Here is a 72,089-nt window from a genome sequence, read left to right as displayed (position 1 = left end):
TCCCTTCTCCTTCCACCATCTGTTTTTCTTACTGTAGCAAATGTCATTTTCTATGGAGTTTAATACTATATGAAATGAGATGGTTTTACAGTGATTTTGATGTAGTTTCATAATTTTCCTGAGAATGGTCTTCTTCCTTCCTTCCTTCCTTCCTTCCTTCCTTCCTTCCTTCCTTCCTTCCTTCCTTCCTTCTTTCCTCCCTCCCTCCCCTCCTCCTTCCTTCCTTCCTTCCTTCCTTCCTTCCTTCCTTCCTTCCTTCCTTCCTTCCTTCATTTCTTCTTTCTCTCCCCTTTCTTTTTAGCCCTCATTTCCTCTTTTCTTTTTTTAGTTCTTAAATATGTGAATTTTTATTAATTTATTTTTATGACAAACACAAATGAAACCGTTAAACGGTAAATTCCCATTGAAGTGACAAGCTAAGGATTTTAACTCCTGTTGGTTTTGTTCTGTGTGTAAAGAAGTAAATTGAGAATGCAAAGTAGAGGGAGCGGTGAAAGGGGAAAGTGCCGGAAGCAATAATAAGAGGGCAGGCTTATGTATCACTTCTTATGTGACAGGCAGTGTTTAAATGCTACATGTACGAAAAAAATACATGCTGCATACATGAATTTACTTAATTGTCACCATAACTATATGCTGGAGGTAAAAGGTCATCTGGCACTAAAAGATTATTCTGTGCTATCTTCTCACATCTGAGACGCAAGTATAAATCTGTAGCATGATGGAGGAGAGAGTTTTTTATAAAACATTAGAACAGTTTTTTACTGTCTTCCTCTGAAGGAAATAAAAACCCAAAGGGTTTTCGAAAGCTCTTCTCATCTTAGTAAGGGGAGAGAACACCAGAAGGAAGGAGTATGGTGCCCTTGAGAAGGTGGCTGTGTGGTATACTGGCAAATGGTGGAGAAAAGCAAGGAGAGATTCTGGCATTTTGGAGAATGAGATGAAATCACTGTACTGCGTCGATGGTCAAGTGTGCTACTGACGAGAGACACTGTGACATCTGTGCTGGAAATATTCCACTGCCTCAACTCATTTCTCTCTATGACTGATCTAATGAAGATTTACTCTCAGGGACGATGAGGATTACAAAAGGAGGACAATTTTTTAATTGGACGATTTGTTTTTTAATTGTTGAATTATATAAATTCTTTGTATATTTTAGATATTAGCCCTTTATCAGTGGCATTGCTTGCAAATATCTTCTTCCATTCGTTAGGTTGCCTCTTTGTATTGTTGATGGTGCCCTTTGATAGATGATTGGATACAGAAGATGTGGTACATATATACAATGAAATATTACTCAGCCATAAGAAAAGGCGAAATACTGCCATTTGTGACGACATGGATGGATCTTGAGATTATCATGCTAAGTGAAATAAGTGAGAAAAAATTAAGAACTATATGATTTCACTCATATATAGGATATAAAACTGAAAGCAACAAATGAACAAGCCAAACGAACAGACTCATGGACACAGACAGCAGTTTAGTGGTTACCAGGGGGAGGGGTGATATAAGGGTAAAGGAAATTTAGCATTGGACATATTGCTAAATATGACATATTATTGAATTGTACACTTGAAAGCTGTATGATTATATTAATCAATGTCACCTCAATAAATTAAAGAAAAGGAGAGAGGACAATACTTTGTCCATTGAGAATGACTCAAATTTGTGGAGCTGCTAGGAAGAAAGGTGCCATGGGAAGACAATATGTTAAAGGCTAACAGCTCGTGCTTCTCAGAGGAGGATGAAATAGAAGGATTTATACTTTGGAAACATGTTTTAGGGTCAACTACTATACTTTTTACTTTAAAATAAACTTCTTTCATTATTTCTTTTGTTTCTCCTTCAATAAGGTCTTCAATCCTTGGATATAAATGAATGATGGAGTCAATTTCTTGAACTTAGGATCTCACTCTTCTCCAGTGCTTCTCTTCTGTTTATTCAGCCTCTACATTCAGTCACCTTCGTCGAAAAGAAGAAATAGTCTTAAATTTTGCAGCATCCTCAGGAGTAGCAAATTTGGGAATCCACATTTACTCTGAGTTTACGGGTTTCATCGAAAGGACTCAGAAAAACTGACAAGCATATTTCCCAGATTGTCTTCAGGATATATTTGTTGGGCTCTGTGTAACTTTGGATAGGACCTTACCTTTGCATGTTTTTGGCACACAAGTGTATTGAGTTGGCAACTACTGTGAGTACCAGTTAGGCAAATTCTTGTTGGTGCTTGCAGTATCTTGGAGAGGAAGAGGAAGACATCTTTATTTCTTTTGGCTTCAGGATACAATATGGAAGAAAGAATTTGCAAAAAAAAATCTTTTTAGTATATTTCAAAGATATTCTAGTTTTATTTTATCCAACTGGAAAATATTCATTACTGTATGGAGAAAGGCTAGAGAGAATGGCTACAGAAACACACAAGTGCTGTACTCCCAAAGAGAATGAAGCAGGGAAAAACAGCAGTTCAGGAAACAAGCTAAAAACTAAAAAAAAAAAAAAAAAAAAGAAAGAAACAAACAAACAAAAAAATGAATCAAACATGTTCAATGTGGATGTGATGCATTAATCATTGAAACTAGATAAACTAAAATAAGGGACTTTATTGTCTTTTACTTTTGAAAAGGATGCTGAGGGTCATTCACATGACCAAAAGAAAAGCTTCAGGGATTAGGACTTTACTTGCTGGTACTAAAGCTCAGTACTCACAAATTTCTCACCTCCTCTCATGTTCCCTCCCCATCCTTTCTAATCTCTTTTCTTCTTCTTCTTCTCTCCTCCTGTCCTCCACTTCACACATACACAGACAGACACATATGCACATGCACGCACGTGCGTGCACACACATACACACACACTTGTTTGAGTTCATATTCTCTCCCAAAATGATAGGAACTATTGGGGTACTGTAAAGCCCGATTTGCATTCTACCAACTTAGCAAACTTGGTGGAAAGAGAACTTCTTTTCCCATTTTCATATATCGATTTCAGGTAAGGTCTTTAATTAGTTTGCTTGAGTGGGTCTTTAATGAGCTACGCTTACTCCTGGACTAACCAAATGGAATTCAAGTTAAGCTGAGGACCTATTACAAGAGTAATAGACAGTGACAGCGCTTACAACAAGTTTATGGTTTATCAAAACATGCAATAATACACATGGAAAAAAATTAGTACTTATTATTTGAAAATGTTCATTTTATCAAATTTATATAATTTTTCATTTTATGAAAGCTGAACTCTATTTATGGAAGAGCTACAGAAATGCTGAATCCATCTTCCTTGAGATAAAAACTTTCTTTGGTTCTCTAGAATTCAGAGGATTCAAGTTTTTATCACGAATATAGACTCAATAAAAATACTGAAGCTGTATCTTTAAAAATTGTGGATTTGAAACTATATGCATGATTGGTTTAACTTCCCATCTCTTTTCTAGCCAGTATAATTAAGAGCTGGTACTGTACCCACTTTAAAGATTGTTCTATTGGATTATTGATCTCCATTAATACTCCACATAGGAAGTAAAGTGGAAGTCATGGCTTTCTTAAAACAAAAGGGTACTTTAAATAAAAGTATTTAATCCTTATGACACCAACCCACCAGGGTTTTTTTGATGGGCATCACTTCAGCTGTCTCAGTGGTGCAGAGATTAAAGACAGGCAATAAGTGCCCTTTGTTATAGGGTTCTGGACTCGGGGTAGTGGAACAGATGGAGAGAATCCAGCTCATAGGTCACTGTAGATAGGAGGGCAGTAATTGAACAAAATCAAATAAATGCATGATACACAGGCCTGCAGGACAGAAGTATAGTATTCAGACAAAGCTTGGTCATGTTTTGTGCTAGCACTTATGTTTTATGTAGCATAAAAACACTGGACAATTGTTTCAGAAGTTTCAATTTTATCCTGGGGCTTATTTCTTTACAAACAGTATAGACAATTTTGTGGTATATATGTACATAATTATTAATCGACCACATACTATTGTATAACTTTTGAAGAATACTTAAAGTTTGCCTAGTCCTTAACCTGATTCAATCAGATATAAGATATTTTATTGTATATAGTTTTCTTTTCTGGCCCTTCCAATAAGCTCTTGCCAGAAACCAGTGTTTCCTTGACCCAAGGGAACAGTTGTCTAAATCTTAGTTGTTCATAGTATGGTGTGTACCCCCAGCAATGCATCACAGCAGAATCTCATATTCCACTTTAGGCCTTCTGAATAGAAATTGACATTCTAACATGATCCACTCATGATTCGAAGTGTCTCTAGGATGTGGATGAGCAAACAATAATGGTGAAGGCCATTCCGGGAGGAAGTCCCAGCATGGCATGTAGGATTTTAGGGTTCCTGATGATTGATCTGGATGTGGCTGAGGTTTTCAAACTGGAGAATACGGTATTTAAGGAAGAGCAATGTGACTCCAGTTTGCAGGTGGGCATGGGACAGAGGGAGTGGAAACATTGAAATTAACTAGGGAAACATCACCCAGCACCGAAGCAAAGGGATAGCGGTCCGATGTGGCATTTTGGCAATGGAGATGCCCGGAGAGGGACTCTGTGAGACACTTTGAGTTAGTTTGTCCAAGTAAACTGTTTAAGTTCACTTGGTCGGAAAGAGTTCACATTGCTGGGAAGATGAAACAAGTAGGTATTCTTTGCATTATGAGGTAGGGAGGTAGAGTAAGGAGCACAGAAGTGCAATGGTAAAATATGCAGCAAGAATGTGTAAGTAAAGTCTAGGTTTCTGTTTCTCAGGTTTGTACCCCATTCAATTAAGTATATAAAATCCCTTGGGCCTGGCACTGCCGTGGTAGCTAAAAAATATACTTAAGAAATGAGGATGGGGAGGGCATCTATATAGCTTTCAAGAAATTGACTCTACTTGTATATGGTTACATGATTTGCATAAGAGGAAGCAGGACTTTTATTTCTTTTTATACAGAACAACTTAGATATCTATTTTTTTTTTGAATAGTAGCCAGAAACATTTAATACCACTGACTATATCACAGTGCAACTTTTCAATATTTCAATATCATAAAAATTTGTGTCCTGAAATAATCCGGGGCCATTAGCTTTAAATAGAAAATAGCACACACGTTTTTACATTTTCTTAATATAAAGCATAAAAATAAATAACACTCTCTTATACCATTTATCTCAAGGAGTTCAGAGTAAAGCACTGTTAACCAGGATCCTCCTGACAGAGCTCTCTAAGAGTCATAAACCAGTGGTATTTTATGTAGAATTATGTTTCTGACATTTGTTCTTAAATTGTATGGTTGCTCTCTGCAGTGGACATGGCAAATTCTAATTACCAGAGCAAAACTAAAACCAAATAACTCTCCTTTTGCAGCATATTCCACTTTATTGTTCTCTTGCAGATTGTTCCCATTCACTCAAAATAAGCTTTAGTTCCTGCCTTGCAGGGGTAACTGCAAAATGCAGTCAGATGTAGGAGCTGTTTAATCAGGTCTGGGAACCAGGCCTTAATTAGAATGCTTGGAAAAGAAGAGCAAATGAAAATTATTAAGCTTCATTCTCGATTCCTGTTTCTAATTTTAAAGAGGAAATCATGCATTAATCAAGCCCTGTGCTACAGCTCAGAGGCACGTTTTTGTAATATCCCAAAATAACAAGGGGAAAATTTTTGCTCTGTTTTGATAAAAACCACCCCTGACTACTTGCTATGTATAGTATGATATATTTCAACATGCAGTGTGCTAAGTTAAAATATAGCAAGTTTTGGTTACATTAAAACACTTTTTCCTGCATTTTAGGTTTATCACGATAATCAAGGTTAGGCATGTATTCCCAGAAAATAAAACAGAAACATGCAGAACCCATTTTTCAAAGGCGAATAGAAGAGGAAATAAATAGTTTAAGAGAAGAACACAACTTTACAAAGAACTTCATGAGTGGAGGACTTCTGATGAGCAGAAAATTGCTTTTATGACATTTTATTGGCGATATCGAGTCTGAATCAGGGACAATACTGTAATTTGTGATGATCAAACCGATACTTAAGAAAGGGATAGGGATTGTTTTATGTGAAAGTGAAAAATTATTTCTGTTTTCTACAAAGCAGTGGAGTATATTCTTCAAAATTTCTTAGCAATTAATTCTCTGATTTCTTAACCTGATCCACATTATTAAAACAAGGAAATATATGTGGATAGACTCCCTATAAATTTATTTATCACTCTAAGATAAGAATTTAAGATTTTGCTTTTACTGGCTCCACTGCTGTTAGTAACTCCCTTTTGAAGGTGGTTATATGGTGGTGAAGATGATGAATTTGCATGCTCCTCACCGCAAGAAACTGCCTTTCTCCATCTCCACTCTTCTCCCAGTATCCAAAGGCCAGCATTAGCGTACTAAGCTTATATTGTCTACTTTTAACTTAACTCTAAATGTCTTCATGACGAAGATGTTCTAACCTTAAAAAAATAAAAAAAATAAAAATAAAAATAAAAATAATCAGGCCTTCTGGAGCCTAAAAGCTGTGTGAGAAGAGAGTGAATTGTTTTTTGTGTGTCTCTGTGTGTCTGTATGTGTGTGTTTCTTCCATCTTATAGTTTTAAACACAGCAGGCCTGCAGAAACTATTTATCAAGTGACCAAAGCTACAGGTTGGGGATCATTAGGACTAGGGGGATTTTGACTGGGCATTCAGAGAGATGATTTGCTATGAAGATAGTAAAATGGTAAGGATGTTATGAATGTATAACTCGTCTGGGAAATTTTAACAGGCGGGATTTTAAACAGTTTCATTAGGTAGGCAAACTCATATTCTCTCCTTAAATTTAAAAAGAAGTGAAAGTCTAATTTAATTCTCTTTCTCAACACTAGGCTGCTTGGTTAACAGGTTTGTTTTTTAGGTTTTTTGTTTTCCCTAGTGTTTCATTTCAGGCACTTTCCCATTCTTGACTTTTCCTGGATTTCTGGCACTCTGGACTAAAAGATCCCAGGATTCTCTACCTGACAATTCTGGTCTTTCATTCTCTCAAGCCACCACCATCACAAAAAGAAAAAAAAAAACACAAAAAACCCCCCATAAAAACAAAACAAAACAAAAAAGCAAAACAATCTTCCCCTATTGAGCTTTAAAACCCAACGCCCAAGACTCTGTTTTAACAAAGATTATTTTGTAGAACCTTCACTAGACTTGGCACATTTAGTGTCACAATCTTCTTCTTCTTCTTCTTCTTCTTCTTCTTCTTCTTCTTCTTCTTCTTCTTCTTCTTCTTCTTCTTCTTCTTCTTCTTCTTCTTCTTCTTCTTCTTCTTTTGAGGGCTTTTGTTCCTTGAGCTTATAATAATGTCTGCTAAAGGAAGGGCAGAACAAGTAGCAACAAGGTTTAAGACATCTTGTCATGGCAAAGATAGCCAGTTTTTGCTCTCCTGGTAAAGAGCTGTTTAATGAATAATAAATTATAAACAAACCCTGAGGTTAAAGGATAACAGGCACGGTCTTGGCTTCCCCACACTTCTATAGACGTTGGGCCAATTATATCAGTGGGATCCACAGGGGCTAATGCAAAAGTTCCTCTTGTGTTTTCCAGCCTGTTTATTTATTTGGACTTGAGATCTAAACAGAGCCAACTTTCACCTTGATATGTTCTATTTTAATATTATTAAAAAAATAAGCAAGCCGCAACTGGAAAATTAGGTATATTTTTGTCACAGCGCTATGGGTCTGTGGTTATCAAGTTTAGCATGCGTAGGCTGATGGAGAGAAGCATGGTCAGACTGAAGACAGAGGTGTGAAACGATGTTAACAAGAATAAAGCTATAAAAACACATTCTTCTTACCAAGCAAAATACTGCTTATGTTTTTTAAAAGAACCGAAAGGTGCAGATAAGTGGTGATGAGCTTCACATCATCATTGATTCAAGTTGATCTTTTTCAGAGAAATAGATCTGGCACTAGGTGATAGATAAGTATTTTTGGTTTATGCACTATTTATATTCAACAAAACATTTCTTATTCTTCCATTATATACTAGGCATTTTGCTTAAAGTCAGGGATACGAGAATGAATAGAGCATGTGTTTTTGCCCTTGGGGCAATTTAGAGACTGAGAAGAATAATAGAGTTATAACTATGTAACATTTTGGTTTGGAGCTTTGATTAAAATAATTATAAATAATGTCTAATGGGCATAGACAAAGAACATTCATACTTCCAAGGATGGGTGGACATTGAGAATGAAAATGAAAGATTAGAAAAGGAAAGATTTCTTTTGAGTGATTTGAAGCAGGATGTTGCTGGGCATTCACAGATATGACTTGTAGATACCGTGAAAGGGGAACAAGAAGTAATCTGATGAGTTTATAAGAGCGGTTCTCAAAGTGTGGTCCTTGGACAAGCAGCACCGGCATCATGTGTAACTCATTTGAGATGCAGAGCCTATGTCTCACCCCAGACCTACAGAATCAGAAACTCTGGAGGTGAGGCCCAGCACTCTATGATTCACACTATAATTTGAGGGCCACTAGCTTTAGAGAATGGAATTCCAAACTTGACTTCACATCAGAGTTATCTGGGAGTTTTAAAACATGATGCCTGTAGTAAACACTCTGATATTACTAACAGTAATTTCTTTTTGGATATATCTCCCCAGGCAAGAGAAACAAAAGAAAAAATAAACAATGGGACTGTATCAAACTAGAAAGTTTTTGCACAGCAAAGGAAACCATCAACAAAACAAAAAGACAACTGACTGATTGGGAGAAGATATTTGCTAATGATACATCTCATAAGAAATGAATATCCAAAATATATAAAGAAATCATACAAGTCAACAACAACAACAACAACAACAAAAAACCAAACAATCCAATTAAAAATGAGTAGAAGACCTGAACAGATACTTCTCCAAAGAAGAAATACAGATGGCCAGTAGACATATGAAAAGATGCTCAAGGTCACTAATCATCAAAGAAATGCAAATTAAAACCACAATGAGATATCACCTCACACCTGTCAGAATGGCTATCATCAATAAATCAAAAAACAAGTGGTGAGGATGCAGTGAAAAGGGATTTTTGTGGGATTGCAAATTGGTACAGCTGCTATGGAAAACAGTCTGGAGTTTTCTCAAAAAATTAAAAATGGTATACCTTTTGATCTAAGAATTGCACTTCTGAGTATTTATCCAAAGAAAACCAAAACAATAATTCATAGAGATCTATGCACTCCAATATTCATGGCAGCAAAATTTATAATAGCCAAGATATGGAAGCAAACTAAATGCCCATCAATAGATGATTGGATAAAGAAGTTGTGGTTCATATATACAATAGAATATTACTCAGACATTCAAAAAATGAAATCCTACCATTTGCAACAATATGGATGGACCTAGAAGTTATACTGAATGAAATAAGTCAGACAGCGAAAGATAAATACCATATGATTTCACTTATATAGAGAGAAAAATTTGGTGATGGACAGAGGGGATGAGGGCTTGGGGGACTGGGAGAGTGGGGTGAAGGGTTAAAGAAGTACAGATTAGTAGTTGATAGATGGTCATGGGGATAAGTAGCACAGAATAAGGAATATAGTTTGTGTTAATGTATTGGCTAGGTGGAAAACTAGAGGAGAGAAGGGGCAATTAGGGCGATCATTTTATAAACTATATAAATGTCTAACCAATGTAATATATACTTGTACTAATAAAAAAGTTAAAAAAAAATGATGCCTGTGCTCCATCCCAGAGAATATATTCTGAAGAAATTTAAACTCTGAGAGATTGAATAGTTTCCTTGAAGTAACATAGTTAATAGGTAGGAATTAATGTCCAGGTCAGCCTGATGCCAAGATCCATGTTTATTCATTCTGTTGCATAGACTGGCCAAACCATGTGAGGGCAGAGGCTGAACAGCCTTTCTCATGAGCACCTGGGATCACTGTAAAAGACTTCTTATTGTTTATTTCTGTCTCCTCAAAGAAAACATTCGTTGAAAAAATATGATGCCTGTGGATACTTTTTTGTATGTTGAGAATAACATATGAATACTTCTTAGCTATGTTTGTTTTATGTTACTTAAAAAAAATACATTTGTTTATAAACCCATGAACCATCTAGATTTACTATAACCTACCCTTATTTTCAGCAAATCCAGTATACAGAAATTTCATATATAATCAAAAAATAGAATCACCCTCGAACAGGGCAATATTTTCACTCCACAAAAGGATTCATGGCAGGGTTTCAAGGTTCTCAAGTGCAGTGCTTACCCAAATAGTGTGTGTACTCTTTGTGGTTCCTGAGATTTCAGTAGTACGCAAATGCATATTCAAAGGATTAATAGTTATGTATGATTTAATGGCTTTCTCTGAGCAATTATACTATCTGGTGTCTATGCTAGGGGCTTTACAATGGATTATCTCATTTACTCCATACAACCTTCAGTGAGATAAGTGATACAATACTACTTGTTTTACAGGTGAAGAAATTGAGGCTTAGGAAGATCAAATAACTTCCATGAGACAAAAACCAGGGCCTGATGGGAACAGGACCTCTAAAACAACAAATATGTCTGGACAGCTATGATCCAAAACCATTTTTTGCTGGCTATAAGCAGGGTCTCTGGAACCAGAGGAAATACACGGCACTTCATAAAATTGAAAGTGTTTATGCTCGAGATGAGACTGAGTTTTATCTAGGCAAGAGATGTGCTTATGTGTACAAGGTAAAGAACAACACAGTGACTCCTGGTGGCAAACGGAACAAAACCAGGGTAATCTGGGGAGAGGTAACACGTGCTAATGGAAACAGTGGCTTGGTTCATGCCAAATTCCGAAGCAACCTTCCTGCTAAGGCCATTGGACACAGACTCCGTGTAATGCTGTGCCCCTCATGGATTTAAACTTATCGAAAGTAAATAAAAAGGATTTCTTCTCTTGTAAAAATTAAAAACAAACAAAACCAAAAACAAAAAAACAAAAAACAAAAAACCAAAACCAAAACAAAACAATTTCCATGAGCTTTGTGGACTTAAAGGTAGTAAATTTAGTAAATTCAGAATTTAATTCAGACAGTCTGAAATAAGAGCCTGGCTTTAAACTGCTCTGATTCCATGTCATTCTGAGTATCTGAGTATCCACACAGCCCCTTTTCAGCAAAGCAGCTATAATGTTATTTGTTCCTTAGTAACTGCCAATGGCCGGGCACTAGGTGATCTAGGATGTGGTCTGAATCAAGAACTCTGTCTTTTAGGGGCATTCTTCATTGAGTTCTGCCTAACTGACCCAATTAGATATTTTCTTTCAAATAATTTTGAAATGTTTTAATTAGACAGTAGATTGGTTAGAAACTTGGAGACCCAGAGAAGTAGAATCTGAGTGCTGCGGAGATGGTTTTCTTTGTTTACCTAATTCTGGGTGTTTTCTTACAAGAACTCTCATTACTTGGGGTAAACTTGCCATATCTCTGTTCCTTGTCATCTCAAAGAGCCTGACTAATATAATCTCAGGAGAATCTAATGAGAATTATGTATGTATGGGTGTGGAAAATTAAAAATTTAGTTTTGAACCTCTATATTAGTCAGGGACGATTTTATCAGTCCAGAAACATGAATATAAGACTCCACCCATGATCATCGAGTTATTTGTATTGATACCTAAAATAGTGAAAGGGAGGGTGTGAGTTCTTGACCCAGTTCTACCCCAAGACTGCAAGAGGTCTCCAAGGGCACATTTATTTTTCACTCCTGCTGAAGCTTTGAGTGACCCTGGATTCAGCATGTGTTCTCCATAGTACATTTGAGAAATTGTGAAATCAACAAGATTGTAGAAGAGCTGAAATTCATACCTAAGAAGATTTTATTAGAAACAGATAATTTATGAATTTGCTTTTATCACGTAGGTATTTTAGACTAAATTATGATTCCTCATATACCTTGATGGAGACAGAATTATGACTTTTGTTTGCTAACATATATAATTTCTTTTTCTATTTGAGATTTCTATTTCAAACCTAGGTAACAGCTCACCTCTTGGGCTTAATATATAAACAGCTGAACCTCTCTTCTGCTCAAATAGCTGAAATGATCACCTTCTTTCAAATTTGGCCATAGGCAAAAACTTGAATAATATGTTCTCTTTCAGCATGCCAAGTCAGGATCTGAGAATATAAGACAGAGTCTTAGATTATTCCCCACTATTGCATGGTAGTGTAATATAACTTCAAACTAATTCCTTTTAAAAGTCAAATGTTTTTGCTTAGTATGTTATTAACCTAACTGTCCAAGTCATTAAATTTTTATTATAATAGTACTTAGAATAATTGGCAGGACATCTGCAGCTCTTTCCCATCCATGCAATTTGCTTTGACACCACTATGTTAGCAGCTAAATGCTTTATGTGATAATTATACAAGCAAATGTGCATGCTGTTTTCATAATGCATGTCCATAGAGAATATTATCCAAAACAATACAGCTTAAGCTCACAATTATATAACATTCTTCTACATGAAGATGATGTCTCAGAGTCCAAAGAAGGTCAAAGAAACTTGAGATATAGCTTTTTGAGGAGTTCTTAAGCTATAAGTCTCAATTAGAGAGAACTCAATTATTTCTATTATTCTGTAAACCTCAAGATAAACCTGACAAGAATGTTTGGATCAAAATTCAATCAATTGCTTTTCTAAACAATTTTAGGTTACTGGTACATTAGAACTTCCATGGAAGAAGATAGAAGTGTTTGCTTATTTTTATTTTTGTGATTATATTTTTAAAGATGGACTCCATGGAAATAGGCTGACTTTGGCACAAGAGGCCCCTGCCCATGCCTGTATCCTAGTTAAACAGTTTCCTGGCTTTGCAAGCAGAGATTGCTGCTTCTGTTATAGTAATTTACTTTGGCAAGGAATCTTATTCTGTATTTACATTTTTTTTTCTTGTTATGGGTCACGTAAACATCTGTTCTAATGACAATAGTTTTCAGATGGATGTATGTTTGTTGCTCTGTCAGAAAAGTCTAATTTTATAAGTAAAGGAAGTGGCATAATGGCCAAAGTGTTCATTATTCCTCTCTACACCCTGATATTAATGAGAAAAATATTTTGGAATGAATGCCATCTTTACATTAAAGCTAACCAACATCAGTCTTTCTTTTTTTAAAGATGACGTTATTACAGTCAGGCCAACTGTTTTTAGCCTTTCTCAGCACACATTTCGTTGTTCATCCAGATAGAGCTATTTTCCTTGTAACACACCAAAAGTCCATTCATTACAGGCCTAACTCGAGGCGTCTTTAGTCATTCTATAAAGATATTTAACTGAGGACAGTGCATTTATAATAGACAGAACAAGGAATTTGGTGTCAGAAGGTTCCATGTTTGATTCTGGATCTACTACTGACCAAATGAGAGCCATTTAGTACTTAATCGTTCTGAACCCCAATTTGCTCATCTTTAACAGAACTAATGTCTGTCTCAGAATTTTTGTGAAGATTAGATGAGATGAGATTTGCCTGGCACTCAATAAATTTTAGATACTTATATTATACCTGTTTATGATCATTTTCCCCTTAAGCAAAGGGGAATTTATTTGTGTCATTTATTCATGATCATGATTGAAATATATAAATTATTATACAGGGTTTGCTTGTAACATATGCTGGTTCTTTATTGTTCTTACCTACATCTTGCTGCAGATAACCACTTTCAACTCTTTTACTTCCTGATTCCTTAAATTCTTATGTTACTACCTATTAATTTTTGATTTTAGGTATTAACTACTGATATGAAAGATAAAATGAAGTTTGCCTTTGTAATGCCTCAATTTCCTCAATACTTTCTCTCTTCCTATATTACCTTTCTGTTATTATAGTTATATCATAATTTTAGTTAGATCAGTATTCAGGATTTACATTATTATGACTATGTAAAGACATCACAGGTGATGAGACTTGAGATATACCATAATTGTTTTTCCTTCCAAGAAGGAGTTGTTAAATGCTTTGCTAACATTTTTGGTTTACTTATATATATATATTTATTCTTAGTTTAAGTCTTAATATCCATCAAATGTCCAAGTTGATATTTTAGATAAAATCTCTTTTAGCTTTCTGACCTGCTTAAACCTGGGCAAGTTGCTCTCTATGCCTGGTGTACAACTCACCCCTCTGATCTCTACTTCCTCCATCATCCTAAATATTTTTTCTGTTTCTTTCCTAGATTTCTATGTGAATCTTTGGTTTTCTGGATCACATGTCTTTTTATTTATTTGTTTGGCAGAGCATATTTTCCAGTGATTTTCTAAGCATGGGTTCATAGAAGTAACTTTGTTAATACTTAAATGTCTGATGAATTTTGTATTCCATATTCATACTAGTTGATAGTTCTGCAGGGTAAAGAATTTTACATTGGAAAAATTTTTTTATTAAGAAATAGACTTCGTCCTGGTCTCTGCTAAGTAATGTTGAAATGACAGAAATTCTTTTGTGTAACATAGGAGAAGAAATCCAGTATCATAGAGATATAAGAATGTTAGAGTAGTTTATGTTCACTTGTCTCAAAAGGGCTGGAGAATCATTACCTTCATTCAGTTATTAGATATAAATTAGTGAGAAGAACATAAGAATCTCTGAAAAACACTGCTGATGAAATTCTCCATGGACGGCCCTAGGGATGTGCACATTTGACATTATCATTGGAATGAACACCCTGATTTTAGTGCAGATGTTGAGATTCCATGGGAGGAGAGGCCAAACGACATTACTTATATACTAGAGGCAAGGCGAACACAGTTACCCTACTAGGTGGTCAGGCTTACAGTGATTTCTGATGTTAGCTAAGTGAACATGGAGTACTGGGATAAAAATGAATAGTAAGGGCACTGAAATCCCACTTAATCTCTTTTAAAACAATACAAAATCCTAGGTTTGCTGAACATGACTTTCAGCTTTGAGCCATGTCACAGTGCCAGAGCTCCCTGAGTAAAGGGGATGGGTATCTTTGAAAAAATATATTGTGTAAATATCACACATACTTATTCAAATCTTCCTTCTAACCTTCCACAAAAAGGTTCGTGGCTATTGTGCACTGAAGACAGGCCTTTGTAGGGTTACTGGCGGTAGACTGAGCCTAAGATCAGTTTCTGGGAACCAAAATGTCACTATGACCTACTGGTCAGGTGGATGTCAGAGGACAAATGAAATTTAGTTCAAAGACTTTTCATGTTGGGTGCAATGAGTCCCCAAACATATGCTCTGTTTACTTCCTTAGTTCTCATGTCAATAATTTGATGAGATATGTTCAGAAAATAGCGGATTCTCCTAATCTTTTCCTGACATGTGCTATTAAGACTACTGTATTGGGAATGTTGAAGAGAAAATCTGTGGAGCGTGCTTCCTTATAAAATGACAAATCAAAAGCAATGCCACATCACTGGGGGATTTTCAGAAATGAGAGCCACTATCAAGAACACAGCCACGACAGTCATGATGTTTAGCATATCCTCATTAAACTTACTTGTTTGGCTTATGCAGAAGACAGATGTGTAGACTTTAGGGAATGATAATAAATTATAATATTTACAATTTACAAGCATCTCATGACTTCGTTTAGCTGCTATTTTGTATGGTTCTCTTTAGTGGGGTAAATCAACACATATGTGGAAATTAGTTTGCACTATAGCTATCAGTATCACCAGAAGGAATGTTTTGACTTGGTACAGATACACATAAACCTTCATCTTTATATTTGTTAATCCTCTAGCTCTATGCCATAATTTAGTCCTCAGGGATTTTTATCCCCTCATCACTCTTTATAATATTTAGCAAACTGGCCTATTTTTATCATCTTATCATCCTTCAGGATATAATACCTGAAAATTATATCAATCATGCTGCTTAGGGCTATGTGGTAACAGTAAAATAAATGTTTGGGTAAACCTACATTTGAAAGAGGGTGGAAGATATATAACATAAAATTTAAGCATCTACTACTTAAAATTTTGAGGAGTCCACTGGTCTGGAGCTTGTTGATATATAGCTTCCAAAGTGAAAGTCTGCTAGGGTTCCTATATATTAATAAGGAAGAGATTCAATAGTTTGTGGACTTATTTAGACTTTAGATTAATATATAACACATGTGGATATGTGGCTCTTATGTGTTTATCAAGTGAACTGCTTACAAAACTGTTTACAAATAGTGGGGCCAGAGCAAGAGAAGGCATTCCAGCAGATCTAGGCTGCAGTACAAACAGTTCTTTCTCTTGGCTCTTATAAAGCAACAGATCCAATGGGGCTTGTGATATCTTTGGCAGACTGATATGTTATATAAAGCACATACAAGCCCAAATAATACTACAATAGAGGCCACTAAGGTTCTATTATAAAGCCATGTCTTCTTGTTAACTGTTCTTAGCTTGCTGCTGGTCTAAGGCAGAGACTGCCAGCAGGTGATTACAACCTGGGCTCCTAAAATGATCTTATTCTATCTTGTTCTCCAAGCATAAAGTCAAGTATGCTGAACTGTTCTCCATCAACAAATTGAAGTGCTAAATACAAAATCCAGGATTTCTTAGATTCTGAAAGCACAAGAAAATTGCATGTGTAAGTGACTGATCCACAATGCACTTACTCCTATGGTTCTGCTTCTGACCCTTCAGAATGACCTATAGGGGATGTTCCTATGAAGAGTTGTCTTAAGGGGAGGGGAAATTTAAGTCTGTTTTAAAGGTGATAAATCATCTGCTGGCACCAGGTGGCAGAAGGCTAGTTGATTTTACAGCCCGTCTTGGCGATAGAACTGAGGGGAAGGAAAATTCTCTTGGTGAGAAGAGTTACAAATCTATACCACTTTGTGTCTCATGGGTGATGACTAGGTTGACCACTCAGGGATTTAGAAAGAATAAGACAGAGGGCTACTGATAAATTGGTTTGGGAAAGAGAAATGTGGATGGGCCTCTTGGAATAGGTCCGAAGTATGAGAACATTCATTTCCTGGGTAAAAACTCACCAAGAGGAACCTTCTGTGGGGTTTTTCAATAATCAGATAAGATTACCCTATGGATGTTGATCGCATCCTTCCTCACCCAATCAGTACTTGTTTAATGGACTCATGAATGAAGTGATCATGTTAACAGATACCGAAGTCATGCATGAACTCAACAACATGGAATTCCCCTAACTGTGGCTGATGTGACTTCTACTGCAGCTGGGAGCCCAGCCTGTCAAAAGCAAATCAAACTTGAGCTTCTAATATCATATCCTTGAGCGACTAACCTATCTTTGGAAAATTGATTAACTGTTATAAGGAGTATTCTAAAATATATTCCTGGAAAAAGGATTTGGAAAAACATTAACTAAGCCAGAATTCAAAGCTTAGTTTTGATTTAACAGTGATTCCATAATTACATTAATTTCTTCCCTATTAGGTACAGTTTGTATTTTAAGTAATTCAAAAAACATCAAGACTTAGAAAATACTGTTAACAGTAACATAAGCAGAACAAATGATTTAAATTTAGAGATCATACATTATAACTTGTATAACTTGTACTCAGAGGAGAAAAATAATTTCATATTTACTTGAAATTATTTGACTATTTTTATTTCATTACGCCTAAATGCTTTTAATTTTGATCATTTGAGTTATCACTAAACATAAAGTTCATTTAGTAATGTTTTTTTTAACTTTCTCAGGAAATAATTATGATTTTTAAAAAGTAATACATATTTGTAAGTGAGTCTTGTTACTCGCAATGAGATTTAGGCTAGCGTATTTCCTGGCAAAAGAGTTTCTCCCATTTTAAGTTGGAGGCAAACTGCTAACATCTTGGCTGTTGGAAACCAATGTTGAATCATTTTTCTGTAGCTGAATTTTTAAATTTCAGAAATAGTTATTGCATAGTAGTTTAAAATTTCTTATTAATATTTGTTAGCAATATTGTAATAAAATTTATTTAAATTGAGGGATAGTTACACTAAGAATTTATTATAAGCCATTTAATGAGAAAGGTATGAGAAATAAATTCAGGAAAAATGTTAATTTTAATATGAATAGAACCATGATGATTTATAATTCTTATATTCCTGAATAATCTTCTTATTGTCTTTTCCGTAGATAAAAAGAAGAGAGTTAAGTTTCTTCTTAATGACATAATACATAAGCATTACTTTAATTACTTATAGAAAAAAAGTCTTAGGTTTGCTTTAAAAAACAGTGAAACTAGCCAATATTTATTTTTTGTATACTAGGTGAATATATCCATCGGGGCTAATGTTAAAATTATTATAATTTCTGCTGCCAAAAAATTATTGAGGTAATTGAATAAATGAGATTTAAGTACATGTAGCTAGATGGCATTTAAATAGCTGTTTAAGAGAGTATAGAAAAGATATCAAAGATAGTCAATGTAGAAGTCAAATTATTTTTTAATACAATTATTGCTATAGGAATTCAGGGAAGGGACAGATCATTTCAGATAGGCTTGGTCTGGATTGACACTACTTTTCAATGGGAAATCTATTTGGTTCTGAATATGCTTTCCTGTGCTAGAATGGATAAACAGGCAGAAAGTTATGGGTTATGTTTTAAAACTTCTTCGCTAAAAATATGTATGACTGGAGATTTTATTTTTATAAAATATCATTGTCAACTAGAAATATAAAGTGGATAGACACTAAAAGTACTAGGGTTTTGGTTGCCATAAATGCTGAGAGAGGTAAGATCTGAATTGTTTAGAAAGAGGAAGATTTGGATCCCTAAAGAAGATCTTTGTCTATAGAGCAATCTGGGCATGTGTACCGAAAAAATTCTGGGCATGGTTATAGTCAAGAGAGCAAATATAATGGTTGAAACAGAGGTGTTATATAAAGAAGCAATTGGCAATGACGCTGGGAACTTAGAATGTTTATTGAGATCAAAGATGAGACCTTGGATAACCAGATTAATTTAAGGTATGGGAATGAAGGCTCATAGATCAGATTTGGAAGAACTCAGTAACATGGAAGAAAACTAACAAAATAAGATGATAAAGAATGACAATTTCTCATAGCTTCCTGACAGATATACATCACTTTTCATGATGCATCATTCTGTGGAAGCTCCATCCCAAGTAAATTCACAAGTCTCGTCACTCTAACATAACTGTACAAAACTAGCTTTTTGTGCAGGTAAACATAATGTATGAATTGGCAAATTGGTAGATTGTGTGATTTTTGTCTGTTATAATGCTTTGTGGATGTCTGAAATGCCAATGTTAAAGGTTCCTTTAGTTTAAAATGAAAATCGAAAGCATTCAAAAAGGGTAATCGATTCGGACATATGTCACTTACATCTTAGTGTTCATACTTTCTCTGAGAACTTTTTCCAAAGAGTAAGATTAGATGGTATAGGAGAGAAGGCATGGGGCAAAGAGACGTAGATAACAGCACATTAGTGCCAGCCTAATCTTCTAATTCCATGTGCATAAAGATGTGAGAAGGGATGCTGGTGTGAAGGAATAAAATATAAAAGACTGTTCTGGTCCAAACCATACTACCTCAATTTTGTCCAGAGCTAGCTGGTTATCACTTTGCTTTCCCAAAATTGCCTTGTTGGAGTGCTCTACTTATTTTAGCAAATACGTAATGGGATAATCAGTTGAGGGATTTCAACATTAAACCAATCAGATGCTCGCTCCCTGAAACGAAAGTCTCAAAGAAATGCCAGAAAGATGAAGAAGAGAAGTTTTCATTTTGTAGTTGAATTTTCTCTTTCATTTTTAGCCATTATGTGGAGTGGGCCTTAATATTCTGTCTCCGGTTCCCTGGTCTAAAACTCACTTTTAGAGTGGAAACTCTCATGGGCTCTACTGTACCTTCTGATATAGTCCTGAATTCTGTTTAAAGATTTACCTTGCTTTTCATTGGGAAAGCTAGGCACTTGTTTCAAATGTGCTTTCCTTGGATAGAATAGATAACCAGATAGAGAAATATGTGTGAGTTCCAAAACTTCTTGATTACAGATATTCAAAACATTCATTTTTGAAATACTAGTGTTATTTAGAAACATAACATGGGCACTAAGTTGTTGAAGTACAAGGATTTCAATTATTAGCAATTTAAAAATATAGCTCTTAGTCAAGGTCTGGAATGATTTATGTAACTATTCAAAAAAATTATTCATGGCCTTATTTTGCTAGTTACTGGTTGCTATGAGTTTGATTTTGCCCATGTTTGGTCAAGTTGATAAGTTTCTAAGAATTATTCGACATTCCAGGCTTATTGTTTGTTAGAGGCCTGCCAAGTCACTGAGCACATAAGGCTGTTCATGGCAAAGTGTTTGCCTCAATATTTAGTATCATATTCTCAAATGGACCAGAAGGACCAGCTGGAGAATACAAGATATTTGGCAGATATTTCAATCAGCATTGTAAGCTCTATGTGAAAAATAAGAATAAAATCTCAATCGGGTATTGAATAATTAGCAATGAGGCTGTTAAACTGATACAGGTATGATTCAAGTAGGGCTTGAATAAAACCCTTTATAAAATTTCTATGGCCAAAATAATGAAGCATAAAAATAAGTATTTAGCTTACAGGCCTTAAGGTCAATGATTTAGTCTTGGCTCAGCTGAGCAGTTCTCATTTTGACTGGACTCCTTCACACGTATGGCTAGCAGCTAGATTGATGGAGCCACTGGGCTACCATAGGTATGCTATACTCTAGCAGGCTAGCCTAGGCAGGTTCTCTTGGCAAAAGGAGAGGAATGAGAGTCAGAACAAATAAATGCACATGGCTTCTTGAGGTTAAGGCTCAGAATTAGTACATTATGCACTACTATTACATTTTATTGGCCAAAATAAGCAAGCCACAAAGCTAGCTCAAGATTCAAGAGTCAGGAAATAGACTTCTTTTGATGGAAGAGGTTGAAAAGAAGTGATGAATTGGATCATTAATGCAATAAATCTATCACTAAACCCTGAACTCCAAGGACTGCATACTCCATTTCTAAACCTCCATGTAGTTATAGGTCAGTCTAGGTGATTCTGAACTAGGGTGGTCCAGGCTGGACTGGCCAAAGGACATGAGGTTTGGTTGCAGGTTATTTTCAATCAGGGCGCTCTTCTAGATTTACAATGGGGATGGATAATAACCAGAGATTTATATATATGCTATCATGAATATGAATATGCTATGAAGTGAATATTGTGTTCCCCTCAAATTCTAAAACAGAAATTGATATGGAGAAAGTAGAAGAGTGCTATAAGAAATAACTAAAAATGTGGAAGCAGCTTTGGAACAAGGTAACGAATAGAGGCTGGAAGAATTTTGAGGTGTATGCTGGCAAAACCTACATTGTCTTCAACAGACAATAAAGAGTGATTCTGGCGAGAGTCCAAAGAGAAGGGAGGACAGGTATAGAGAAAGGCTCGGTCTTCTTAGAGAATACTTATGTAATCCTAAACAGAATGTTCATAGAAATGTGGATGGTAAAGGCCATTCTGGCAAATCTTAGAAATGAGGTACTGGAAATGAGAAGACAGGCCAGGCCATCCTTGTTATAAAGTGGCAAAGAACTTGGCTGATTTGTGTTCATGTCCTTGTATTTCGTGAAAGGTAGATCTTGTGAGTGATGAAAAAGGATATTTAGCTGACGCTATTTCTAGGCAAAGTGTTGAATCAGACACCTGGATCCTTTTGATGGCTTATAGTAAAAGGTGAAAAAAGAGAAATCATTTAAAGATGGAATTGTTTATCAAAAGAGAAGTGGAATTTAAAGATTTAGAAAATTTTCAGCTTATTCAATTTGTAAAGAATGAGAAAGCATGCTACCACTTGTTACAATGAAGGGTAGATAAAGAGATTAGCTAGCCATCTAGATAGAAGCCAGGAGCCACCGTTCAAGACAATGGAAGAAGGCAAAGAAAGAGCCCTTGATGTCTGAGGGACCTCAGGATATGCTACCTACCTCATATTCCTGACTCTACTCCAGCATTCTGGCAACACATTCCTTGGCTGCCCCAGTGTGGGTCTGCCCCAGCTTCTCTGGAAAGTGCTGGTGGCAGACATTGGTGGTATCCATAATGCTGTCTCCTCAGGCTCTGCAGAATGTACAAACTCTGGGGACTAGGCTGCTACTGAAACCAGAGGACAAATGAGTCCAGAGGCTCATGCTGCCAGCTCCACTCGGTCAAAAATCGACACAGGGGAAAAAATTGACACAGGAATTGGGCTAACTAGAATAAGCATTTATTGGAGAATTGTAATTCTCGGAGACACAGGTGAGCTAGTGCTCAAAGGTCGGGCCCCCCGAGTATCTCGGAATCATAGATTATATGGGGAAATAACAGTCATGAAAACTAAGTGAGTTGGTGTCATGGGTGTTCCTGATTGGACCATTAGAAGCAGAGGGGACGAGGTAATTGATCATTGTGTCTGGTTCTGGAATCAGCCATAGTGCCATCCTCTTTGGTCCGGTGACCTGGTTCCTTGGCTTGTGGGATTGTAGTTTTGCCTTGATGGGCCTGAGGCTGAAACACGTCTAAAGACCTCAGTCTAGGTCCAACTGAAACCTATTGTCTTTGTAGTTTCAGACCTAAGGCTCAGTTAATCTTGTCCTAAGGCTTATGATTAAAGGAGCAGAGGTACAGAGGATAAGGGCTGGGGGAGGAAGGCACGTGAGTCACAATGCCTTATCTGGGCAAAACCAGCTTGACTCAGAAGAAAAAAAAAAAACTATATTAAAGAAATGAAGTTTGTGTGCCGCTACAGCTATAGAGAAAGAAGGAACACTGCGAGGCCCGTAATTTGGGCGTCCTTGTATCAGGTCTTTCACCTCCACCTAAATGTCAAAGGATACAAGTCAGAGCTACTGGGTACTGGACCCAACCCCAGGAGAATTGTGGGCACAGGACTCCAGCCTTGAAGGAGGGTCCAAGCAGAGAGCTGAGGGGGGGACAACCCCTACCCTGAAAAACTGCCCCAGTGGAGGTGGGAGCAGAGCACTGAGCCAAAGAATATGTTCTTGACATTTAAGATCTAATGGAACCTGCCTTGTTGGATTTCGGACTTGCTCAGTACCATCACTCCTTTTTTATCTCCTACTTGTCGCTTTTAGAATGGGAAGATCTGTTCTACACCCATCCTGCCACTATGTTTTGGAAGCATATAACTTGTTTGATCTCCCAGGTTTACTGCTGGAGAGCAATTTGCCTCAGGATGAATCATATCTTGTGTCTTACCCATATCTGATTCAGATAGTGTTTACATGAGACTTTGGACTTAGACTTTAAAGTTGATGCTGGAACGAGTTAAGACTTTTGGGGCTCTCCAGATGAAATGAATGTATTGTGTATGCAACAAGGACATGAATTTTAGAATTTAGAAACAATGTTTTGGACTGAATATTTCTTCCCCAATGTGATGGTGTTTGGAGGTATGGCCTTTGAAAGGTGATTAGGGCCTGAGGGTGAAGCCCTCATAAATGGGATTAGTATTCTTATAAAAAAGACCCTAGAATAGCGCTCCTCAACCTTTTTGGCACCAGGGACTGGTGCTCCGATGAGAATCTAATGCCTGATCAGCTGAGGTGGAGCTGAGAGGGTGATGCTAGCGCTCAGGAGTGGCTGCAAATACAGATGAAGCTTTGCTCGCTCACTCACCCACCTCTCACTTCTCATTAGGTCACAGATCAGTACTGGTCCGTGGCCCAGGGGTTGAGGACCCCTGCCCTAGAAAGATCTCTAGGCCCTCCTCCCATGTGAGAATACAGTGAAAAGACAGCCACCTATGAACTAAGAAGCTGGCTCTCACTAGACCCTGAATCTGCCGGTGTCTTAATCTTGGATTTCCCAGCCTCTAGAACCATGAAAAATAAATGATTGTTGTTTATAAGCTACCGAGTGTTTTGTTATAGCAACCTCACATGAAAAAGAGTAATAAGATATTTATTTAAAAAGTTAAAAATTGAGCATAATAGAAATATGTTGAACTATAGTCTTTTTAAAGAGAAAAAGAATCAAAAATTGAACTCTTAGGAAAGATGATCTTACGGAATGTGTAATTACATTAGTTACAAGTAGTTTTATAATTTCCACACTGGTCACAAATGCCTAATGCTCTTCATTGTATTGGTAAAGTCGACCAAAAGCAATTATTTTCAAAAAGTTTTTTGGGGGATTGTAATGTCAGTATATTTGAGCGATTATTTTTTCAAACATGTTCATTGGGTACCTTTTATGTACTAAGCAGTGCCAGGCACTGAGTTTAAAAAGTCAAATGAAAGGTTAGGGGAAGGATCTGACAATGACATGAATTAACCAAGTGCTGGGTATTTCCAGGGAATATGCTGTTTTCCACTCCTCTTCACTTCTATTAATATATGCTCTCTCCCTGTTAGCATATGCTCTCACCAGCTATAGAAAATGGGCGGGCATAAGACATTTGTGACCAGTGTGGTGGTACTCAAACCAAATATAATTACATATTCCAGAAGATCCTCTTCATTGAAAGTCTGTGTATATCTCTTTCAATTTCAGATAAATATATAGAGTAAAGAAGACAACCTCGAAGTGCAGTAGATCAACCAGCTATTTATTCATTTGATCTTCCTAGCTGCTATTCCTCTGACTCATCTATTTTCCTAGTAGATATATGTGGCAAAAAGATCAAGGACATATCTGTGTGTTTGGCTCATTTTAGTCATCCAATTTTTCAGTTTTTCCTTAGCTTAGGTATTATTTTATGCTAACTTCATATCAGTTCATTAAGTTATATGGTGAATTTTAACACTAGTATTCATTGATCACAAAAAACTGTTGTCTAGAAGATATTTCATTTCTAATACAACATGTAAACAATCTTTATTTTTGGCTTTTTGAACACTGCTATTACAGATTGCAGCTTGTATTTCCAGTTCTTTCCTTCCAAATAAATCTTTGAGAATAAATCAGTGTACTACTTCCCAAGCTTACATCATACAACTCTGACATTCAGATCATTGCAAAAATGTGTCTTGGAAATATTTCCTATGTCTTTTTAGTCAAAGTTTCATAACTTAATCCCTATATGGGCAATTGCTAACTCCTTTGCATCTTTTTCTGTTTATAACTCTACAAAAAATGTTAAGATCTCCGGTCTGTTCTTTTATAACAGATGAGAGAAAGAAGTCAATATGCTCTAAACAGAAGGATATAAAAGATGTAAATATGCTATAGAGTACTTTGATTAGTATCTGACTGAGGATCTTTCTTATTCTCTTCAGACTCTTGAGAAATTAGTGGATACCAGGTAGGACCACATAGAGCCTTTCTTTTCTTTTTTTTCATTGCTTTCTATTTTTTCCTCTTTTCCCTTCTAAGCATTAAATTCTCAATGCCCAGGAGTTTCTAATTCTCCCTTCTTTCCATATTGATAATTAGCATAATTTGAAAATCTTGGTGTTTGCTCTCTTTTGATTTCATTCCATGTTTTGCTTCTGTTACCTTTCTTCATCTAGATCTCCAGAGCCAACATTTTATTTTCTACTCATATTGTCCTTTTCTGTCATTATTGCACAGGTTTTTTCCAACCATTCTTTTCCTTGATGTTTATCTATAGAATCATGATAGCATGCATTACAATACAATATACACTAATTATTATTCTCAGATTAAGCATTATATATAAAGAACTAGAAGGACAAAGACCTGGATAGTGTCACTGATGACAGACCGAGGTTCAGAGGTTTGAGTCCAGGTCTCACTCTTAGTCCAAGTCTGTTTCATCTATACTGTGGTTTCTCATTCTATGAAAGGGTCAACCATGTTGAGCCCCAACTTTAATTTATTTTAACTTTATGTAAATTCATAACAGTAACCTCCAAGCTCATATTTAGCAAGATGTTAATTTTTTTCAAAGCTTTACATTTTAGGTAGTTTTTTCCCCACATGATACTTAACTGAAGAAGGCAAAAGAAGCCAAAGTGTACTGAGTCAGCACATTTCTGCATTTTGGGCATATGATGTGTATAACCTAAAAATAGAGTGTACCACAACCAATTCTTAGTCCTTAGATGTACAATCATCTTAGGAATCAAATTGCTTCCCAAATAATGTGATGATTTTTGTCCATTCATTGATCAGAATAGTCTTCCTTTCCCAGAACGATTTGATACCAAAGAAATCTTGAGGGGTTATTATCAGGCTTCGATGGAGTTAGAAGCCCATTGATTTGTTCATAAAGCCTCAGAGAAGTTTAAAAATAGTACATAGTTGGTTAATAACACTGCACTGAGGAAAGAGCATATGGTTATATTAGTGGGTCTATGAATAGCATTCATGCATGACTATTTTTCATTTAACAAGGAGTTGTAATTTCTATACCCACAGGTTCATCCTGAACCAGGCGTATTTTGAGCAGTATGTTTTCCCTTTTATAGAATATAATGTCACATGAAACCATGGGAACAAAACAGAATTGACTTAGAATTTTAGGGAGCTAATTCCTTAATGTATTCCCATTCTTTGGTTCCCAGAATCTTGTTAAGCTGTCTGGACAGAATACAATGACCGATTACTTGTATTTTTCAGATAATCAGTCATAGTATTTGATTGACTTCTTCATCCTACCCCTCCTCCCAGACGTGATCTCTCTTTTCTCTTGAGGCATTACAAGAAAAAATACCATTGCAAGTATAAAAGGAGACCTTCTTAAACTAATTTTTATTGTTTATTTGAATATAATCAGACTGATAGGTGATTTATTTGAGGTTCTAAAATTTATGATCATCAAGGAAAACTTTCATGCATTAACGAAGGAAATCCAGGTGCTTGGCTTTTCCTTATCCCATAGAACCTTTAACACTCCCATCCCCTTTCCGCTTTTCTGAAGCATACTGGCTTCAGCATACAGAATTTAGTTAAAGTACAAAAATAAATGGGTTTACCAATATAGCTAATGTTCTGAAATTGTGTGTATATATGTATTGTGTTACATATGCATTTATAAATATTTAGATAAATACACACACATACACACATACACTCATCAATTAATTTTTCTGTTATCTTGGCACAAATTTCAAGTAACAGTTATACATGCTAGGTAATTGTTGTCATGTTTCTGAGAGAGAGGAATTCTGACAGAGAGGCTTTTAAAAAGGTAGACCTGAGTTTAAATCCCATCTTCAGCACTTACAAATTAGATAGCTTTAGGCAAGTATGATGGTTAATTTTATGGATCTATTTAATTGAGTCATGTGGCACCCATATGTTTGGTTAAAAACTATTCTAGGTATCTCTGTGAGAGTGTTTTTAGATAAGTTTCACATTAAATCAATAGACCGAGTAAAGCAAACTACCCTCTTTAGCATGGGTGGGCCTCGGCAAATCAGTTGAGGGTCTGAATAGAACAGAAAGCTGACCTTTCCCAGAATAAGAGGAAATTTCTCCTGCCTGATTGCCTTAGAGCTGGGACTTTTTCCCCTTCCTTCAAGACTTGAACTGAAAAATCAGCTCTTCCTAGGTTTTGAGCCTTCTGGCTTTTGTACTAGAAATATACCATTAACACTCTTGCAGCTCTAGCTTGCTGACTACAAGTTTTGGGACTAGTCAGCTTCTATAATTGTGTGAGCCAATTCCTTATAATAGGTGTCTTTATAAATATATATATTTAATATTTTATATATAGGATATATATCCTATTGGTTCTGTTTCTCTGGAGAACTCTGAGGTTACTCAATCTTTTGCAACATTGATTTCATTACATGTGAAATAGGGATAATATTACCCATTTTACAAGGTTGTTGTCAGGTTTATGAGATCAGGAGGACAAAGTATCTTGCACAAAATAGGTGTTTATTAAATGGTAACTGTTATTATAATGATTGTTTTTCAGAGCAGAGAAACTTTATTAAAGTCCTAAACTTGAAGTTCTAGTTAGTCCTTTTCTTTTCTTTTCTTCTTTTCTTTTCTTTTTCTTTTTTTTTTTTTTTTTACAACCTTTCTCCTTCCAATTGCAGAAATATAGAGCTTTTGATTTCTGGCCAAATGCTGTTTATTTTCTGATGTTACTTCTCTCAAAATGCTTAGTTGAATTTTTTTCTTATAAAATTTTTTAACTCAACAAAGCAGCTAATGATCCTTTAGTAAGTAGTCTTGATTCCTATTTTCTGTCTCCTCAGGCTTCAACTTCTTTTGATCCAGCCACTTAGGATTGAGGTATCTGGACTTACCTCTATGTGACACACCTTCCTTAGGCCTGAACAACAGAACAAGTTGTCGTGAGAATTTGAATCTTTCAGGCTTGAGGTCAGGCTTGTGGTTGGAAGATATAGGTTGCATGGGGGATTTTGAGTCAGATGAGTCATACAAAATACTCACTGTAGAGGGCTATGCTCTGAAGTGTGCCCCTTTTCTCCCTAATTTTTCCTCCTTTACTGCTCTGGACACACAAAAAGCATTTTCTACTCTTCTACCTCTCTCTTACTTGCCTTGCTCTGTGTGTACGTGCTGCAGTATTGTACGTATGAGCCGTGAATGAGCAAGTACTCACCTTTTTGCTTTTACCTCTTCAGCTTTAGAGTGGCACTAGTAATACCTACACCTGGGATGATGTATGCAAAGTGCCTCGTACCCTGCCTAGTACGTAGCAGGTGTACCATGAATGGTAATTATTGCTATTATGTGACTCAGATAGAATAGGTTATGAGTTCCAGAGTGAAGATACAGAGAGGAGATTAGGCCAGAAAGATGTAGGGCAATGCAGCTTTGTCAAATTAATGTGTACAAAAAACTAAAGTCGAATTAGAAAATTCTTTTATATCTTAAAAGTGTGTATTGGAAGTATATTTATATTTATATATACATATATGTACATATATATATACATACATGTATATATATTTATATATACAGTCTACCCTTGACTAACGTGGGGGTTAGGGGAACCTATACCTCTGCCAGTTGAAAATCTGCATATAACTTTCAACTCTACAGTCAGCCCTTCATATGTGAGGATTTGACCAACCTCAGATAAAAACAATGTTTTTGATCCCTCATTAAGACTTTGCAGTTGGGAAATTGAAGTTGAGAATGAGAAAATACTGTTTTCCCCAGTGTGGTTATTGAATCTACTGACGCGAGACCCACAGATATGAAGAGCAGACTGTATTTATTAAAAATATCCATGTGTAAGTGGACCCATACAGTTCAAACTCATATTGTTCAAAGGTCAACTTACATGTGTTTACAGTCCAATAAAGATTGAAGTGTTTAGCCAAATAGAAGCAACAAGTGAGAAGTGCTAGAGATAGTTTACAGGGATCCAGAATGGCTAGGAGGGAGCAGAGAAAATTACAGTCCGGGTATGATAAGAGTGTATGATACGGGCAAAGGTCTGAAAGATAATAGGCTGGCAAGGTTGTAAATTGTCATGGCGAGATGTGAGGTGATAATCTTATTGTGGTTTTGATTTGCATTTCCCTGATGATTAGTCCTGTCGAGAACCTCTTCATGTATCTGGTGTCCATTTGTATTACTTCTTTGGAAAAATGTCTATTCACTTCCTCTGACCATTTTAAAAATTAGATTGTTTATTTTTTGTTATTGAGTTTTATGACTTCTGTAAATATTTTGAATATTAACCCCTTTTCAGATATATGGTTTGCAAATATTTTCTCCCATTCTATAGGTTGCTTCTAGATTTTATTGATTATTTCTTTTGTTATACAGAAGCTTTTTAGCTTGATGTAGTCCCACTTGTTGATTTTTTGCTTTTGCTGCTTGTGCTTATGTCTAAAAAATAATTCGAGACCAATGTCAAGAAGCTTTTTCTTTTATTTTCTTTTGGGAGTTTTACTTCAAGTCTTATGTTTAAGTCTTTAATCCATTCTCAGGTGTGTGTGTGTGTGTGTGTGTGTGTGTATGTGTGTGTGTGTGTGTGTGTGTGTGTGGTGTGAGATAGAGGTTCAATCAATTTTATTTTTCTGCATATGGTTATCTGATTTTTCCAGCACCATTTATTGAAGAGACTATCCTTTTCCCATTGAGTATTCTTGACTCCCTTGTCAAATGTTAAATGTTGGTCAAAAGGTACAAACTTGCAGTTAGAAGATAAGAAAGTGCTGGAGGTCTACTGCACAGCATTGTGATTATAGTTAACAATACTATATTATTAAACAATTGAATGGAAATTTGGCAGAAGACCCAAATAGACATATCTTCAAAGAGGACATGCAGATGGCCAATACACATATAAAAAGATGCTCAACATCACTAATCATCAGAGAAATGAAAATTAAAACTACAATGAGATATCACCTCACACCTGTCAAAATGATTATCATCAACAAATCAAATGATGAATGATTGCAACAATGTAGAGAAAAGGGAACCTTTGTGCCCTGTTGGTGGGATTGCAAAACTAAAAATGGAATTACCTTTTGACCTAGCAATTTCACTTCTGAGTATTTATCCAAAGAAATTCAAAACATTAATTTGAATAGATATATGCATCCTTATGTTCATTGCAGCACTATTTACAATAGCCAAGATATGGAAGTGATCTAAATGCCCATCAATAGAAATTGGATAAAGAAGAAGTGGTACATATATACAATGAAGTATTACTCAGCCATAAAAAGAATTAAATTTTACCATTTGCCACACTATAGATGGACCTAGAGGATATTATGCTAAGTGAAATAAGTCAGGCAGAGAAATGCAAATACTATATGATCTCACTTATATGTGGAATCTGAAGAACAAAATAAATAAATGAACAGAACAGAAACAGAAACAAACATAACATAACAGAAATAGAGAACAAACTGATGGTTGCCAGATGGGAAGGGAATGGGAGCTGGGTGAAAATAGGTGAAGGGATTAAGAAGTATAATTGGTAGTCATGGATATATAAAGTACAGTATAGAGAATATAGTCAATAATATTATAATGACTATATTTAATGCCAGATGGGTACTAGACTAATTGGGGGGATTACTTTGTAAATTATATGAATGTCTAACCACTATGCTGTACACCTGAAACTAATATAAAATAATATTGAATTTCAACTATAGTTGAAAGATAAAATAATTACTGTATTATATACTTCACAGTTGTTGAGAGTTTAGATTGATTGTAAATGTTCTCATCACAAAATAAAAAAATAAATATGTGTATAAATAATAATAATGTGTCACAATAGAGGTGTTAACTATTGCTAAAATGTTAATCATATTGCAATATATAAACATATCAAATTAACATTTTGTACACCTTACACTTATACAGTATTATATGTCAATTACATCTCAAAAAAAATTGTTATAACCAGAGTCTGAAGGACCATGGTTGCTCAGGCATCGACTACTTGTCCTCTTCCTCGGTGGCAGCACCCACTTGATGAGGATGGATATGGCTTACTGTTAACTTGTGGTGACCAAGCCATTTTTTCTGGATCACACAGCTAGCCAGAGGATTAGAATTTGATATCAGCACTTCCAAATATCAGCTGCTTTGCAGAGCAAGCTTTTTTTTTTTTTTTTTTAAATCACATCCCACATTCCTATAGTGCACACTTCTGAAAATCTTCAGGAAAGAGAAAATACTTGAGCTAACTTTTCAATGACATTCTCAGCAAAGGGCCCTAAATGGGAGAGCACAGCTTGTTTAGAGAAGTTAGAACAGAGTGCGTCTGAGTGTAGGCACGAAGTAGGCACGATAATGGAAAATGAAAACAGTGCAACTGGGCAGTCCCTGAGCTCATACATAGAAATGTTACACTGGAATCCTCGAGTTATTGAGATCATTAGACTATGTTAAACAAGAATGACATAATGAAATTTGTGTTTGTGCAGTGAGTGAATTGGAAAGGGATTTAGCCGGAAACTAGTAGATCAACTAGGAAATATTTCTATAAATGATAAGAAATGTCAAGAAGCCCAGTTTAGAAAATGTTGGTGATGTTGGAGAGCAGGGAATAGCTCAGACAGGTATTAAGGATGTTTAGTGTAGGGCAAATGAGTGAGAAGGAGGAGTTATTAAATGAGGTAGTTAATACAGGAAGAAGATTGGCTTCTGCTACCAAGAGATTCTCCAGTTGGCTTGACACCCTGCTTTATCAGGAGCGTTTTGGCGGATAATGTGTTCCTTGCTAGAACTTAACCTACTACAAATATTTCTAGGAGAAATTCATTCTTAGCCTTTCTAATATGTGAAGTAGGAGGATATCCTCATCTTGTTAAATAGGAATGTATTTGCCTTCGTAGTCCTCTTGCACTGAATTGCACTGTCTGAATCACTGCTAGATATGGTGTTGATGAATTCTAAAGCATATTTGGTTCAAATTCATAGTCTTACAGCAGTTAATTTTTTTTCCGATACTTCATTTAAAAATATTATGTTAATTGAATAAACAGATCATTTTAGCATATTGTAGCATGCCTATAGATACCTGTTCAGTTTCTATATTCTATACATACTCTTTAAAAAAAAAAACAGCACTGTCTGCCATGATACGCCCAGGAGAATTATTTTTGAAGGTGTTAAAATGGAAAATGGATGTATATTTAGCTTTGTCCTTGTATGTATTTACGATTAAGTGATATTGAGCATTAAGAAATAAAACCCTTTATGACTTTTTTTCTAAAATCTAACACAACATGTTATCAAACTTAATACCCTAATCGAAAACTAACAAGAGATGCTTTTACAATTACTTCAATGTTTGTAAGGTTATGACTCATGAACAAATTACTTTCATGGTTGGGTTGAGTTTATACAAGACAGGGTGTGAATTTTAAAAATGAATCAACAAGATAGGACAGATTTAGGTGTGGACGTATTTACGTAACATGTTTAAATATGGGCATAGAAAAGTAGAAAAACAAATACCTCTTTTGGCATGTTCAATACTTAAAGAAAAATTTGGGCACAATTGTATTAATAAATATTTATGGAAACTTAATAAAAATTGGCATTAGGTAGTATCCTGGCAAAGAGCCCTTTAGTAGAGTCAGTTGAAATCTAGTGACACCTTAAATCCTTAAGAAAATAGGGAAGAATGCCACTTGCAAATCCTTCATTTACAGCAGATGGAGTGCAAGCTCATTCCAAATGGCAGGCTACTCAACAGTGGCAAATTAAATCAAACCAATAATGGTAGTGTTAACCTGTGAAAAAGAGAAAGGAAATAGACATAAAAATCAATAAATTAAAATGGAACGTTATTACTGTGTTTAACATCCAGTAATATACCTCACGCATAGGTTATATTCTAACTCACTGTAGTGAAGGTCAGCCATATTCTTTGTCTTTTTTTAATGCTGATTTGCCCTTTTTCAAATACAGCCCTGCTATTGTGCATTTTACCCACGTGTGAATCCTGTATCCCTCAAATAGATTTTAAGATCAGACACTATGCCTAATGCAGTTCTTTCATACAGTAGGGTCTCATAGGAGCTGACAGTCTTAAATAACTCTCCCCAGAACATTTAACAAGTTCAAAATCTGAGTCTTCTCTGTGGTTCTGAAACCATACCAAGTGTCTCCTAATCAACTATGCCCACGGGTAAGGACAGCCTGCTCACAGGTAATCTCTGAGCAAGTTCAGAATTGTGCAGTAAATAGAACATTATGCATTACCAGTTACATTACAGCTAAATTGGTCTTATTAACAGATTAAGTATAGGACAAAAGATAATTCCTGGAGGCTTAAGAATTCTTTTTAAAAATGTATCTCCACTAAGGATCCTAGAAAAAAGAATTATCATGCACTAACAAGATATTTGGTGGTGGCGGTGGTGGCGGTGGTGGTGGTGGTATGTGTGTATACACAAACATTTTACATTTTACATTTTTGCATTATGTAATATATATTTACACACAACACATATATAAATGCACATGTTTAATTCTAATCCTCTACATGGGCCAACTTAAGTAGATGCCTGCATCACATTCCACCTTTACTCCCTTTCTTGAGATTTTTCTGTTACTAATAAATAGAAGAGTAGATCAAATTGTTCATCTTAGATTGGTTCAGAATTTCTGGGATTCTAACTCTATAGCACCTTTTGGGAGCTTTTATAGAGAACAGCTTCTTTTTCTCCAGAAATACTTAGGAAAGGACTGTGATACAAATACTCTTGCCCTGGGCTTACTGGCATTCTCTGAGATCTCTGTAATTCTTGTGCAGTTTCCAGAGACAACAATTCTTTCCTTGCTCTTTTGCCTTATACCTATTATATTCAGCATTTCTAGAGGGCAGCTAATATCAGTGCTGTCAGGTACAGAATCACAAGCTTCTTTCAAGAACTATTTCTGCACTACGGTTTCTCAAAATCCTTAGTGATTGTCTAGAGGGTATAAATTTCCCTGATGACTGCAGAATATTATCCAAATGATCCTTTAAAATATCTTCACAGGCACTACATTGCAAAGCTATGCAAACTGAAAGTGTCCAAACTCTGGTGCCCATACTTAGCAAGAATCCTGACAGATGTTTCACATGTCTCTGCCACAAATCTGAGAGAAATTATGGACATCACCTTCTTCCTCTCTTATATCCACATATCTAGTTCTGTTCATTCCACCTACATCGCAATTTCTTGCATCTTCTCTTCATCTCAATCATCTTTACCGTAGATGAACCACCTTCTCATGTAGATGTTGTGAAAACCTCCTCTTTGATTTCTCCACATGTACCACTGATCCCCTCTGATTGCTCATTGTACAATAGTACACATCTTATTATAATTCTTTTTCTAGTTAAAATACTTTCCATGATTTCTGATTGTTCTTAAGATAAAACCAAACTCCTTAATGTGGTCTATAAGGCCATATTTTGTTTGAGACCTGCCTACTACGATAGCCTCATCTCTCGGAATGCTCTCTCGTGAGGCGTGGTCTCTTGCCGTCTTCCAATATTTCCCTCCTGCCTACCTCAGGACCTGCATGCATGCTTTTCCTTTGTTGCAAAATACTTTTCTGCACTCTTCCGCTCACCTCTTTATCCAACTATATCCCACTAATCCTTCACATTTTAACTTAAATATCCCTTCTTCAGGGAATCTTTTACTGACTGTAATAAACACCATCTGAATAGGTAAGATCACCAATTTATCCAAGTTAAATACAAGTGATAAAAAAGTAAATATAGATCCCAAACCATGTTTACAACTTTTTTTTCTAGGACTAAAGTTTTACATATTTACTAAATGGTGATATTTTGATAAGCTCTTTGGGTTTGAAATTTATACATATATTTTTTTAACCATGTCAAATAATTTAAAAAGGTGTTTATGTATGATGAAAGAAAAAAAAAAACGACAGGGTCATATCTGCTCTTGCACCTGATTTAAGACTTACTACTTGTATGTAATCAAACTGATAGCAAGACACTCATGTTTGGACCTGCATACCATACTGGATTTTTATAAACAGTTATAGATAATAGAATTGCTCCTGTGTTTTTTCTGAACTGTATGATAAAAGGAAATTCAGGACTATGTCTTGCTTCTCTTTTCTTCATATCATCTTTCAGAAGTTTCAAGTTAACAAAAGGGTAACTTCTTTGTGTACTAGCACATATGTACTGACTCAGAATGATATAAAGATAATTTTGGGTTTCATTTCATTTTCAGCCTTGAAACATATGGATGTTGAAATCTGCACTTGGGTATAAATTTTGTGACTTTTCTGAAAAAAAAAAAGTGAACTTAGGGCTACATCTAATAATGACTTATTTCTTTGGGTTATTTACACCTAAAAGTTTTCTTTCAGCTATTTATTTTATTTGTTAATTTAAATTTTCAAGCAATATATGAATATGTTCTCATTGCAAAAAGCGTAAATAATACAGATAAAGCAAAAGTCTCTCCTGCTAGCCCCATCTCTATCTCCTAATAGCATTCGTTTTCTTAAGAATGACCGTGACTAGATGTTCGATATGTATTTTTGCTAAACTTTAAAATATATTGCATATATATGTTAATACATGTTAAATATATCATATAAATATATCAGTAAAGATATTATGATTTAGATCAAACCACTCTCCTTTTCAGAACTCTCCAGTGGCTTCCCATTTCTATTAGCATGCAATCTGTGTACTTCTCTCTGGCCTACAAGGCCCTTTAAGTTGTGGTTCTTGCTTCTTTAACTTATTTTCTACTCTCTCCCACTTGTTTACTATGGTTCAGGGATGCTGGGTCACTCAGTCTCTTTAATATGTCCTGTATGTTCCTCCCTCAGAGTATTATCATGAACCCTTTTCTCCACCCAGAATAGTCTACATCCAACCTTTATGAGGTTGATAAAGTCTCATCATTCAGATCACAGCTCAAATGCCATTTTCTCGACGAAGTTTTTCTTCAAAGATAAATCTGATTATTTAGTCTACTGCCAGACTATTCCAGGTAGAGAAAAGGGCTTATGATAATACTCTGAGGGAGAAACATGCAAGACATATTAAAGAGATGGAATGACCCAGCACTCCTGAACCATAGTAAACAAGTGGGAGAGAGGAGGAAATAAGTTAGAGAAGCAAGTAAGGTATTCACAGCATTTACTACTACTTAGAATTACATATTTTAAAAAAACAATTATTATCTGCTTGCTCTATTACAATATAAGCCTCGTCGAAGGCAGCATCTTTGATTGGCTTGTTCACATACTTTTATTTCCAGTACCTAGAACAGCACCTCATACGTAATATTTAATTGTTGAGAAATGAAGGCTGAAAGGCAAAGGAAAGAGCCTGTTCATACTTTGATTCATATGAAGATTTTTAAAGTCAAGTAGAATTAAAGTTTTGTTTGTAGTTGCATGTAATAAGTAAGTTACTTAATTTTCTCATTTTTACAATAACAATAATGATAGTAATAAAAATTGCTTCATCAAAATGCTGTCAGAATATTAACTGAAATGATCCCAGCAAAGTGATCGTCCTTGTGCCTGTCATATAGTTTGTGATCATGACAGCTAAAAGGAGAATGATGTTGGTTAGCATCATGAGTCTGATCTAAATAAGATGTTTCTCTTTTGTGTGTCACCCCCTCAACCCTCCTTCCCAAATTTGGCATCCATGCATGCAAGAAAATGCCTTTGTGGGAGCTATGGCATCCAGCACCATATGCCAAGTGACCTGGAAGGAGTCTAACCTACCTGTGTGTCAAGTGATAGGCATATAGACCTCAGTTTCAATTTTAGACCTAGCAGTAAGTGGCCTATAAACTGGCTCCAGCTTCTCTTGGCTATTGTCCAGGAGCCTCTGGAAAGCACTGTCTAAGACAGTCACCTACAGATAAGAGCCTTTGTGGAAGTTCAGGTTTCCAGCGGAGAAGTTCCGGCACACTGTGGGAACCAAGAAAATACAAGTTTGGAGAGGGTAAAGGAGCAGTTTTACTTTACTTCTGTCATCTCTCCCCACAAGGTGGCACAGCTTAGGGCCAAGAAAAATCTTCTCAGTTCTAATAAATAAAATAAAAAATAAAATAAAATAAAATAAAATAAAATAAAATAAAATGATATTAAAGAGGTTGAATCATAATCGAAAATCTCCCAGTAAAGAAAAGCCTAAGACCAGATGGCATTTCTGGTGTTCCTTTAAAGAGAATTAGTGCTAATCTTTTTTAAACTATTCCAAAAAAACAAAGAGGAAGGAATACTTCCAAACTCATCTTATGAGATCAGCACTACTCCAATACCAAAGACAGATAAGGACACTACAAAACAAAGGAAATTACAGAGAAATATTTCTTATATAGATATAAAACATAGATATAAAAATTCTCAACAAAATATTAGCAAACTGGATTTAACAGCACATTAAGAGGATCATATGCCAAGATCAAGTGAGATTTATTCCTGAGATGCAAGATGGTTCAACACATGCAAATCAATAGATGTGATAAACCACATTAATAGAATAAAATATAAAAATTATATGACCATCTTAATAAATGCAGAGAAAGCATTTGATAAAATTAAACATCTTTTTATGGTAAAAACTCTTAACAAATAGGGTACAGAAGGCACATACGTCTACATAATAAAGGCCATATATGAGAAGCCCATGGCTAATGTGATACTTAACAGTGAAAGTCTGAAAGCTTTTCCTCCAATATGAAGAAAAGACAAGGATGCCTGCTCTTACAACTACTATTCAATGTGAAAGTTCCAGCCAGAGCAATCAGAGAAGAAAAAGAAATAAAAGACACCCAAATTTGAAAGTACAAAGTAAAACTGTCTTAGTGTGCAGATGATATGATCAAATATTTAGAAACTTCTGAAGATTCCACCAAAAAAACTGTTAGAACTAACTAATAAATTGAGTAAAGTTTCAGGGTACAAAATCAACACGAGGAATCAATTGCATTTCTATGTGCTAACAACAATATCTCCGACATAAAGAAAATAATCCTGTTCACAATAACATCAATAACAATAAAATACTTAGGAATAAATTTAACCAAAGAGGTGAAAGATCTATCAACTGAAAATTATAAGACTTTAATGAAAGAAATTGAAGACACAAACAAAAGGAAGATATTCTGTATTATTGATAGGAATAATCAATATTATTAAAATGTTCATACTACCCAAAGTCATCTCCAAATTTAATGTAACACTTATAAAAATTCCAATTACATTTTCACAGCAATAGAACAAACAATCTTAAAATTCATATGGAACACAAAAGACCCCAAACAGCCAAAACAATCTCGATAAAAGACAAAATTGGAGACATTACACTCCCTGATTTCAAACTACACTACAAAGTTATAGTAATCGAAACAGTATAATGCTGACATAAAAACAGACACATGGACCAATGGAACAGAATAAACAGCTCAGAAATAAAACCTCACGTATATAGATAACTAATGTTTGATAAGAGAGCCAAAAATATTCAAGGAGGAAAGAATATACTCTTCAATAAATAATGTTGGGAAAACTGGATAATCACATGCAAAAGTATAAAATTAGACCTTTATTTTACACCACTCAAAAAATAACTTGAAATCAATTAAAGACATAAACACAAAGACCTGAAACCATAAAATTCCTAGAAGAAAATATAGAGAAAAATCTTATAATTGGTCTTGGCAATGATTTTTTGGATATAATACCAAAAGCAAGAAACATGAAAATAAATCAATGAGACAAACTCAAACTAAAAATCTGTACAGTAGAAGATACAATCAATGAAATGAAAAGGCAACTTATAAAATGGGAGAAAATAATTGCAAATTATGTATCTGATCATGAGTTAATATCCAAAATTATAAGGAGCTTACATAGCCCAAGAGCAAAATAAAACAAATAAACAAACAAACAAACAAACAAACACCAAATACAATCTTATTTAAAAAATGGGAAGAGGAAGAAATAGATATTTTTCCAAAGAAGATATCCAAATGGCCAATAGGTACATGCAAAAATGCTCAACGTCACTAATCATCTGAAAAATACAAATCACAACCACAAAGCTACCACTCCATACTGTTACAATGGCTATCATCTAAAACACAAGAGATTACAAGTGTCTGTGAGGATGGGGAGAAAGGTGACTCTATGTAATTTAGTGCAGGCACTATGGAAAACAATATGGAGGTTTCTCAAAACATTAAAAATAGAAGTATCATGTGATCCAGCAAGCCCACTTCTGGGTGTATATCCAAATGAGATGAAGTAAAAACCTCAAAGAGATATCTACTGTCCTGTGTTCGCTGCAGTATTATTTACAATAGCCAAGATATGGAAACAACCTTCGTATCTGTCTACAGGTGAAATAGATAAAGAAAATGTGATATTATTAACCAATGTTATCCCAATAAATTTAATTTACAAAAGAAGAAAATGTGATATATACATATGAATATTATTCAACCATGAGAAGGAAGGAAATCCTGCTATTTAAGACAACGTGGGTGGACCTCGAGGGCATTTTGTTAAGTGAAATTATTCAGACAGAGAAAGAGGAATACTGTATGGTATATTTATTTGCGGAATTTAAAAAAGCCGAACTCAAAGAAACAGAGTAAAATGGGGGCGGGGGTGTCCGAAAAGGGAGGCATTGGTCAAAACAAACAAACTTTTATTTATATGATGAATAAGATCTGGTGACCTAATGAACAACATGGTCACTATAGTTAATCTTACTCTATTATACATACTTGAAAGTTTCAAGATAGTATAACTTAAATATTCTACACACACACACACACACACACACACACACACACACACAATTATGTGAGGTGATGTAGGTGCTAATTGACCCTACTGTGGTAATTATCTCATAATGTATAAGTACATCAAATCAACACATTGTATACCTTAAACTTAGACAATGCTATATGTCAATTATATCTCTATAAATCTGAAAAGAAAATGACAGCTGGAATAAAAAAGCGAAGAAACAGAACTAGGTTTAAAGTTTGGTGTCAACTAATAAGTGAAAATTTTTGAGGCCTCTTAATGTTTTAACTCAGTGTTTCAGTTTCTTGCTAGGGAGGAATAAGAAGTGTTTTTATTGCTATTTTTTGTTTTTGTTTGTTTTTGTGTGTGTGTTATTATTATTTTTTTTTTAATTTAAGAAATGTGAGACAGTAAGAAGGCAAAGATAAACCCATCTCTCCTCACCCTTGGATGAATTTGCCTCCTCTTTTTTATTTTTGGGAACGATTTCAGGTATGAATATAGAAGGAGGATCAGGAACCAGAATACACTAAAATTCCCTATTTTATTTACCATATAGATAAATGTACACTGTTAGTGGAATTTCTAACTCTACACAGTTTAGTCTATCCTCAGTGGGCAATTAGCCATACTATAAGCAGCAAACCTGAGATGGAGACAGTTTGTTAGTTTAGGACGAATGTTTGGCTATTTCTAGTAGACAGGATTTAAATTTATCTAAAATTGTAGACAAGCCTTTCCTGCCAACCAAATAATCTCCTGTTGTTTACAAACAATTGGAATTTGGAGTCCCATTTAATTTGTTCATGAAGACAAACAGGAAGGGAAAGAAGTGAAATTCTTAAGACTGCAATATAAACAATTTACCAATGATGGGATGGAGACCATTATTAGCTAGGTTCTCCCCAGCCCTTTCGCTTCTTCACCCTCTTTTCCTGGAATTAAACCAGAATGAAGTTAATATGGTTAGCAGGAATTTCTCTTGTTTAAGAGTTATTTAAAAGTAGGATGGAAAGCTATACAAAATGTTTTCCTCATGTTATAGCATAAACTGAAAATATCCAAGTCTCAGCCATCACTTCAACTATCTGTAACAACTCTTGTTGGAGGGGTCGGCAGTGGAGAAAGCTTTAATCTGGGGAGATGTAAAGACAAGATTAGCTGGGAATGTCTGACCTTGAAATTCAGAATAAGAAATATACCGTATAATAAATTTCAACACCTTCTTTCAGATTCAAGAAAACATGAGCAATATGCAGTAGATGTTCCTCTTAATTCTATTTCCCTTTTTTTTCTGGCTTTATTGAAATATAATAGACAATTAGTTGCCCGTATTTACATTATACCATTCGATGAGTTTTTTTCAATTATAGTTGGCATACAATAATATATTAGTTTCAGTTGTATAGCATAGTGATTAGAAATCTATATAACTCATAAAGTGATCACCTCACTAAATCTAGTGCTCCTCTTCCCCTTACATTTTATTACAACGTCGTTAACTATTTTCTTTATGCTACACTTTATATCTCTATGTTTGTTTTGTAACTATCCATTTGTACTTCTTAACTCCTTTGTCCTTTTTCGCTGTTTCTCCCAACACCCCCATCTAGTAGCCCTCAAAATATTCTCTGTATCTATGAGTTTATTTCTGTTTCTGTTGTTGTTAATTGTTTTTTAGATTCCACATGTAAGTGAAATCATGCGATATTTGTCTTCTCCATCTGACTCATTTTATTCAGTGCAATACCTTCTAGGTCCATCAAGGCAATATCTTTTTCCATCCCCTTCTTTTTGGTCTGTGTGTGTCTTTTAATCTGAAGCAAGTCTCTCGTAGGTAGCATATATAGGGGTCTTGTTTTCTTACCAATTCGCCCACTCTATATTTGGGTTGGAGCACTTAATTCTTTTCCATTTGAGGTACTTGTTGATAGGAATGTACTTATTACCATTCTTTATTCATATTTTTGGTACATGTTTTTTTATTCTTAAAGAAGTCCCTCCAACATTTTCTGCAATACTGGCTTGGTGCTGATAAATTCCTTTAGCTTACTTTTGTCTGGGAAGCTCTTTTTTTTAAAAAAAAAAATTTTTAATAGTACTTCATATAATTTATTAATGTCATTTTCTACAGGACACTGCAATTAATTCAGTGACATCAATATTGACCTCATACAGACAAAAGATGAAAACTGGCTTTTCTTGTGTACTAAGTCCAAAACGTGTACTAAGGAGTTACTACACACAATGGTTATAAGAGATAAACTTTAAGGATGACTCGAGTTTACAGTAGTTACTTCACATGGTTTTCCTTTAAGGCTTAGATGCCACCCAGTGCTGCTGCATTTGTGCAAATGCCAGTTCTGGACCACCCAACTACCTTTTATTCCCAGCCTCACTTTTACCTGTTTTACTGCTCCCGCTGCTAGACTTGGCAGATGATTTTGAGAAGAGTCTTGTCATGAACTTAGAAACATCAGGCAATTCATGGTTGGAATTCGGCATATTCATTGACTGCTCCATCTTCCATCTCATGTTAGGGTCACTTGTGTTGACCATTTTGAGCAGAAGCACAAATATCAACAATGGAAGAACCATCATCACAACCATTGGGTTTATCAGAAAGTCTGTCCAGCAGCATGATTCCCTTTTTAAAAAGTAAGAAGGTGGACCTAAAGGTTTTATTTGGAGAGGGTAGGACAGTCTGACCACTTCTGATGTGTTGATGTAATTCACATATCTTGCTCTCCTTTTTCCTTTTGAAGTGATATCCACTCTGTTAGGATCAAACCTGTAAGATGAAGATATAACATCCACTACATAAGATCCAGAAGGTATATCATGAACCACGAAACTCCCATTTGTCTTAAGGAAGTTGATGTACTCTCTGTCTACTAGCACTCAGGCCGTGAATATCCAGCCTGGGGCTTCACCCCTGGAACAAATGCATGCCCTTCAATTTTGAAGCAATCTCCTATACCTACCCCAATCCCTCCCCATCCTTTGGCAGAAGCCCCAGGCACCTCTGAGCTCTGGAAATCTCCTGCTAGTAGCAGCAGAAGGACGCAGATGAAATCTCACAGAGCAGCAGCTCTCAGCGGTCTGGCCCGTAGCCCTGGAAGCCCTCCCCGTCTCCCAGGTGCTCCTGCCGAGAGCGGTAGTCAATGTCAACTGGGAAGCTCTTTATTTGTCTTTAGACTCTAAATGATAGCTTTGCTGGATAAAGTATTCTTGGTTGTAGATCCTGGGTTTCCATCACATAGACTATTTTGTGCCAAGTCCTTCTGTCCTGTATAACTTCTTTTGGGAAATTGGCTGCCAGTCTTATGGGTGCTCCCTTGTAGGTAACTAATTGCTTTTCTCTTGTTACTTTTAAGATTCTCTCTTTGTATTTAACATTTGGCATTTTCATGATGATGTGTCTTGTGGGGGCCTCTTTGGGTTCCTCTTTCTTGAGACTCTCAGTTTCCTGAGGTTGTATGTCTATTTACTTCACCAGGTGAGGAAAGTTTTCCATCATTATTTCTTCAATTGCTCTTCAACTTCTTGTTTTCCTTCAGGTGCCCTATAACACAAATGTTTTTACATTTAATAGTGTCCCATAGGCTTCTTAAATTATTACAGTCTTGGCTTCTTTTTTCTTGTCATTCTGATTGAGTGTCCTTGAGTTCCCTATTCTCTGTATCAGTGGTTCGATCCTCTTCTTTATTCGCTCTGTTTATTCCATCTAATATAGTCTTGATCTCAGATAATATATTCTTTATTTCTGACTGGTTCCCTTTTATAATTTCCATTTCTATTTTTATGTTTTTTTTTTTTTTTACTCTTTGTTAAAGTTCTCACTGAATTAATTTATACTTCCTCTAAGTCCATTGAGTGTTTTTATAACAGTGTTTTAAACTCTGCATCTGTTAGATTACTTGACTCCATTATTCCTGGATCTCTGTTCTCTTCTCTCAAATGGTTTCTGCTTCTTTGTCTACCAATTTTGGCTGCTTTTCTGTGTCTGTTTCTATGTACTAAGCAAAGCTCCTAAGTCTCCTGGTCTTATTAGCGCAGCTTTGTTTAGTAGCTGTCCAGTGTCACAGTCCTAGAGGGGTTCAGCTGCAGGCTAAGTTTGGCCCCAGCTCGTGCCCCTCCTGGGCCACCTGTTAAGATTCAGCAAGCAATCCACAGATGCTGTTCTTATGGTTGCCTCAAGAAACCATACCAGAAACTGAGGTCAGCTGTCACCAGTATGAGTCTTGGCACTGCTCAACAAGGAGCATCTGACTCACTGAACAATTGGATGTGGCTTGGGCGGGACCAAGAGTTGGGGGAGGCAGAGTTTCAGGAAATCCTCTAGGAGGAGCGACTTCTGTTATCCAATTAGATAATGTCTCAGCTTTGGCGGTGCTGAGTGTGCACACCGGAAGGCGGGAAGGAGCATCAGAGGAAGTGGATACCACCAGCACTTCTGCCCGGGAGAAAACCTTGCCTCCAGCCCTCGCTCTGACAACTCAGTGTCCCCCTATAAGTCCATGGTGCCCCCCACGCAGCCTACCTGGCACTAGCGCTCAGAGTGAGCAGGTCCATCACCACGAAAGTCATGGCCCTTTTCAGAGGCGTCTACAGCTGCTGGCTGCTGCTGTCTCAGCCTGTGTCCCACTCAGCCTCTCGTCTTCACCCCCTCCTACCTTCTACCATTGCAGGTTGATTAATTATTTCTCTCTCTAGTTGTAATGCTTCTGTTAATCCAGATCCCAGGTGACTTTGCTTGCTGTTTTCTCGGTGTTTCTGACTCAACTTTGATTTGGTCGCAAGAGGGATGAACAAAACTCTATCATCTACACCATTTTTTCCCACTCTAATTCCTATTTTTCTTTTAACTGAAAAGTTGGTGAAATCTTTAGCTTGACATAACATCAGGAGGTCTTTTGGTTTTATCTCATTTTAGATTTCTCCCCTTGCTTTGTCTAAGTTCTGCTGGTTCGTTTCCTAGCTCCTTGGTCTGTGTGTAGCACATTTCCTTTCCTTTCCTTCCTAAGAACATGCAGTGGTTTCCTGGGTAGAGTGTGGAGTGGAGCCAGATGCCGAGGATCTGGTCCTGGCTTGGCTGCTTCTAACATGGATTTGCATGTAATTAACGTAAACTCTCAGTGCCTTGCTTTTTTCTCTCTCTAAATGGGATTTAACTAATGACTTCATGGGGTTGAAGTGAAGATTCAATGAGTTATTAAATGAAAGTTTTCTAGCACATACAAAGTATATACACTTTAGTTACTGTCTTATTTCCAGTGGAAGATTTGGTTTAGTTTCATCTGAATTTGTTCAGCTTACACTTTTATTAACCAGTCCTTTCAACGGTATTCTTGAAAGGTTGTTCTCAGCATAATAATAATAATAATAGTAATAATAATAAGCAATTAATATAATAAACAATAATTGCTTATTGCTCAAGAAACAGTTTCTGTAATGAACATTATTATTAATTTCCGGTCAACAACCATTCATCCTTAACTTTTAAATAGCATCTGGCTTTCTTTTGGGGGAATTCTCTCATTAATTTTAGGTACAGTTTGTCATTGAAGGTGCTTTCTTCTCCTCCTCAAGCCTAATAAGGCCCTTTTGGAATTCTGAGGATTTGATTTGTGGCAGGGTGATACATAAACTGAAAATGGTTGGACCTATTTATTCCAGCTGTAGCACATCTGGATGAATTTCTCAAATAGCTCCATCTAATTTACCCTCTCTAAAAGCTACCTGATTGCCACCTGAGTTTTCCTCTTAGTTCTGAGTGCTCACCTTATATCCATCCAGTACATTATCTTTTTATATATTCAAGCTGGCCAGAGTGGATTTCTTTTACTCAAAACTGGTGGATCTTATCTGATACAGATTCTTTCTCTGTGTGTTAGTGCAGCAGCTCTACTCTCCATCCACCCTTTCTGGGCAGATTCTAGCATTTTGCTCTGTTGTGTTCTGTGTGCTCTACCCAGCCGCCTCTGTGTTCTATTCCACTGCCACAAAATTGCAAGCATATTTCATTCTCATGCATTTGGCAGAAAGAATCATTTCTTGATTAGTATCTGAGTTGAAAATGGTTTCTCAGCTGAGCAAAATTATCAAAGCTGAACCAGGCTTGTTTATAATGGCCTTCTATTTCCCCAGTGCCTTCTAAAGGATGCTGCTGTGGTCCTTGCTAGCTAATAAGTGGGTGTGTTCTGGTCATGTACCATATAACCACACCATCTGGCTGATGCTTAGTGGACCAGAGATGTGCATCCTTCCCAAGGCAGCAAGTCCATAGTTTGGCAAGGCAGAAACTTAGGAGCTGCACAGCCTGACTCAAAAAAATGTGAAGTGAGCCAATCATATCTATCTCTGAGGAACTTAGAATTGGGCAACAGACCTGCCTATGGCAGTTAACCTTAGGGACATGTATCACAATGACATATGAAGAGTTGCTATTATGAGGGCTAAAGTTCCTCACTTGGAGACCTGTGCAAGCTGAAGCAGAGAGGACCCCTGGAAGAGACGTGGATGGATGAAGCAGTCTAGCAGAAAAAATCAGAAATGCATGAAAATGTGATCTTGAGGGGGAGAGAAGAAGACTTTGATTTTCGATGACTTTCCTGATATAGTTCCAGTGAGGCCTTGCTCTACAGCACTGCTACTCTCAAATTTCTGGGATCTTTATATATCTTCAAAATATTATATCCTACACTTCTTCCCCTATGATTTGTGAAGCAAAATGTTCCTCGCTTAAAGCAGATATTATAACATTTCCTGTGTAACACCAATAATCCCACTCTTTGGGAGTAGAAGGTAAGTATTATTTCCATCAAATAGCATAAGGATTTTCTTGTTATTACTATTTTACTATTTTTAATTAAATTATTTGCAATATGCTACCCTTCTTCCTAGATTGCTTCTTCATCTTATTGTCAAGCTTGTGGCGATCTATTACCAAGACCCGCCCCCAACACTAGGCTGAGCCTTTTGTCACTGGTAGCTCACCACATCAGTATGACTCATTCAGGAGCACCATGGTTCAATTGGATGTTTAAACCTCTTTAATTTTTTCTTTTACAGGAAAAGGTAAATTTGAGTTTTCAATGGAATTGGGACACTTGCTCTATTCAGATGCAGTTTAACTAACCCTACCCCCTCTCTTTTTATAAATGCTAATTTCCTTTGAAACATAGTGTGGAAAATCTTTTAGGAGTTTCTTGGAATCATGCTGTTACAATAGTACGTGACTTTTAAAAACTCTGCTTACTGAGGTAGTATTGCATGGTGGGAGATACCTTGAGGTCTGGAGTCATATTTGGTTTAACCTCAGCCTTTGCAAGTTGTTGCTTTGCTTAAAATCCTTCATTTCTCTGATCTATATATTTTAAATGGTGATAATAATAGTACTTGTGTAATAGCTAGGATATAAAATAATCTGCTGTAATAATAAAATCTCTAACTACAGTAGATAAAAAAATACTGCAATTTATTATTCACTCAAATACCAGTCCAAAAATAGGAGAGCGTTTCAAGTAGGAAAATGGTCCTATAATCCTCACACATAGCTGCAACATGGGGGTCCAAGGTGATTACTACAATTTTTACCTTCTCCTTTTAGTAAAAAGGAGAAAAGAATGAGATCTTATAATAATTGTTTCATAGGAAATACCTGGAAATTACCCATACATACATCCTTACCCTTTGCTAAAAGGTCCCCCTAGCTTCAAGGAATGGTGAGAAATATGTTCTTTGGGAACCTGGCTTCAAGGCTGGAGAAAACGAGAAGAATGGCTAGTAAGGTCGTTTAATTTTCTGCCACAGTGCCTCACAAAATTGCTGCGAGTTTACATTAGCTACTATAATTTATATTACATTAGTCACTATAGTTTATATTAGTTACTATTTATAAATGTGTTAACATGGAATATAGAGTTACACATCATATACAGATTCTCAGTTACGTGTCAATTCATTTTCAAAACCATTCGTATTCCTTCTTTGGAAAGAAAGAAAAGTTTTTTTCCTAAAGGAATCATAAACACAGTTTAGCACACTATCTAACCCAGAGTTACTCACTCATTGTATTGCTATTTTGGCCATATAATTCTTTGTTGTGGGGGGCTATCCTGTGCATTGTAAAATATTTAGTCGATTATATCCAATAGATGTCAGTAGCACCGTTATCAAAAATGTCTCTAGGTTTCGTTAAATATTCCTTTGGGTGGACATGTGAGATTCACTGGTCTCATCAACTTTGTCATTATTATCTTCAATGCATATATTGATTTTAATTAGCCTTCTGAAAAACAATTAGGAGTGTCTTTACCTTTTATGTTAATGAATTAGTAATAACATTCATGACAGCTAGTTAATGAGAATAGTTTAAAAATTTGCCATGTCAAGACACATACTCTCTTGTATTTTCTGGAGTTCTCTACTTATTCATTGAGTTAAAAATAATCATGATTTTCTGTTTTCAGCTGATGTGAACTTTTTGACCCCTTGCCTCTTGAATTTGCAAAAAGCTTTCTCTATAATATATACTACAAAATGGCCACCAGTGGGTGAATTTGTGTTCTTTAGAGATCCATATGAAAGGGTGTTGGGTAAATGGCTACAGTTCCCTACAGGGATATTTGGGAAAATATTATCTGAAAATGCCATTGAAAATCCCTCAAAGTAGCAACAAATTGCTAATTGAGGCTAAAAGGACTGTGAATCCTCAGGAGATAGAAAAGTTAGACAGCTTGATTGATTTGTAGTTGGCTTTTTATGCATCCACCTCATAATAACGTTTGTTCTAAATTATGCCATGTGAATGAATCCCAAGCATTTTGTCTACAAAATTCACATGCACTTTATGAAATCATACATCGTTTAAATAGAATTATTGTAATATCATGGCATAAAGCTTGAGAAACTCAGAAAAGATCAAAGATAAAAATGGCTAAATTTTATTTCTCTCCCCCCAAAAACTGTAGTTAATACTTTAATGGATGCCCTTCTATCATTCCCTCTTATCCTCTTTCTCCTTAGATATAGATATTTCCAATTTATGTCATCATCAAATAATAATAATTTTATCATCTTTCCCTGTGTAAGAAAAATTCTTTTTCTTATCTATTACATCATTTAGAATCTCTATAAATTGTTAATGTAGATAATAATGGTAATAGTGGGTATCCTAATCTTGTTTCTGACTTTATTGGAAATATTTCTGTTTTAATCAAATGTGACATTAGCTATTGTTTGAGATAGATATTCTTTGTCTTTATTTTGCCTAGATATTGCTTACTATATCAAATATTTTCTATTGATGATTGTGGTTTTATGATAATATTGGATTTAAACACGTTTCAGTTTCTATTAACATTGTCTTATTTTTTAATCTCATTTTTGATATAATAAATTATATCAGCAGGTTTTCTAATATTATTTCATTGCTGTAGTTAACTATACTTGGCTATTTATTCATGTATTTTCAGATAATAATAGATTTCATAGATTCTTTAAGATTTACTCTACGTATAATTTAAAAGATGACTAATCTTTTCAATAACATTTTTCAGAATCCTTTTCTAATGAGAGAATTGTTTAACAAATGGTCACAAATTAATATTATCTATTATCACTTAAATGCTCTTATTAAATCTTGCAGTTGGAAATTTGTTTTAATTATTTAAACTTATCATTTCCTAAGAATGTTTAACTAGAAAATGCCAGTTTTTCCAGGGAACATTTAGTATAAACTAAATATAACTAGATAACTAGAGTTCTATAGAACACACTTTGGGGAACAATGGTTTGCTGTTTTTCTTGTTGATGATAACTTTAATAATTTCAGGTTTTCCAAGAAAAGAAATGAGATGGTTTCATCTATTTTTATGTGCCTGATGAATTTAGCATTGTAATAATTGTTTCATTTACCTTGCTGCTAAACATTTGTAAGAAGAACAAAGTTTTCTGTTGAAGACATTTCTTTTTTGAAAACATGGCAGGCACTTCCCTGGTTATAGCTCCAATTCAGTTTTCTAATACTTCCTGAGTAAATTCTGATTTGTGTATTTCTCCAAAAATAATAATTTTTCTTTGAAAGAAAAGATCTATTAGCACAGAACTCTATTAATATTCTCCTATGATTAAGAAAAAAGCTCTTGTAAGAACATTTTTTATCAAAGGCCTACTGCAATACTTTTCATTTATTATTTCTTAATCTTGTTAGATGTTTTATTTTAATAGTCTTTCTGATGAACCTGCTCCCTCGATTCTGCCCCTCAGTTCCACTGTTATTCTGTTCTATGATTAACTTTTGTCTTTCATTATTTCAAGATATTTTGCTCTTACTTTCCTAATTTTAGTTGAATTCTGACTGTATTTTGATTATCTTATACATGAAGAAATTTAAAATGAATTTTAAGTACTATTTCTTACTTATAAATGAAACAATTTAAGATTATGCATTGTAAGTACTATTAGAAAACTCTCTGTTGGCAGGTGGCCTTCACACTTTGATATTTTTTAAGTAGTCCTAATTGTGCTATTGTAGAATTTATTTTTTCTTTGAATCAGAGTTATCGGGAGTTTGTTTGTTACTTTGTTTATTTGTGTGTGAAGCAAGTTTCTAAAAAATTAAATTTTTGTCATAAAGTTCTGATTTTAATGAATTTAGTGTCCTTAAATTTTCTTTTTAGGTAACAGTGGTACACAGTGGGAAAGTTGTCAGTCTGCTTCCTCATTTTGGCTTGATATGATATACATTTTTTGTCATAGCATGCACACACCTACTTCCTTCACCTCCAACTTACCTTTTTAGAGACTTTATTATCATTAGTTCCATGTCCCAGTGATTTAAGTTTATAAGGAAATTATAATAGAAGATTGAAAAGCCCATCTTAGATCATTCTAATCATGGTAGCAGCTTCTTAAAATTCTTCTGTAGCAAAATTATCTGTGTAAGTGTAAACTGTTTGTTTCTATTCCTTTCATTTTTATTCTCATTTGTTTCACAAGTGCTTGGCATATTGTTTTCAAAGACACCTACAATTTATTTTATCCCATCAGCCCTTTAGTAATGTGACCTTATTATTCTTTTTATCAAGAGATAAAGTTTTTTTCTCTTCTCCTTGATCTGTGCTGGTACTATGGTCTATAATGATCAATGAAATACAACAGATGTGACATTGTGTGACTTCTGGCCCCAAGTATTCAGACATCTTGAAGCTTCCATTCTCACCTTAGAAAGATGCTCAGCCTAGACAACTCAATGATAAGAAGAGACTAAGACTACCAAGTGCACAGACAGCCTATGTGGGGGACAACTGCTAGCATCACAGCCCCAGATATATGAAGGTGTCATTTTGGATCTTTTAGCCCTAGTCAAGCCACTCCAACCAATGTTGTATGAAGGAACTGCCAAGCTGTCTCCTATTAAGCTTGCTTGAGTTCCTGACCCACAGAGTGATGAGTAATAAAATTATTGTTGTTTTCAGTCACTAAAGTTTGGAGTGGATTGGTATGCAGTAATAGATTACTAGGACCGTCATTTCTTCCTTTAGACATTATGTTGTCTTTCAGGGTAGGAACAATGTCCAATACATTTTTTTTTTTTTTTTGATATCTTTCCACAGAGCAATGTATTGATTGCACAAAAACTGTAACTAAGTAAATTAATTCCACTTCACATGCTTGAAGAAAATTTCTCAAGATTAGGTTGATAAAGTTCAGTGTGTTTTGGAAAAGCAGCTTTGTTATAATTTGGTATTTTAATGCATGACTTGTATAAGCCAATGGATTGTATGAGGTCTTAGAGCTGTTAATCAAGGTCTCTGAGCACCTCCACTCCCACAAATTTTGTGAACCACAATCCTGTGACCAGTCCCAGCTAGAACCACTAACAAAATAGAGAATAAAAATAGGTAGGTATAAATCAATGGAGAGAAGAAGAGAATGTAAATTCAATCATGCTGAATTTCAAGGCAGTTTAATTTGTTTGTTCTGAATTGTGTATCTTGGCCTTCTATTTTAGAATAAAATAAATATCAAATAAAGGACAATCAAATAGTATAGAAATGACAATGTGACTCCTACACAATTCCATATTTTCTCTAAGAACATCACAAATCAAGGAAACAATTATTAAATGATGGCTATAGCAAAATGTGACATCAATGTATTACCACAAAATCTGTAGTCTTTTATTATGAGGCAAAATAAAAGCTAACCTCTGAGTAAAGCATAACATTTCAAAGCAGATGTGTACATTATAAGAGATTTTTTTATTTTGATTCCTCCTACCCTCCTTCTTATTCTCTCTCCTTTTTTCTATCCCTTACTCCTTTCTTCCTTTTCTTCCTCCTTCTAGTGAATGGGCTAATATATATATATATATTTATATATAATATGTATATATTATATAATATGTATATGTATATATACATGAATAGTTGAAGTACTAAAATGTATTTTTGTTCATATTCCTTTAAGTAACTAAATTCAATGTTTTTATTGGTTGGACATAGCTTCCTATCTTATTGTCATCTCTGACAGCTATACTTGGGAAGTTGTGTCTTTATTTATCTATTTTTATTTTTTCTATTAGTGTCTAAATAACAGTCACTTGTACTGAATTACTGCAGGGATTGTCTCTCTTTCTTTCAAAAGAAAGTCATTCATTAGAGTGCCTTACCTTTACCAAGAGACATGTTCTCAGCTTTATGATGGCTGGCAGCCAGAGAAGCAATTTCCTTTCCTTTAAAAGTGGTTGGAAAGCATCTGATTATATCGGGAAGAGGTATTTCAGTTTTCAAGGTGAAAGAACACTTGCTTCTTTTATAGATAATGGAAGAAATAAGATATGTTAGTGAAAGACAAAGGGCATACCAATTAAAAGTATTCAGGAAGAGTGGGATGTAGTCTGTCCACATGTTATCTCAATGTAAATTAGCAGAGCGAGGTAACAATACCAGTTTTCTGCTTTATGACATAAATAATTCTGCTTTTAAAACAGGTTTTCATGATCATATTTTCTATACCAGAACAACTGACAATAAAATATTTACTACTTAGGTCTCAAATTTTGTTTCCTTGTGTCAGACTAATATCAAATGCTCAGAACAGGAGTTATAATGCTGGGGGCTGGGGCAGGGAACCTGTCTAACTTATTTTACTGTGGCCTTTAAAATTTTGTTTAAGAGAAAGAAAACATGGAGATTTCTGGAACTAATGATATAAAAATAATAGTTACCAAAATTAACTTTAATTGTTGTGATTCTCAGATAAAACAACATAAGTTAAAGATGCCCAGTCCACACGGGGTATTTAATTAATATTTGTTGTCTACCCTTTCCCACATATTCTCTACACTGGCACCATCCAATACAATTAAAATGTGAAACATAAATACAAACCACCTTTGTAATTTTAAATTTTCTAGTAGATACATTTTAAAAAGCAAAAAGCAATTTGCAACATTACTTTTAATAACATTTATTTAACATCATACATCCAAATGATACAATTTGGATATGTAATCAATATATACATTATTAAAAATATATTTTATTTTTTTATACTGGGTCTTCAAAATCTATAATGTAGAGGTTTTACTTATAACATATGTCAATTTGGACTAATCACCTTTCAAGTGCTCAGTTAGTACGTATGTCTTGCGGCTACCATAGCAGACGGCACAGCTTTATGTTTTCTTTATGCAATTTCTACATTTATTTTTCCTTCATGCTTATTTCTAGGACCATGTCTTTAACTTCTGGTCTTTCTAGTAAAGTTTTCCATGTCTCTTTGGGGGAGACACATGAGGCCCCCTCTTCCTGCCTGTGGAGGTTTTCATGTGCAATTTTTCTAAATCTTCATACCTCTTTATTATCACTTTAAGAGCCAACTATCCAGCATTTACTTAGGAATTCAGCAACTTTCTATGTGCAGACAATTCACACATTAACTCCATTTGTTTCTAATGTCCATCCCTATCTGTTTCTCTGGGGAAGCTATTTGACATCTTGTAACTCAAAATCTCTACGGCTCAATTTTGAAATTTGTAAAACAAAAGTGTTAACCAGATGATCTCAAAGGTCTTCTGTACCTTTACTATTCTGACTCTGGGGTTCTTCATATTAGCAACTAAGACTCAACATTGTGAGGATGGCTGCTCACTCAATGTCTTGTGTCCCCATTATGGTGAGTTATTTCTATATGCACTGAATACCCTAAGCAAAAACTCTCACTTCTTCCTGTATTATGTATGACCTATATCTAGACCTAATCATCTAATTATCTAGACCTAATTACCTAATTATCTCTCCAGAAATTTTGTAGGTGTTATTCCATCTCCTCACAATGTCTCTCTCTAGTGTTTGTTTGATTTATCACATTTTTAACTTTATATATTTATAGTAAGACACAAACACAAGTGGTCCTAAGTTTGTATTTGTAAGGGAATATGAACTAAACTTTGGGAAATTAAGATCTTGAGTTAAAGACCAAAATTTAATATCGGTCTGAAGGTGAGCAGTAAATGTTGGCCTGATCTAGAAGACCTCAAGGAAGCTAGAATGCAGAAATGTTAGTTAAGAAATTAATCTGTCTTATTTTTTACCATCAAATAGACTCTGTACCTTTAAGGTGCAAATTATGAAACTCTCTATTAATGAGGTAGTTTAAATGTCATAAAATTTGAATTTTGGAGTATATAATTCAAGTCCAACCTGTGAAACTTATATAGTCATATGTGATCATGGAATATTTTCAAAATATGCGATATAGTGCCATTTCAACTGCAGCACTGCCAGGCCTCATGAAGAATTAGAATGTTGTTCATCTTGTCCAGTATGTAGTATATATCAGTCCTTTCAGGATCAATAACATTACTTATTGACCAGCAGCATGCCATCAACTTGCAAGTCCCTAGAAGATCCTTTCTCTTCTACCCACTCCATTATACCCATGGTTCAGGGCTCTTTACTGCTTCCGTTATTACTATTATAACTGTATCTGCTTCTGCTACTTTTGTCTTATTGAAAACATTCAGAGATAGTTGAATTATATATTACACATTCAATGTAAAACAACTTTCCTACTTAGTGTCCTCCAGACTATAATATAGAGAGATAGCTTCCTTTACGTCTAACCTAGAACTGACATATTATTTGACAATTCAATTGTGGAAGGGGTTTTATTGTCACATAACTCAAAGCATAGCAACTTCCATGCAAAGAACTACCTAGAGCTGCTTTTCCTAATACGTTTTTGGGCATGTAGCAAACATTTAGAGCTTTGTGAGTTTCCTAGGGCAAGCACCTATTGTTCTTCTAGGAACTCTTTGAAACACTAGTATTATAAAAACAAGTAGGATGCGGGAGCTAAAGGAGCTCATGGTCTGTCCTAAAGGAGCTCACAGTCCAATGTAGGAATGCGAAAATTGTTATTTGTTAAAAATGTGATTATGCAGAGAGTTAAGTGGAAGTGCAATGAAGAAGTGGTTAAATTTAGTTGGAGAGTCCAAGAAGCCTTCATAGAAATGTTGATTTTGAAAAAAAAAAAAAAATCTGAATCGTAGATGTTCCCAGTTGGATGTGGAGATAGGAAAGAGGAATGAAATTCCAGAGTGACGATGCAATCTGAATGGAAGTACAGATGTGTAATCCAGAAACCAGAAGAAATATATTATGTTAAAGTGTAGAATGCATGGTTGGTACAGCAGGAGATAAGTGGGATAAGTAGCTGGTGGCCTGACTATGGAAGGCCATGTGCTAATGAGTTTGGACTTAATTCTGCAGGCAATGAGGAACGACTGAAAGGTTTCATGCCATTGAGTAAAATGCCAATATTTGTGTTTTGGGTTGGATAACCCTAATAGCAGTATAGAAGATGAATCGAAAGTTCAAGAGACCCAAGGAGCGGGGATTTTACCACTGCCTGTGAAAGTGGTGGTGAGATGAGGCTTTGAAAAAGAAAGCAATAGATGGAATGAAGGAATCAAACAAGGAAAAGGAGAAGGAATATATGTGTAGGTGACTGATGCGGGACTAAGGATAAAAAAGGAGACTAGAACTATTCCCAGGTTTGGTCCTTTATTTCCATGTAAATCATGGTGATTTTGAACTATGATTCAATGGGAACCCAGGAAAACAAGAGTTCCAACCAAAGAGGTATGGTGGTTTCGGTCTCTATTTTAGCTAAAGGTGTGGAAGAGAATGTCAGAAAATGTCTGGAGAGGAGAGAATGCCCAAAACAAAGTTAAAGGAACCTTCATACTGTTTTCCATATATGGAATTTAAACAAAACAAAACAAATAAAACAAAAGAAAATAAAAACAGACTCACAGAAACAGGGACCAAAGGGATGGTTACCAGGAGAAAAGGGGTGAGAGGATAAGTGAAGGGTAATATAAATAATATTGTAATAAGTTTGCATGGTGACGGATGGTTAGCATACTAGAATTAGTGGGGTGATCATATAATAAAGTATAAAAATGTTGAATCACTGTATCATACACCTGACACTAACAACTAATATAGTATTGTATACCAACTACTTTAAAAAGAAAGACAAAGTTGTAGAGATTCTAAATTTCATGAAGCGAGCAAGCAGAAGAGACTGAGGAATATTTAGAGAGTAGGTGGAGAACCAAGAGACAGTAGCAAACAAGTTAACCATGATGAGCAGTGCACGTAGGTCAAAAGAAATAAGGACTGAAACAACACACTGGAAAATAGTGACATGCACTGGAACACTTATAGGGCAATGGGGAGGATAGAAACTTGCTTTAAATCATTCAAAAAAGTATTCAAAAAAGTAAATGTGAGACAATGGAGACAGCAATTTAAGATCATTCTTTCGAAGACTTCGTTTAAAGAGGAGAGCTAGCATAAAGTGCAGTAGGAATCAATGGAGACGATAAGAGACGGTCTGCTTTTCTTGATTACTCAATTAATCTATAAAATGAGAGAGCCGTATTTGGCATATTTATAACCCATAAATATGCTTTCTCTCCAAAAGCAAGAAGAGAAAAATTAGACAGAAAGAGGACATAAATGTTGGACCAATTCATATCAAGAGTAACGCTTGGCGGAAAAAAGGAGTAAATCTTAGCTCTGAGGAGGAAAAAAGCTAAACAATTTTCTCCAGTATTAAAGAAAGGTGATATAATCAATGCAAACCCTCTTTTAAAAAATCTGAACCTCTTTAAGGGAGTAATTTTTGAGAACATTACATGAGATGGTATGTGCAAAAGTGCTGAACATATGATGTGATTAGTACTGATTTATCTATTTGCTCCAAACCTTACAATTTTCTCTTTTCAATACTTGTATTTTGTAATATTTTCCCCAAATTTTTCTTGGCACCAGAAAATTTTTTCTGAAAAAACCATTAGTGTAAACTCTGATTTCCAATACTATCATTGCCTATTACTTCATCAACTTCAGCATTCAACTGTCACAGACCTGGTTAATTTTAAGTTGGAGCTTCTTTCTCTAAGCCCAGAATTTGTTCCAAGTCTGTTCCAATATGGCATATCATTATAAGAAGAAAAAAAAAAACTCAATGATTAAAGTCCAATAAAATTATTTTCTAAAATTACTTTAAAAATAAATATAGCAATAAGTGGGAACGTAAAATAGATACATGTGGAATTTTCCAATATTTCTACAAGATTTTTTTATGTAAAGCATCTGTTCTCCTCTCCTTTCTTTTTCTTTTCTTTCTTTCTTTCTTTCTTTGGTCGGTCGGCTTAGTCTTGCTTTGTGCTTTCTTCGTGGCGGTTCGTTTCGTTGTCGGTCGGGCAGCTCCTCGTTCGTGCGTTGTTCTTCGTCTTTCTTTCTTTGTTGCTTTCTTTTGTCTTTCTTTTCGTTCTTTTCTTTCTCCCTCTTTCTTCTTCTTTCTGTCTTTCTTCTTTCTTTCTTAGTTCTTCTTCTTTCTTCTTTCTTTTTCTTTACCTCTTTCAATCAATTTCTAACTTTTAATCTATTTCTTTAGTATATACCTGCAATTTCTAAAAAATAGTCTTTAATAATATAGTTATACTTTTCCAATTTCAGATGTTATGTATTCACTTACTACAGGAAAAATGAATATTTAATTCTCTTATATCCCCAATCTTCATTTTTCTCCCATTTTTCAATATGTTTTTGTTTGTTTAATCAGTAATCAGTTTTTACATTATTGTGAGTGTGTAAATATTTTTCACAGCTAACCCATATAAGTTATCATGCACATATTTCTTTTCTGTGATTTTTTGGGGTTTTGCTTTAAGTTGAGTTAAAAATGTGTATGTGTGTATCTGTGTATGTGTGTGTGTGTGTGTGAGATTCATTCCCAAACTCCACTAAAGAGTAAATGTCTTCTTGATATTTTAAATATGTAGACATTTCTATGAATTTTATTGGCTTAGAGGCACCCTTCTAGGAGAGTTTTCTCCTCCTGATCTGCTCCGGGATTATTGCTTTCTCGGTCCTTTGCACAGCTATTGCTTTTTTGAGGGGTGCAGATAATCTACCTTCACAATCATCCTCCCATTGTATTTCACCTGAACTGAATTTCCTGTGTGTAGGTTCATGTTCCTTTTCTTGGTTTACACTCTCATTCTGGTGAAATGTCTTCTATTAATTTCCTGAGAAAGAGCTCACTCATGGTATATCAAGTTTGTTGTGCTTTATAAATATGAAATGTTCTTTTCCACCCCCACATTTTATTTCATTTTGCTGCTGTGAAAATATAGGCTAGAAATGATAGTAGTTCATAACTTTGAAGTCATCCTTTTGTTTGTGTAGTATTGTTGCTGACAAGTTTGATGTCATCGTGATTTTTTCTCTCTGGAAATTTTGCCTGTGTGTTTCTACATTTTAAAGTGATATGCATCGATGTGGGTCTTACCCCCACTGTGTTAGACATTTTATGGACTTTTCATTCTCAACTTCAGTTTTGGAACATTTTATTGAATTATTTCCCTGATAATCTCCTTACCATAATTTCTTTTGTACTCTCTTTCTAATATTTCTATTATTAAGTTAATGAACCTCTTAGATGGGTACTCTATTTCTTCCTATTTAATTTTCTACATTTTGACGTTTTATTCTAATTTATTAGAGATATTTTTAAATTAAAATTCAACATTTTCTAGTTATTTTTCCATTTCTGCTATCATATTGTTTTGAGTTTAAATGCATTTTATTTTTAGACAACCTACATGACGTTTTCCTTAAAAGCAATGCCTCCACTCCAAATAAATCGAGGTTAAAATAAATGAAAAGCTCAAGATAACATTAGTCCTACTTGTCCTAGTCCTGGTTTGTAGATGAAAAGCAGCAGCCAGCTACAATGACAGGCGATAGATCCAAATTAACAAGAGTTGTTAATATTTATCCATTTTTAAAACCATCCTTAAAGAAAATCACATATGGGTTAAACCATCCTCACCATACTCCAGCAGAACAACCATACCATCTGGATTCATGTTTTCACCAATAAAGAACTGGTAGTTTTTTTTGTTTTGTTTTGTTTTTTTGTTTTTTTGTTTTGTTTTGTTTTTTTGTTTTGAAATTAGCAAGGATGTGCTTGATGTGTTCTGTAATCCTGTCATAAAGGGCTTTTCTCCTTCTGGTCTGTTCTTCAAGTTTCCCTTTGACTGGTTCCACATAACCATTGATGTACTTCTGATAGGCTTCTCTTGTGAAACTGCTTTCCTGCAAGTGATGGTCCATGACAATATCAACACCAGTGATTACTGCTCTATGAGTACATTTGCCCTCGGGGCCTTCAGCAGAGGCATTTCCACCAATGAGTGAGTCATCAATGTTACCCTCTGTCCTACAGACCGTCTTCCCCTCCATTTCTAGGCATAACCTATCTGTGATCTCTCCGATCCTGTAGATTTTGGAGAACATCTCATTATGGGTGATGAAGTCCCAGTAGATGATAATGATGATGGCAAGAAAAAGACTAAGGCAGCGCTGGCTTAGCAGGGGCCAGGAGTTCCCAGCCCCCACCATGCAAGAAGAGGGCTGTTGGTGGGGAAGGGAGACCAGATGGAAAAGCTCTGCTATCATATTTCTAATTTTCAAAAGTTTTTCTTTACTTGTCTAGATATTTGTTTATATATTTTTACTTTTCCTTTGTATTCACAACTTGGCTGTTTGGCACAGGGACTTAGATTTTGGCCTACCTCAGCTTTTGACATACCTTCCTCACTGAGTTTAATCATTTCTAGTTTTTAAAAAGAGTTATTTAAATTTTTTTTTCATATTTTATTATCTTCTTTAGTATTATCATGTTTTTTGTTTATGAAAGCAAAATTTTCTATCTCTGGGAGGCAATGTTAAGCAGATACACAGTTTTCTTTTGCTTCCATTACTCTGTCTTCTTCAAATTTGTTAGTTCTGTTTGGCCTCTGTATTTCATGTAACAGGCCTTTTTCAAATATCTAGGGATCCTTTGCTGCCCATAAATATGAGTCACTAAACATCTGATTAGAAACTTATGGGCTTGTCAACTGGTGTGCCTTCACCAGTTGACAACTAAATCCACTTACCTATTTTAGTAGGGTGGCATAAGAAAACAGGTAAATGTGTTGTTTTTGCTGTATAATTTAGACAACTTGGAATATATAATTTTTGATGCAACTTCTTAAGATATAACATTATTTAAAAACACTGATCTAAGCATGGAAATCACAAATTCCAATGTTTTGTAAAATGCAAAAAAACAATAACAACAAATTTCTAAAGGTGATAAAATTAAATCATGAATCCCTTTTGGTAACACTCTACATTTATTTTAATATATTTCACACATCTCTTAATAACCATGAATTGTAATATTCTCAATAGATCGACTCCATACTTCTTCTTATTAATCATTCTGTTATAATGCTGGAAGTGCCAAAATGTCTCCTCATTGCAGCTGCATGTTCACGGTCCAAAACATTCTTTCCAGTATGACTTGATTATCCTCATCAAATTTGTAATAACCTTCATATGTGAGGTGAGAGAGTGAAAAAAATCAATCTTGCCACCAGTAAGAGTAGATTTTATTTTTAGAATGGACTTGGAGGCATAATGTGAATTCAGATTAGAAACAGTGCAACTAGTTCTGAAAAGAATTTTTGGAGTAGTTCATTCTATAGCAGAAAAACTAACAAAAATAAAAAAAATAAATGTAAATAGAGTAAAAATCTTTTGAAACCTGTTTCTCATTTTCAAGAACTTGATAAAATATTTAATAATTTTAATGAATAAATGAATATTGGGTCAAAGAAGTATAGTAGTAAATGTTAAAACTGAGGCAAAGGAGGTATATATCTGTATATAGTGATGTCAGTATGGCTTCAAACCAATGTGCTAGTAGAAAAGAATAAACGGCATGTAACTTAGGATAAAGAACTGCCTCCATTCTTATAAGATTTAATTCTGAGGTTAAATTTCCATTTTAATTTCTATGAGTTAAAATAGCCCACATCAGTGAATGGTTTTTATAAGAGACCTCTATATGGCAAAAGAAATTGAAGAAGGTAACAGAGTTCCCCTGAGGGCTAACCACCCCTATTCAAGTTAATGAGATATATGCCTGAATAAGGCCTCAGTCAGACATTTAAAAAATATATATGAGATTAGAAAAAAAGTACTGTTTTTCCAAATAGCTTTCCTCCTAATGAGCACTTCAGATTACATTAATTAAAAAAAATATTAATATACATGAATTCTTTTTTCTCCAAATAGTTTATATATTTTTATGCCACTTGTCCCTCTGTAAAGGAAAATATTTTTATAATTACTATTGCATAGAACAAAAGGGAAAGCACAGCAAAAAGATTGATGGGAGAAGAGCGAGGGTAGTGAGATGTTCTGAAATTAAGTAAATCGAAATAAAAATAGAGAATATTCATGTTTCTTTTCCCTTACTTCTATTTTCAAATATGCACTCTCAAATTATTAGAGAAAGATATTATTAAGGGCTTAATGGCATGTAGTTCCATCAGATTATATAAAGAAAATGAAATATATTTACAGTTTCATCCAACTCTGAATTTTAAAACCAACAGAGAAAACAAAGTTAAACAAATTAAAAATAGAAGTTAAAACATTACACAAAAATCTAAAGAAACAGTGCGAGGCGGATCCAGTTCCAAAGAAAAAAAGCCTATGCCAATTAAAAATTCAGTGGGACTATTTTATTGTGTAAGTTGTGAACTCACTTTGAAAGATATCGAATGCATTTTTAGTAATTTTTCAAAACTGGTCCAATTGTTCAATTCCATTTCACTTAAGAAGGTGAAAATTGTGTAATGTTGACCAGAGTTTAAACAGTTTACTACCTAGATCAGTTATATGTCTATCGTTCATTCATTGTTTTATTTATTTACCTTATGAACAATTACTTAGTGTTTCTTATCAGCTGGGTATCAGGACATTAAAGAGGAAAAACACATGGTTCTATTTCTTCAGGAACTCAGGCAGTTGGAGAAGGCAGATACAAGGCCCTATAGCAACAGAACTAACTGCTATGTGATAAGTTTTTATAGAGATGTGATGTTTAGTTTAGTGGAGAGAGTAAAGGAAGATTTCAGAAGTCATGCTTGATTTCAATCTAGGTATGACTAAGTTCTCAACAATAAATTGGTGGAGGAATCATTTCAGGTAGAAGGAAATATGTAACAGCACAGATCATGAAAGAACATGGATTGTTTTGGAAACTGCAGCATAAGCTTGGAGGAATTCAGGAAATGATAGGAAATGAGATCAAAGAAAGGTGTTTGAAGGGTGTTAGGTATGCTAAACCAAGGAATTTGTGCTTTAGTATTTAGGTATTGGGGAGTCAAGGATTTTAAGAGGGAGGTAGAGACATGATTAGATTTGCCTTTGGAAAGATCTTAGATAGCACCATGAAGGGTGAACTGAAAAAGATTGAACAGCTAGGCAGAGAGAAAAGTGAGTATCAATTGTAATTAGAGAAAAGAATAGCTTTGGGAAATATTTAAGAGTCAGAACTATCAGGTTGTCATCATTAATTATATTTGGAAGGAAGGTAGAAAGGAACCAAGAGTGATCACCTGGTTTCTAATTTGGCCGAATGGTGAATGATGTTTCTATTACTTAGGTAAGGAGAGGAAAAGCAGAGGAAAGATAATTCGTTTTGAGTAAATTGGATACTTTGACAGTAGAGAGTAAAATAATTTACTTAAATATACATACAAGCAGAGATTTTGGGAAAAATAGTTTACTCCCCTAAAATAAATAAAGCTTTCTTCTTTTTTTAAATTTAATCCTGGAAATGTACTAATAATACCCATTGATCTCCACATATCTGTAAATTTACATTTTCTATTCCTGGAATTAGGTATTATTTAAACTAACTTTTTCTGAAACATTGCCTTGGCAAATAGACTGAAGAAGTATATAGACTTAGGAAAGTGTTTACAGGTAGAAATTCTGTTTCCCCATTTTATTACATTAATGTGTTTCCCTTTTCTTGATCATGAAGGGGAAGAATTCAATTAGAGGACATCTTAAGGTTTGAGCTTTGCCTTGTAATAACTGGACTTATTTAGTTATCACAGGACTAACAGATATGCCTAAAAACCACCTTATATTTCCAAACATAATATTGTTGATCTCTCTCTCTCTCTCTCTCTCTCTCTCTCTCTCTCTCTCTCTCTCTCTCTTTCCTTTTGTCTCTCTCTTTTCATTTTTGGACCAGGGACGAGACAAGTGGTGACCAGACGATCCAGTCTAGAAAAGCATAATTGCCAACTCTGATTTAAGCTGGAAAAACTCCTCAAAGGAAAATGGAAATTTAGCTTTAAGATAGTAGTTTCCATGTGTGAGTGGGTTTTAAGTTCTCCAAGGGAGCAAAGAAAGAATAACAGAATTTACAGGATTAAGATGATAAGTTTATTTTTAGGGAATCTATTTAAAACAGCTATTTCATGCTTGTATATATTTGTACTAGTAGAAATAATTAAGCTTTTTTTTTCCAGACCTTAGTGTTTCCCATCAATACTTTAGAAGGAGTTAACTGAGCTGACAGATTTGATTACTAAAAATGGTCAGTCTCATTTTTTATTTCACTTTGACATAAGACTTGGCACAAGTCTATTACAAGCTATGCTCATTTATTGCTGCACTTCTAAGTTATAAATCTGGTTTACATCTATGGAAAATGTAGTGCAGAATTGAAGACATGTCCAATTATCTGGGCAATTTGTTTTATGAACTTATACCAAATTAAATAGAAAGCATCACCAGTATTTGTTCTTCCTCTGTGGGCTGCAAATCAGTTAGAGGGGGGAAAAAAACAACAACAACAAAACACTTTCTCGAAGAGGGATATTGAAAGTTTTGGCTTTTCAGGCTGTTTCCCGAATGTGTTCTGATTAAAATAGGATCCGAAAGTCTGATTGATAGTCCCCATTCCCTTTCTTAATGCCACAAATATGTTCGGAAAGTCGACTCCTATGATAGGTAGAATTGCTGAGCTGGATTGCATTGCCTTCAGCAGTTCTTCGCATTAGAGGAAATGATTTGACTAAGTACTTAAATCATGGATATGCAAGGCTGGTTTTCTCAGGAAACAGTTATTGAAAGGGATTTTTTGAGTCTGTCACCTATAAAAATGAAATAAAATTTTTCCTAGGATGGGCAATCAAGACATAGTATTATGTGTATATGCTTTTGGATTTTAAAATTTAGACTCATTCATCTGATCAAGCATAATAGATACAGGTGAGTTGTTAAGCATTTACATATAATCACTTTTCCTTTCAAAGGGGATAAAAAAGATATCGATATGGGGAATATTTTAAAGTAAAAAGCTAATGAACACTTTACCCCATCTTTAAGATAATTTGCCAATAAAAAATGCTCTGTTAGGTTCAAATCTGCAATCACATATAGCAAATCAATTAACACAAATAGAGAGATTTAGAAAATAGTCTTTTATGATAAAGGCAGGATTTAATTGCCTGGTAAAAATAATTTATCTTTTTGGATGAAGATTTTGTTCCTTAGAGGATAGTTAACATACTTTTCTTTCTTTCTTTCTTTCTTTTTTTTAATTCTTATATACAAATTTAAAATTATTTCTCAGGAGAGCTATTTTAGAGGCCTTAAAAAGAATTTCCTTATTATCATATACATTTTCTGATCTATTTTTCTTTCTGTTGTTAAAATTAATTGGATGCTGTATTAAAATATATGCTTTTCTATAATTCTCCCCATAGTATTTATATGATAGTCTATTTTCTCCACTTACCATACCAATTTGCTTTTAATTTGAGTTTTCTTCATGTTTCAGTTCACTGTTTTGACAGAATTACTCATCAAGATTTTACTTGAAAAAGAAAATAATTCGTGTTCACACTTTAAATTTAACTCATTTTAGTCTTTTTTTATTTCATAGTCCTATGAGCATTACAATGACAGAGACTGATGTGGTTTTAATGATGGCAGTGAGGTTTTCTTTTGCACATTCTTTCTCATTTCCTCTTATCTTCTATTCCTTAGGAAGACTGATAAAGACAATTGAGAGGATAAATAAAACTTTTTGACCCTATAGTTTCATTTTTGGAAAGAGCCTTTTGCCTGCCAGTGTTTACAAGTCTATTAGGCCTTGTGTTCAACAGCCTCCTGAGTATGTGGTGGTCAGCTCACACAAAGGTCTTTACTTAGTGTGTTACGTCAGGTATCATCAACCAACAGTTCTTGACCTGGACTCTGTCTAAAAGACAGTGAAAGACAGATCTAGACAGGAAATTCCTGCCCTGTTTTCAGTCACCGTTTCTTCTTCTCAGTTAGATCAGCTTGGGATGGAGTCTGGGGGAGAATAAAGTTTTCTTCTGATGTGGAATCAAAGGATTTCATGAATTTTTCCAAAAAGTCCATAGGAGCCCATGGAGTTGAATCAAAGAACTTCCATTTCCTCATTCAGGATAATTAAGGAAAATGATTAAAAGAACTGTATTTTTAGAGTGTGTGTTTTATGAACACAATAGGAGATATTACTTTAACTTAATATTTAATTTGTTGACAACTCTTGTTTTTATGATGATGATTTAATTGTTGAGTATTTTTCAATTATAACGATCATGCTAACATCTATGCTAATATAATAGACAATGTAATACTTCTTTGTATGGATTTAAAATGTCTTATTTCAATATATATCGCTTTATTTAAAATTTTTATGAAATGGTTAGTACAAATTCTACAGAATTTAAATGGGATTTCACAATGACTATACTTTTAAAATCATTCTTAAATGAGGCCATTATAATATTAAGTAGCTGCTATATTACCACTTCTTCGAAGCATTGTTCTAAAAAATAAATGGAGAAAATCATTCTCATTCATGAAGGTCAATTTAAATTTAATGGTGCAAACTTCCTTTTTACTTTAAAGAAAACTACTACTTATTAAAAACATTTTGACAAAAAATTACTTCACACAAAGAAGCTAAATACCACAGTTTAATGTTTCATTACAGTGCTGGGAACATTAAATCAGTAACAATGAAAATAAAATGGGACAGAAGGGCTGTTAATCAGCCTGGACTTTATCCACACGAGAGACTTGAAATTTATGCTTGAGTTACTGAAAACCGATGTATATAACACCTGAACATATGGGTGCCACATTTCGTTCTTTGAAAAAATCTGGTTTTTAAAAAACGGTAATTGGACACATCCTGATAAATACTTCCTTTCTGAAACATAGAACTTAGTCTACCTAGTAGCCCTGCCTTTTCATCAGGAAATTGTGCCTTACCCTACCTCATTGTCCTAGAGATGTCATTTTACTATATAATAGTTGATCAATTTCAAATTGGAAAAGTTATAGTACTCCATTTTCTTGTCCTCTGATTGAGCTAGTTATGGCTACATGATTAAGGTTGGCCAATGCATCCTTTCTCTAGTATTTTCTTATTACCATGTGCACTTATTGTGGCTAAGTTATAATATGTAAAGGAATCAACAGTTGCAAATAGATACTTGCCATGTCTCATTGGCTACAGGAGCAAGGTGAGTTCTCTAAAGAATTGGTCAGGAAAGAGAGAGTAGAAAAAAGAAGAACAGAGAGAGAAAAAGAAGAAGAAAAAACTGGAGAGCGAAAGAGAGAGAGAGAGTGTTTGTGTGAGAGACAGAGAGACAGAGACAAAGACAGAGACAGAGATAGAGAGAGATGGAGACTGAGAGAGACAGAGACAGAGCACTATTAAATAGACACACAAGGTCAACTTAGAAAATATGTGAATAGTCCTGATGGCACAAATTATTTGAATTCTTGTTTCTCTGCTTTGTCTTTAGCTTGGTTGTTTTGCGAGATATCCCAGTATCTTTCGAATGAAAAGGCCCCTTTAAAACCTGTTCTTATTGAGTATCTGTCATTGCTACCAAAATATTTCTAATAAATGAAAATTATAATTTATTTTACAGATCTCACTTAGAGAGATGTCCACTCGAATAAAGACAAATTTGAAAATATGGCTATGTCAGAATCCAGAGATCTTCATAAACCTATTTAATATCAATCATGGTTAACTTTTAAAGAAAGTAAATAGCCAAAATAAAACTTTTCAGTTCTATTGAGATATTTACCAGTCTTTTAGGCTTTGAGACTTAGGCTTTCTTTAATGAGTTAAAAAGGCAGTTGATGAAATAAATTTACATATGAGGTTTGATTACTTGGTATATCTCATGCAGGCCTAAATAATCCCAGTGATTTTGAATATCTTCATAGAATCACCAAGTTGTCAAATGAATTTTTCCCATTTCTCTACATAAATCCACTTTATTATTGCTTGTAATATAAGCTCTTATAATTTAACTCCAAACTTTCTATCACTTTAACACCCCTTTTAAGGACTTTCATTGTAAAAAGTTTTTCAGCTCTATATTGATATGAATGCACAGCTTTGACATGCTGCAGATTATACTTAATGGAGGAGGTAAATAAAATGCATCACTATAATACTGAATGACATATAGAAGGTGCAAATACTTACTGTATATGTTGAAGGATACTTAGAATGCCAAGGACCTATGTCTCCCTTCTTCGGGATCACCACTATTCTCTTGGCTTTAACCACCACCCAGAAAACTGAGAAATACAAACCTATTGGGTAGCCCAGCAACCCCTGTTTATAATTCCCTAGTCAAAACTCTTCTTTTTAGGATAACAGCTGTGCAGAATATTTTGTGAGGAATGAGAATAAGGGCAGAGCTCTGCCTCCTGGAAATAGACTCAGGAACGTGCACGTTGGGCAGATTGCCAACTCTCCAAAGGAAGACCTTAGCAACTGCTACACACTGATGATGTGACTCTGGCCCCTCATAATCATTTCCCCATTTTCTCGACTGACTTCTTTATCAAATTCAATAGTTCTAAGTCTCTGATTGTTCCCAGAGCTCTGCTTTGCTGCTTTGCTGCTTTGCTTGGTTACTTTTGCTCTAATTCAGTTTTCCTTCTTTGACCTATGTCCATGGCTTCTGGGTGATGACACACTCCATTCTCCTCATTTTCTAACATTGTTTCACATTCTGCTTTGACATCACTGCTCTTCTGTTTGCAAGGCTAAGGTCTCAAAGGGACTGCAATTCACTTGTATCTTAGATTTCTTTAAAAAGCTAGATTCATTTTTAGGAATTTAAATTTATTTAAATTCAGTTAAATCCTTTTCTGAAATCTATTGCTAACTTATAGATTATAAGGAATGATTGAAGGTTTTTCACCAGATTGGAGAAGATCATGATGAGAAGACTGACAATGTCGAGGATGGAATAACATATTTTTGTTTCTCCCACTATAGACACTTTTTAAAAATTATTCAGTTAGCATGATGTCTGACAAATAATTGATGGTAAATAAATATATCAACAAATAAAAAAAATAATAGTGAAAGTTTAAACCAATGCCTCTGGGGAAAGAAGGAGAAGTTATAATCAATACTACTTGATCTCTCTTAGGAACATGCAGGAAAGTAAGAAGTCCAGGCTCTCTCTGATTTCAGGCTAGTGTTTTTCTGAGTGATTGGTGGTATTGTTGACAAAGTAGGGGGAATAGAGAAGTTAACATGTTCTGAAGGTTCAGATTATGATTTTGGCTTTGTCATATTTAATATTTGGTACTCATGGGACATGCCAAAGAAGCTGTCCAGTAAGGAGTTAGAGATTTGAGTCTGGAACTCAGAGGAGAGATAGAGGCTGGAGATCTGAGCTATATGATGGGATTCTTAGAGAGGGGAACCTCAGAATTTAAAAAGCGAACTAAAAGAATGTGCTATAGAGGAGATGGAAAATTGACCCAAGAAAAATAAAGGTAAACAAAGAATAGTGCCATGGTAGTTTAGAGAAGAGAACAAATTAAATGGTATGAGAATTAAGTATAAGTTCCTGCAAAAGTCCTGTGATTTGACTTAGTCACATGAGAGATGCAGAATAAGATGATTTATATAGACACTGGTAGAGAATCTTACCACCCCGGCATGATCTTTTAGTCCAAATCTGCCTCTGCAGGGTTGGCTGCAGAGGCTACCAAAAGCTGCACATTTCTCTTTCTCTAACTAGAGAGCATTTGCTTGCACACTCGAGAAAATTCCTTGTTTTAAGGTGAAGAACTTAACTGCCGAGTCCTCAAAATAATCTCTGGGAAAACATTTCCACTTAACCTGTAGCTAGTTGTTTCCTAAATAACGTTTGAACATAATTTGTATTACAGTGCTTTGTACATAGCTTGTGTTTACCCAGAAAATGTCAAATGAGTGAATGATGTTGCTATTGACTCCTATATTTATTAATATGTTAACATAGCACAAATGAGGCTGATGCAATAAATCCTTTTATAATATGCATATGGACACAGTCACTAGTTGATATAACATTTAAAAAACCATTTTTTGATCATTTGTGAGATAGGAGTGGTAATTAAAAGATGTGAAAATGATGAGTTCAGTGAATAAAATGATCAAATATCTCTTACTTTTGGTAGTTTTTATGAGAATTGTCTTACCATTTCTATGCTTCAGTTTTTGATTCTGCAAAATTTAGTCTCCTTGGATTTGGGCCATTGGCCTGTTTTGTGCTTTCAGTTTTTTCAAATTGGAACATATCTGAAATTTAATAATTTCAGAGTTCCTAAGCCAAAAGTGTATTAAAAATTCCCATTTACTCTTTTCTAATGGAAAAATGAAGTGATCTCCAATGGAGAGGGACTCCCTCTTCTTTAAGCTCGACCGCAGAATAAGAGACTATATGTGAGCTTAGAATTATTGTGCCAAAAAAGTTTTGTATTTTGATGTATCCAATCGATCATTCTATTCTTTTGTAAAAAAATTTATTTCGTGTTTCACAGAATGTAAATCTGGTTTATCATCTTTAAATATTCATGCAGTCGTATATTATCTTTAAATTTTTATGTTTTTCTTGGCATAATTTTTAGATTAGAATTAAGAGCTTCTATAATTTATGAGCCAATCAGTTGAGTTTATGAATATAAAATGAAACAATCAAGCCACCAGAGTGAAGACACATAAGTCAAGTTGCTCTGGAAACGAATATTAGTTACTAGTAGATGAAAACTATATTTTGCTGCTAGAGCAAAACAGATTACCTCTCTCTGATAGCTATAGGGTAATTGAGTCAAATAATCGAGCAATTTGTTCTGCTGTTATTTCTCTTCTGTTAGGAGGACCCAAATCTGGAATGCTGTTGTTATGGACTGAATGTTTGTGTTCTGCCAAAATTCCAAACCCCCAATGTGATGGTATTTGGAAATGAGGCCTTTGGGAGGTAATTAGGGTTAGCTTAGGTCATGAGGGTGAGGCTCTCACAATAGAATCAGTGGTCTTATAAGAAAAGAAAGTGAGGACACAGCCAGAAGGCAGCAAGTCAGGTAGAGAGTTCTCACAAGAAACAAAATCCACCTGCGCCTTGATCTTTCACTTTCCAGCCTCTAGAACTGTGAGAAGAGAAATTTCTAGTAAGTCACCCAGGTCATGGTATTTTGTTATGAAAGTCCAGACAAATCAATAAATAAAATGTTCAGAGATCGTGAGGTATTGTATAGGGTATAAACAAGGTGAAATAGAGAAGTAAAGGAGTGATCAAAGAAGATCTTTTTTGTTGTTGTCAGGAATAATGTTGATTGGTATTGTGAAGAGTATGGGCAAGAGAGTGTGTCAGGAAAAGGAAATAGCTCTCTCCTTTGCCTTGTGTGTACCCAGGCACCACTCTGTGTGTAGTACAAATGTTAAATAGAAACAGTCGACGAGAAGTAGACAAAGACGAAGTTTATTTTGGATTTGTTTGGAGATGGAGAGGAACTTTGAAAATATAGATTTTTTTCCCTGGGACATATATGCAAATTATTTATAAGAAAATAATGTACAATTATTTAAAATTGCAACAATTATTGAAAATGGAGCTTCTTAGGAAAATCTATATAGTTAGTTTAAATTCTCATTCTTACTCTGTCTTCTCTTTTTGTGTTCCAGAACAATTTTATGTGCCTCTGAGTTTTGTAGGATCTACATTCACAATTGTGAATGCTTCTCTACAAATGGAGGTTGGAAACTGTGAATGGATTTGGGCAGTCAGTATAGATTTGCTCGAGTGCAGTGTTTTATTTCTGCTGTGTAAGTTAAGGTCTAACCTCTGGAGCCAGATTTCTTCACCGATTTCCTGGGTAAGGCTCTGCAAATGTAGTTGGCACCATACTCAGGTGGCTCAGGTAGCCAGGAACTGAGATTATGTTTACCATTTTCATAAACCCTCATGGAATAAATATGGGCTCCAGTCACTCTTTATCCTACCCCCCACTATTGCCGTTAGCAGGAAGGAAGTATCATTTTCATCTCTTGGTACAATGAAAGCTCTGAGAATCTAGTTACAATTTCTCTTAGCAAATGGAATCCCAGAAGTGTCTGTACATAGCTAAAATGCACATGTATTCTCCTCATAGAG

At 35.0% G+C, this 72,089-nt stretch overlaps 1 protein-coding gene and 2 pseudogenes across 1 annotated transcript; 1 reads left to right on the top strand and 2 right to left on the bottom strand.

Moving 5' to 3' along the window:
* The first annotated feature begins 10,543 nt into the window (after nt 1-10,543).
* On the top strand, nt 10,544-11,253 carry LOC107517875 (annotated as a pseudogene).
* A 31,255-nt stretch (nt 11,254-42,508) lies between these two features.
* Nucleotides 42,509-55,086, bottom strand: LOC107517874 (annotated as a pseudogene).
* A 4,445-nt stretch (nt 55,087-59,531) lies between these two features.
* On the bottom strand, nt 59,532-60,024 carry LOC118600340 (translationally-controlled tumor protein-like). The gene is made up of 2 exons (XM_036228336.1): nt 59,677-60,024; nt 59,532-59,624 (listed from the first exon to the last, which is right to left on the bottom strand). Exons 1-2 carry the CDS (start codon nt 60,022-60,024, stop codon nt 59,532-59,534), a joined length of 441 nt encoding a protein of 146 aa, XP_036084229.1.
* Nucleotides 60,025-72,089: the final 12,065 nt, after the last annotated feature.

Source organism: Rousettus aegyptiacus, unplaced genomic scaffold (genome assembly GCF_014176215.1).
Source record: "Rousettus aegyptiacus isolate mRouAeg1 unplaced genomic scaffold, mRouAeg1.p scaffold_m13_p_11, whole genome shotgun sequence".
Lineage (NCBI taxonomy): Eukaryota > Metazoa > Chordata > Mammalia > Chiroptera > Pteropodidae > Rousettus > Rousettus aegyptiacus.
This window is presented reverse-complemented; position numbering and strand designations above follow the sequence as displayed.

Bases quoted from the DNA above. Each gene is read 5' to 3' on its own strand.
- LOC118600340 (XM_036228336.1), bottom strand. From the start codon at position 60,024: ATGTTCTCCAAAATCTACAGGATCGGAGAGATCACAGATAGGTTATGC. The intron at 59,625-59,676 runs AAAACAAAAAAA...AAACAAAACAAA, and splicing joins AGCACATCCTTGCTAATTTC to AAAAACTACCAGTTCTTTAT.